The 63,737-nt window shown below is 44.2% G+C and overlaps 1 long non-coding RNA gene across 2 annotated transcripts; it reads right to left on the minus strand.

The window, feature by feature from the left end:
* Positions 1-21,651: 21,651 nt before the first annotated feature.
* LOC112570669 lies at positions 21,652-60,292 on the minus strand. 2 transcript variants are annotated; one of them, XR_003100680.1, is made up of 4 exons: positions 60,117-60,292; positions 47,024-47,105; positions 24,044-24,134; positions 21,652-21,867 (listed from the first exon to the last, which is right to left on the minus strand). It is a non-coding gene; the product is annotated as an uncharacterized LOC112570669 (long non-coding RNA). The 2 variants fall into 2 exon arrangements; XR_003100679.1 differs by lacking the exon at positions 24,044-24,134 and having other exon boundaries at positions 60,117-60,285.
* Positions 60,293-63,737: the final 3,445 nt, after the last annotated feature.

The following is a 63,737-nucleotide window of genomic DNA, read 5'->3' on the forward strand; positions in this document are numbered from 1 at the left end:
CTCACAGCGTTTCGTGGCAATCCGCAAGATTATATTTTATGGGAATCACACAAGGAGGATTTTGCGTGGCTTGCCAGCGACAGTGGCTATGCTGCTGAGCTTCACACACCATGAAAGAAGTGTGGAGCAAAGGACTGCATGCTTCAGAGGTGTCTATGGACCAGTCTCACATGTAGGCCATAGATGTCAGGCTCATGGCACGAGTTTGTCCCAAAGCTTTATGAACTTGGGGAATGGGGGAGCAAGGAATGTGTAGGTCCTACTGAATATAGTTGTATACTCAGATGTCATCATGGACCGTGACAAACTTGTATAAGAGCTGGACAGATACCCTAGTGGGACCAGCTGCAGTTGTGACCCTCCCTTGGAAGCGGATACCCGAGTTGGTACAACGCTAGCGTCCGAATCGAAAGGTATCCGGTTCGATACCCGTGTGGCGCAGCAAACCTTTCCCAGTCGACCCATCTGTTAGGAATGAATACTGGGTGCCTTACATCAGGGATGGGAAGGTAAGGCAACGATGGGCAGACATATATTAATATGTATGTCTTGAATTGTAACATTTGATCCTTAACATTTTGTGAGCTGTGCTCACTTCCCGTGATGTTGAGGCCACATGACCTCACCAATAAAATTTCGTCGTTCAACGACCTAAAAATAAAGGTTAGGGACGACCTTTACCTTAACTTCTTAAAAGCCTTTCAAACATCTTCGTCGTTCACTTTATAATCATCTTTCTCGTGTAAAACGGTTATATCAATGTATTCCTCCTCCTTTCAGTCTATCCTCCACCTTCGCTTTTCTTGCCGAGATCATAACATTGCCGTTTTGTTTTGCTTAGTGTGCACATTTGGATTCATCATGCAAGCAACAAGTTCCTGATTTAAATTTATCATCGGAACATATTCATCCTTGAATATTATTGTTATGTTTTATTGTTATTATTATTATTCTTGTCACCGTCGTAGGTTGGCTTTTACAATCCTTCCTTACTCAACTGTCCCGTTACTCAAGATATGAAATCTCTCCACTTACGAAAAAACTTTGCTGTGATTCCTATCCTTCAGACAAACAGTTTTAAATCTCTCATCCCGTCCCCTCCACCTCTCTCTCTCGCCTGACTGAATTTCATCGTGTAGCCCCGCAGGTCAGCCAAGCGTGGCGAAGGTGCGTTGCTGAACCATTATTCAGGCTTGTCACTAAAGTGCATTGATAACCAATAAAATACATTACTTGAAATATCTTTCCAAACTTTAACACTTCTCATTTGCAATCGGTGTCTATTGCCACCATGTGAGCTCTTCTCAAGCGGTTGTTAAAGACTCGTGAAACGCAAGCGGTGTCGACCCTCATGCCCGGGGTCGCAGCTGGAGACCGGAAAGCAAAGGTCTTCAAACCGCCCGGCCACGGATGAGCCGGCCTAACCTCCCGACATTCACCTGCTTTAGGTAATGGCAAAGATGAGAAACAGCGCAGCAAACTGCACAATGGCAGATATAAAACTGTCGTCTGCGCGCAGTCGCGCATGCAAATCATCCATGTAAGCCCGTATGAACATTTCAGGTCCTCACCGCGGTGAAAATTGAGGCCTGGCGACGGTGAACCTGTCACGTGATCTCCAGCTTCTTCTCCGCCGTTGGGCCTGTGGGCCGCTATGGTGGGCTTGTAAAGCGTTCTCAATCAGAAATCAGTATGCACCATCCGCAGAGAGTTTAGAATTAATGTATTTGTGCTGTAATTCCGCCTGGATACCATTAGTTACAGGCAGGGCCAGTACTCCCATGTCTAAGGAGCGCGCGCCTTGAAGACTCCGCGCGCGTTACGTAACGCCATCATTGCAGACTTGATCGATGAACCTCTCTAGTTGTTATCTCCCTTTTCACTCTAGAAACCTCTTTATCATGACCGCGATGTCAGATCTCGATCCTTCCTCGGATCTGAAGAATTCGCCTCATTGTTTTGCATTCAGTGAACTTACACACTCAGTGGCTGTCCAGATTAGCCTCGCCTGATTGCAAAGGCGTACGCAGGAAAAAAGAAAGAAGAAGAAGAAGAAAAAAAAAAAAATAAAAAACCACCCCAGCTTACGTCGTCGTCGGGAGCACGTGCTTGCTCGATCTTCCCCACCCGTCATCCTATTTGGACGACGACCAGAACATTTCTGCGAGACCTTCAGGCCGACATCACGCGAAAAGCAATAAAGCTGCAAAATCTCCACCGAGGACTGAAGAGAGTGTGACAGGAATTTTTGGCGCGAATTTGCAGCAGATAACAAGAGAATATGACAAGGTTAGCTGCGCCTTTTCTTCATCTTTGTCAAACCGTCGAGAGAGAAATTTTGGAATTTTTCGAGCGCACAAATTATATTTCATCCTGGCAACGAGGAGTGCTCTGCACGCCAAATGAGGGGAAAATGACAAACGACTCGGCGGCCGAGGAGGGAGGGTTAGGAGGTGATTGCGCGAGCAGCACGATAAGACTGTCCCAACTGACCCTCGACTGGCCGAGACTGCACCGTTGGGTGGCTTTTGCCCCAGACCCTGATTCTTGTCCTCTGCGGTCTGAAGGGGGATAAAAGAAGAAAAAAAAAAAGATAAAAAATAAAAACCAAATCCCATTGTTGTAAAATATGGCGGAGGAATCAAACCTACCCGTTGTCTTGCGCCAGCGCCGTACTCACCAGGGGAAATGATTACTGTTCAAACGACTCCGCCGATTGATCAATTAAGCGACCCCGCGGTTTAACCCGCTCGCCTGCCGAGACAAGGCCAGTCGCATGTCGCAGCCATTGATCGGAGGGGGATGCTGTCTTGGCCTGTTCAGTGTCTGGTGTTCACCTCCCTCTCCTCCGCACCGCGGGCTGCAGGGCCCAGTCGCCGTGACGCCTCTGCTGCTTCTGTTGCATGCAGGCGCTGCACGCACCTTTGGCAGCTTTACTGCTGCTGCGCGGCAAGAGAAGAAATTCTTTTAAGTTGAGGAGATCTAGGTGTGATTTGTTTGGTGCAGATGAATGCACCCGCCGTGTTATTAGATCGCTGATGGTCTGGGAAATGTAGTTGATGTCACAGTTTGGAAACTTTTGTGTACTCCATGCTGCTGTGTACATTTGTATTGTTTATTGCACGCTTAACTCAGTTTTTTTATTTATCCACCCGTTATCTATGTATTTCATCAACCCGTTATTTTGCTTTCCCCACCTCTAGCGATATTTTGTGGCTGAAAGGGTTTCTCTCAATGATGCCATAGTTCATCATCTTAAAACTTTGGAAAGGTCTCTAAACACGGCTATATGTCAGGGTGGTCCGGATGTGATGTAAGAATCACTCGTCTTGAACACATCTATGATTGTTGGTTTTTACTCAACAATGAGGGCGTTGTCAATGCAAACTTGTTCAGCTTCCTGACAAAGACAAAGTAGCTGTGCCGAAGGAGAGATTTGAACCGAGACTCTCGAGTCTTGGCGGATGGTGGAAAGGGGAGGACGGTCCACACGGCCATCTTGGGTCACACAGCAATTCGCTAGCTGGGTATCAGCCACCCCAGATAAACGCAGACTCGTAGATTTCTGCTTTCAGACTTGTTCATTTGTCTGAGAGGACCCACTGTTTGGGACAGTGACCTGTCGTTGAACTCCACGATCGGCCTTTGAAGTTGTTTTTATGCTTCCTTCCCATGGGTGGCTCTCGCCAGCGCGAGCTCCGTGACTTGTGTAACTGTATTAAAATAGATGTTTACACGGAGCAGGCTTAAGTCAGTTCAGGAGATCCATATCACATTCATACGAAAGATTCTTTAGGCTGACATGAAACTTGTCTTCTTTCCCGAGGACAGTTTTTTTTTTTAACATGAAAAGTTAATAAATAAATCGTCCCCTGAATGACTTCATGCAATGACCTACCTTCGCACCCCAGACTTGTGCGAACCAGGGCTTCATTGTTGGACATAAGCTTGCAAAAAGTATTTCGCCATGAGCAGTTGTCTTTATAAAGTCAGACAGACAGAGGAGGTTTGTCTACATCTTCAAGCATTTGATCTTGTTAAATCATTGGATGGCTTGAGAAAGTTTCAACTGAAAGAATAATTTGACCCTGGTGGGAAACGAATTCGGAGACACAAAGACATTATTATACAAGGCGGAAAGGTCTGCAAAAATCGGAATGAGCAGCGTGTGTGTGTGTGTTTCTTACTTTTCTTTTGTTAGAATGCTTTACTTTATAATATTCGTCAAGGGACATGAAATTAAGGTAACAGAAATATACTGTGCCTCCTGAATAAAAAGAAAATAAAAATTAATAGGTTTATGCAGGTATTTCAGATGTGCTGTCAGAGCATTACACCGCACCGCTAACAAATAAAATAAAACCCAAAACACTACAGTCCTCAGAGACACGAAGCGGAGAAGAACGAAAAAAAAAAATGAGATAAGGGAGGAAAAAAAGATGCACAGAGTCTCCTGCTAATAAAACTGACGGTTATATGTATTTGACATTTGAAAATTGCTTTTTGATTTGGAAGTATTTTTATTCATTTCAAATGTTGCTATTTGTTGAGTGAACGTGTCCTGAGTTTGTGCACGTGTGTGTGTGCGTGCGCGGTTTGTAATGTTGAATTTTATGATGTTCGCTATTCAAAGCCAAAACCAACTCCTTACCTGTAAAGAATGTTTTTTTTTTCGTCAATAGCCAGTTTCAGCTGTCATCATAGTTCTGTGAAAATCAGTTGACTTTTCTACCAGATTTGTCTCATCTTAAAGCTATAAACTCTGTCTTTCTTTCTGACTTCCCTCCCTCACTCCTTTCTTTTTGTTAGATAAAAGACTGCTTCTCGCCAAGAAGGTACAATGGACATGAACATGAAAGGCGTCAGTCGACCATTCATCAAAACATGCATAACGGGTGTATTCAGGGCTGATTTAAATGTTCTACACAAAAATGTAGTAACACCCACGGATGAATAAATAGGCGACCTTCCCCTGTACGCACTCACGCACACACATGCACAAACACATAAACATAGAAATACCTATGGAATATACCCTGCAGATTATCAGATCGTTGGCAAAACACAAAACGCTCGTTTGCCGAGGATAAAACTGGCAATAACAGATTAAAGATTGTTGTGGGTGGATATGCATTTCAATTTCAAATTCAAATGAAAATTTGTAAATATAATGATCCGAGTGATGAAAACAATCTGCAGACAAAGGGATTCTTTGCGACTATCCTTTCCGATTTCTTTGTTTGCAGCAAGTCTAGTTCTGTAAAAAGGTTGATAGCTTTCACCAAGGGTGCACTCAGAAGGTAATACGAATTGATGATGTCCTTGATGTATTTTGCGGATAAACTGAGTTTCATGTCTAGTAAGAGAACAGGTCATTTTCTCTTACTGTGCCCTGGGGGACTTGCCCCTGTGGCAAGGCCGGTTTCCTGTAACAAAATAGCATCACACAGACTCCCGACAACATACTTTGCAATACGAACATATCACAGTGTCTATTCATGGCAGGTTTGCCAAAGGAAATGAACAATTCATTCAGTTAAATACCGCTCCTTGGATTTCAGATGTCAGGATTATTCAGTCTACCTTCTAGCAACAGCGATTTCCCCACCTCCATGTCAGCAGGATAATTCATTGTTAAGTGAACATGAATTAACAGCACAAACCAGGATTTTCAGCAGCAAGGCTTTAGATACCATTCCCTGATAAAAGCTCTCGATCAGACACCATGCCTATTGTCAACAGTCACAACGAATTCTGCGTGGACGACTTACATTTTAGCTTTCTGCCTCCTCACCGATCCTGCTAAATATGTCCGTATCTAGTTTGTCTCTACTTTTACACCATATTTGTCTGAATTCTTTATGTTTAAACTTACATTACAAAATATGAGGAAAAAAGGGGGAAAAGAAGACCTAAGGTCTACCTCTGGTTGTCCTTACACCCCAACTGTGTCCTTACAAACTACCTGGACAGTTGTCCTCCAACCCCAACAAACTACAGTTTTAGCCTGTACTCTTTAAATTTATCTGTACTCTTTAACTCCGGCGACAATGTACATTTACAACAAAGTCATGGCCTGGACACGTCTTTGACTGAAGGTTCTCATACAGCTGTTCTCGGAGTGCCAGGTCTTTCTTGTTTGTTGTTGTATGTATGCTTCTATTTAATGTCATACTTGAGGTGTCATGCGTAATGTATGATGTATTATGTAAAGTAACATTGAGAGAAAATATCCTGAAAAGGATTAACAAAGATGTTTTGTATTGCATTGTATTGTATTCCTGGTCATAAAATATCCGCACCACGGCGTCTGCCTGTTGACGATCTCCTGACGTTGACGGTCTTGCCTTCCGGCCTCGGGAGCGGCACTCGTTCCCCTGTCGCGCCATTTCTTGTCGCTATTCATCGCCACCCTAACGGCCGTTTAATGAAGCACCGCGCGCGGCACCGCAAGCCCCTTGCTTCCTGTCCAAACCTGCTATTTCAACAGACTTGTTCTCGGCAACGAGCAGAGCCAGTGTGTGTGTGTGCGCGCGTGTGTGCACGTCACAGGTTGTTATCTGCAGCAAACTGACCTGACGACGTCTGCTGACCAGTTGGCGACGTGCCCGAGTGTTTGTCGAGGCCACCCGAGGCCACCCGAGGAGCAGGAGTTGGGCGCTGGGAAGGCAGCGGCATGGCGCAGATGTTTATCACAACGGGCTGCCGCAGGTTGCAGAGTCGTGGAGAGAGGTACACGTACGGTCAACAGCTCCCTGTCACAGACTTCCCTCCGCCCTCGGACCGTTGAGAATCTTTTATGACCCGAGACCAGTGAACGGCTCTCACCTCAATTACCCTTGGCCTGAGAAGGGAGAGATAGAGAGACCAATAAATGAGCTTGGCACTGATGTTTCCAGTTAGACTGTTTTTTGTTTGTTGTGAATGGAATAAACCAGCAACACGGAGATAAATAAATATTTTCTCTCTCTCTCTTTCACAAACAATCATTATCTTGAGATATAAGTGATATTTGTTCTCTGAGATGTAAAACTATCCAGCTTTATTGTGGAGATATGATTTTTATTTATTCCTTTTATTCTATAAATACTTTTGTTTTTGCTGTATACAAAAGCTCTAACGTAGGTGTTGTTGCAGTCGTGGAAGTGGTGGTGGTGCCGGTGGCGTTGTTACGGAGGCGGGCAAGATGGGGCACAGGTCGGCTTATTCCAGCGCCATGTTCTCCTCCTCTCCTCCTCCTCCTCCCTTCCCTCGATGTTGGCAGCGCCAAGACAGCATGGACTACTTGCATCGATTCCAGACGATTCCAGACAACGCTTGCTTCTTGCTCGGCCTTGGCCTTTGCTTGGAGAATGGCGGCCTTTATCAACGCGTCCGGCCGATGATGGAGCAGCCTTCAAAAGGAAAACGATTTGACCTGGGCGTCCAGCGTGGGCGTCTGTCCCTCCCCGTGGTGGCGAGCCAGTGAGTGCTGCCGTGGACTGGAAGCCCCTTCGCGACCTTCTACACACAACGCCTGCCATCCGATTCCGGCATTGTGATCACCCCCCCATCCTTCTTCCGTTCCTTTGTCATTTTTTGTTTCTACCAAAACTACAAGAACCAATCAAATGATCACAGGTGGCGCATGTTACTCTTCCCATAAACCTCAGTTCTCAGTAGCAAAGCTGCTTTGAAGACGGGACATCTATGGCTGTTAAAGAAAAGCACCTTCAAGAAGCAATATTTTTCATACAAGACTGGTGCTAAGCAAGTAGAAGAGGGAAGGACTGACGGTTTTTAAGCAATTCTACATAGTTCTTTGGATAGCTAGCTGACTTCCAGACTTCTGCAACTCCTTATCATTGATCTCCTTTTCAAATGACAACCTTTAAGGACTCAGAAGAATACAGTTGTCTTTGTCTTCCAAAAAGCCGACCATGCAACGTTGTTCCTGTGTTCTTACGTGTAAAAACAACAAATTTCTTTCATGGACTTGCACCTTATACAGATAATTAATTGGTACAGCGCTTTACCCACGACACTAAGGTCCTGTCTAAGTACTAAATCCAGCTAACACCGAGAAGACCCTTGTCTCTCTGACAGAGGACGACTGTATTTCTGGAACACATTTTCAGTAGACCTGATCTGCTCACCCAAGCTCTTGCCGTTGTCGTGTTTGTGTGCGAGGTACTTGAATAGTATGAAGTTTTAGTTCTAACCTTTTTTCAACTATCTTATGTCTCCTTATCTTTCAATCTCTCTCTCTCAGCCTTACAACGTCCACGAAGGACGTTAAAAAAAAAAAAAGCCATTTGTAAGGGTTTCATGGGGAGATAATTACACCTCGATTCAAAGTGCGCCAACGGTGTTTAGGTACTTATTATACACTCGCTGTACGGCGCTTGAGCGCGCCAGAGTTACTGAAGCAAGAAACGGTTATTGATGTGAAGAGAAAACACCCGACCCAGGCTTGGGATGTTGACTTGTCTATCAGCTTTTTTTTCTCTCCATTAAATCACATCTGGGATATATTTCTGGGGTTAACAACCCTAGTCCGACGTGTAGCTAATGCAACACACACTGAGGTGTCTCGCCAGGTCTTTGAAAAGACATCTCAATTCTCTGCAGTCGCCGCTGTGACGGGGGTCAGACCCTGTCACAATATCGCGACACTGCGAAGATCGGGGCTCCATCCACCCGACTCCCCCGAGCTGCCAGCTCCAGGAGGAAAGAAGGAGTTAACTCCCTGGGACAGTCATGTCGCATTGTCATGAACACATGCTCACTCACATAGCCATGCTACACACACAGAACACAGCTATGATTGAAGTCGTCCTCTGTATGAATGTGATTTTCAATAATGCAGAGCTTGTGGCGCTGGTGGCAGAACAGGTCACCATCTCATTGTGTCTCATGAGTGTGCAGGCCATACACAATGCCTTGGTGAGTGCCGTTCACTCCTTCTGACCCTTAGCTTGGGATGCCACTATAGACGATGTGGATGCTGGAGCTTCGGTTCTGCAGCCCTCAGCTTCTCCCTCACCTCGGGGAAACAAATTCTAATGATAGTTTTTTTTTCTCAACCCTGAACTTTTTTCTTTCTCTCTTACACACACAGGTCGATGTGGATGTGCTCTGCCTAGAGAGAAACAAATTTTTTCCAATTTGCATGGAATGTGTGTTTGAGGTATTCTGGATAACTTATTCAGAGTTCAGGACATCTGAAAGATCGTAACCTTGTGCCAACACAAAGTTCATTTGACTCTAGCAACAGCACCACAGGAGTTCATATTTAGCCTCGAACATGGATATACCTATATAATGTACGCGTGCATACATTTCTGTCCAATGTCTTCGCTCTATATATCCTTCCGTCTGTCCACTGATCCCTCGTCCATCTATTGGATGGCAGGAAGCACACAATATCTACTTGCTATGTTGGTCCTTCACTCCTCCCCATGTTTCTCAGAACAGTCTCTATTTCTCCCTTCCTCCAGCGTGCTGTCAAATACACTATCACGCATGACCACTTGACTGAAGCCTGCAATAAAAAAGAGCTCAAAACCTTCCTGACCCGTACCCGCCTATCACAAGTCGACAGAATCCCCGACTTTGGCAAGCTCTGGCAAAAAAAAGGGGGGAGGGGACTAGAAAGCACCCAAAAGACCAAAGTCTGGTAATTGAAGGGCGGGTACAGGTCAAGTCCTCGTTTTGAGTGTCGGCGTCGTTGACAACGACTGTGACTGGTCGTCTTCTACGGTGTGATAGGTCGCCTTGATGACGTCCATTACGGGTGGCTGATCTCAGGACTACACTCGTGCTGGGTAGTCTTGATTCCAGTGAAGGGAGCGACTTCAGAAGCGTGAGCTTGAAAATAGAACTATGAAGTCATAATATGTCGCCACGTGTGTTACCCAAAGCCCAAACAACTAGAACGAAGCACGAGATTGCACAAATTTTCGTAAATTTATTCTTTCATGCTGAGTTTCTTACTTTAACTTTCATTACCTGTGTATTCATTAACCTCTAGGTTAGTGTTCTGTATCATAGCCTGTTATTGTTAGCCAGTGTTTTTAAAGTCAGTTCTTTGCTACTGTTGACCAGCTTTGCTAGGATGCAATTTTTTTTAGAACTTGATCATTGATGCCATTCAGCACCCACTGGTTGATGCTGAGTGCATTATTTCGCCGTTAGATATTTCCCACAGGACTTTCCCCGATTAGATGGTGTCAAGGTCGTTCCCAAATTGCTCCCTTCATTGGGACATTTAGGAAGAAAAAAATCAGCACGTGGCGTAGACTAGGATAGCTTACAGTTTTTTTTTAATTTTTGTCCTACTATATCTTGTTTGTATAGGATTAGTAGTTATATCTTCTTGAATGGTGACCATCTCGTTGTCGTTGTAGCAGTAATCGTAATATAGAAGAATGAAGAAAAGGAGGTAAATAAGAGAAAAAAAAAGCAAAATCATAATGATAATGAAACTGAAACACAGAGAAAGGAAAGAAAAATAAATAAACAAGATTTTAAAAAATCAGTGCTCCATAAAAAAACGAAACAAAAAGATGCAGGAGCCGGGCGGCAAGCAACGAGCGCGGGTTAGAGAGATCCGCAGTCACGTGGTTAATGTGCTCGATTCTGGAGAAAAGCAGGTCACACATCCGAGTCTTGCCTAAACCAATGACTGGAAAATTCCCTCTTGTTCACACAATCGATCCTTCAACTTTGTTGCAAAAAGAACGGGCTGCGGAAAAGGGAGGATGCCTCCAGCAGGCTGCGACTTAGACACGACGAGCCACTTACAACTGAAAGCCTCGACTGTGAGACTTCTCCCTTGATTTTTTTTTTTTTTACAGATACAGCAAAGCTATACAAACGTGCTTTCTGGAACACACACAGGATGACTTAACAGACAGCATGTCTGAGAGGAATACTGTTGAATAGACTTGCAGTAAACCACAGGAAGAACGGAAATACTGGGAAAGAAAGAAGGATATGGGATTTCAGGAAAACCTGCGAATTCTGATAGTTGATGACTGCTGATCAAATCAGTCGTTAAGATGAGACTCATAGCATATTCTCTGCTTTTCTTTCTCTCTCTCTCTCGGTCTGCCTTCTCCCTATTAATGCGTTTCAACCCAAAATACTTGCTTGAGAGACGCCGCTGGACACATCATTCATCGTTTATTAACTCAGGGAACTCCGTAAATAAACATTGACATAACCGGGCCCCGGAATATGATTTGTTTAACTATTTCCATTTTGATTCGCTGATGAAAAAATATTCCCTCTGTTTCTGTCAAAGACAATGATCTGAAAATTATTAAATGCAGCGGCTGGGACTTAATCGAATTGGCGTGACTTAATCAGTCATCCATCAGCTGACATGCCGTGAACCCGACGGGCGGCAGACCACAGGATGGCGGTGCGAGGCTGCAGTCCCGCTGCCTGTGCCGGACAGCGATTAATGGCCAGGCCCTGGGACCTGTGACATGTCATGTCCTTTAGCTGTTATGTCACGTGACTTCCACCCGCAGCCGCAGGATCTCATGTGGCGCGCGCGGAACTCCGGCGGCGCCGTGGCGGCACCTTGGCGACAAAAAAAAAAAAAAAGTAACAGCTAAACGAAAATACTTGAAGACAACTACAACCACAAAGATGATATCCCTCTGCTGCATGCATCTTCGTCAAGTATGTTTGTCTACCCCTCTGCCAACCTGTCTGTCCGTGAAGTACCGTTACTATTTCTAGGTAGCCTGGCTGGTTGGCTTTCTGGCTGCATGTCTGGAAGCTTGTGTGCTTTTTTTTTTTTTTGCGGATCTGCCAGTCTAGTTTGTCTTACATCAGGTGCCAGCATTGATCACGAAACAAGCTGCTGTGCTGCGGTTTGGCTTCATCACCGCCATCCATCCATTCACAGGTTGTACAAAGAAGCTTCCTGTCGAGGAAGCAGCGTAAATGTCAAGAGAGAAACACTCACAAACATTATCTCCCCTCCTCAATGCAAGAGCAAGAACAAGAGAACATCATGCCGACGCCTGAACAAACAGAACTGCCACTCCCCTCCCCCTCACAATCCTCCCACCTCCCCAACCCACTCCCCCCCTTTTTTGTCAGGACTGCGAAAAGTAGCAAGCTGGGGGTAGGCAGAGGTTAGAGGGGCAGGGGGAGCTGGAGACAAACGGCAGGAAAAGGCTGGGAGAGTTGCAAATTTACTTATTAAGCAAATCATGACAAATCAGCACTGATAGACACAAATTGACTTATTAGGCAAATCATGATATAATCGTGTTAGGCTTCAATCTGCGCGTGAACTCACTAGAATGCCAGCACACGCGCTGTCCGAGAGGAGAAAAAAGCAAATAAAAACATCGTCCAGAATGCGAGCGGCGATAAAATTGCTTCTTATGCATAACTGTACCGAGCGATCATATTGCACAGTATTAAAAAAAGAACCATCCCCTTGGCAGCCACCAAAAAGGGGGGGAAAGGGTTGAAGACAGCGCAAATAGAATGACGGAATGTTGAGGAGGAGGGTGGGATGTCAGGGCGAGGTGGAGGGGTAAACTATCGCTAGAGCAAGGGGAAAGCAAGGTGATGCATCCTTTAACACTAAGCTTCGCAGCTTTGCCCCCAAATTGGCGAGAAAAGCCTCGGCAAGAGGAGGACTAATGACATTAACACCAGAGGTGTTTCTGTCGTAAAATGGCGCTCCGCCATAATGTCCAGCGTGTCACCTCCGCTTCGGGCCCACGGATTCAGATCCGTCTTCCCACTCAGCTTCCTACTACTAACCCTCGTTTCGCCAGACGGTTTTAGTCCGGATCGGAGCTGAATATGTCGACCAAACTGCTTCTAAGTCATGACACTGTGCCAGGGGGCGCTTCATTTAAGAATCGCTTGTCGAAAAATATGTTGGTGTAGTAGTTAGTTCCTGAACCACTGAACTGGAGAAAGGGATTGGGGTAAAATGGGTAATGGATGGCAGGAAAGTCGAAATAATAGAGTGATCGTTATATCGTTCGAAAATCTGGGCGTGAAGAATGAAGAGATATAAAGAAAGAAGGAAGGAAAAAATGAAAAGAGAAGAGAAAGGTGAAAAAGAAGAAATATGAAAACAAAAAAGACACTTTTCAACCGACAGAAATGATAATAATGTAGGCAGTGATACCACATTGTAGTCAGGCACCTTTCTCTCTCTCTCCCTCTGTGTGTGTGTGCTTATACACAGTATCTGAAGCAAAATCTAGAAACCACAGGAGAGTGATGTCCCTTACTCGAGGATGACTGCTCTCCCTTACTTTCATATTTATCCGTTGATCTGCGTGAAGTTTTGTGTTTAATGTTCAGTACATCTGTTACGATATTTGCTACTTTCATGTGTGGACATCTGTGTCTGAGCCATTTTTTGTCTTTTTCTGTGTAATTTTATTGCTGCTGTCACGTGTGCGCCATCTTGTCGTGTACTTAGATTTGAGATCTACACACGTGGCAGTGTCGACCTCAGACTGATTACCTCCCTGCAGCTGCTTCAGACAAAGATGTGATGTCGAGCTGTCGCAGCAAGCTTTTCATGCAATGCAAGCAAGTCTGTCATCAAATGTCTCCAGGAAGCTCAGCTTACAATAACAGTGTGTTGCTCTCACAAGAGTTGTGTTGATGGAACAATATTTCTCTCTGTGGAAGTTGGGCCAATGCACTGAAGAGTGCTAGTCGAGCTTCCATACAAATGTCATAATAACTTTCAGATATTTTTGAATGCAGAACTTTATTGACTTATTAAAGATTCTGTGTAATGGCATTTTTCAGTGTGTTCCTAATCTTCCATTGTCTTCCTTTATCATTACTGGTCAGCACAGAGAGTGCGACCTATCGCGGTCACAAATTAAACCATAAATTAATTCATGCAACTTCTCTCTCGCACTGCATTCTGGGCTCCAGACTTACACATGTCCCAGACACTACCTCATCTACATAAAAGTTCTAGAACTGAAGTGAAGTCAAGTGGACTAGACCAAACAGCCCACCCGACACCGTCGGAGGTCAAAGCGCCACATCCACAACGGCGAACAACAATTAATTCGTAATAAAAACCACCATTACTTGCAAAGCCGAGCAAGAAATTTCAAACCACAAAGAGTGAAGGTAGCAGTAATTTGATATGGTTGTGTCTCAGTTTTTACAAAAGGCAAACAGCTTTTATGATAAACTTAACTTTTTTTTTTTTACATTCATGTGCTTTTTATGTGGATGAGTGCTTATTGTGTTCTTACAGTTTGAGAAAAAGTGTGTGTGTGGGAGAGAAAGAAAGAAAGGCGGGTTATGAACGTGTACGTGGACAAGTTCTGGTGGCTGTGGGTGAGAGTTCTCTCCCTCTCCATGACTCTTTAAGGCAGCATTAATTAGAAATGACACTTATTGCGTAAACAGCGGACCAGCTAAGCGACTGGGTCGCCATGCCGCTGTCAGTCTATGTTACCCGATCTTTCATTCCGCGCGCACGCGCAATGTGATTATATGATGGCTGCTGCGCCGCCTTTATGAAATTATGGGTACGTATAACTCTGCTAAAAGCTCCCTGGCCAACAGTTTTCTGTTTGTCTTTATGTTTTCGCTCCCGGTTACGGTAATGTAAAAAGGTGTTGACGGCTTGATTAGGCTGCGTGGGAAATACAGATCACATTTGTCCACAGTCCATAATATCGTTGGACGAAATGTCCCCGGAGACAAAATGTAGTGCAGTTGAAAGGTGAAATCAGGCCAGATTAATGCGCGAGAAATGGCAGCGTAATGAAGGGAAAAGCTTGTTTGAGAATGCTGAAAGACGGCACGCACCATCTCGGACAACTCCGTCTCAAAATGTTAGCTATACTAAGAGCTTTTTTCTTTCTTTTCTTATTCGTTTTTTCTTCAAAATTTTTTTTATGTGAATTTCCGTTTATTCTTTGAGAAAGCTGCGGTAAGGCAGTAATATTATCGTCTATACACTATCATCTTGTTGGACCACAGGCATCCACAAACTCGCTAACACGTGCTCACCTCACGCAACATTCCTAACCCCCAACCTCCACCCCTTTCTCCCTCCCCCCACACTAACTTCCATTTTCAATTTCAAAGGACGTGGACACACAACGGACAGAGGAAAAGTAAGTTCATTCGGGGTATCTATGCGTCATGAGTCAAGATATCAGAAGGACCACTGTCAAAAGTCTGAAGATTAAAGCGATGACAGCGGGCCGGTGAATGTCTGTCATGGAAGGTAACGATCGTCACAAGTTCGTTGTCCGTTGACCATTGAATCTTCGTAAATACGTCTGTGTTGTATGCTGGTCTGTTCTGGTCAAAGATAACGATGCCGTGATGGGCTTTGGCGTGTCCTATGTTCCCTTCAAATCATACTTTCTCTGTCTCGTTTTCATGTCAGGTGCACGAGAATGTAGATGCCTCTAACCTTTCATGCTGCAGAAGGTAGGACGTGTATTGCAAGTTCTTCCCAGTCCTTCCACCATTCTTTCAAACATCCTGACCTTTAAACATACACATTATTTTCGCGCGTATCGCTAGTAAGCTAACGCAGATAGAAAGAATGATAGGTCATGTAAACATTATGTAGACAAGTTTCATCCAGCCACCACAGGATTTTTTGTTTGTTTGTTTTTCGTTGGCTTCCACGTGACGCTGGAGAAGCTCGACCACAGGTGTGCAGGGACCAAAGACGACTGCACGTTGGCGATTATGGAATCTCGGCAAGAGCTGCTGCAGAGCCTCCACGTTGCTCGGGATTTCCAACGATTGAAACAGTGGTCCATACTTCTTCTGGACCGGAAAACATGCATAGAACTCCAACCATCTCTCTCTTAACACATTCCTCTCATATCTCCGTTTCCTCCCACCACCCCAATCCCCAACCCCAACAGCCTTCCAAGAAAATGCTTTAAAAAAAATTCTACGCTTTCCTTCCTTCTACTGTTTCCTTCTCATTATGCTTGTACCACACTACTCTTTCACACACACACAAGAGAGAGAGAAAAAAAAATACACGCAGGCATATAAAAAAATAAGTACAGACAAACCAAAAGAAATTTGTTCAAACCAAACACACTTCTCATTCGGGTTCCGATAACCACAACCGCGTTGTCGTCCGTCCACCTGTTGGGCGATGGTCGCCGGGTACATCCGCGAGCTGAAAGCTGCTGAAAACGTTGATCAATATGATCACAAGGAAGGCCAGAGGGGAGGAGGCTGCTCGGCGAGAGTAATGACGCTCACAGTGACCTCCTCTTGAGCGACCATACCTGTCAGAGCCGCGCTTGGAGGAGAACAAAGAGACAGGATTTGCCCTTCTCTCTCCTGCTTGTGCGGATCGCTGCGTTAGAAGCTTTGCAAGTTAACTTCATTACTGTCCCATTTGGCAGACCTCAGACCTTGTTTTCGACTCGCTTTCTCTGGTAAATGCGGTGTTTGTGCTGCCCAGAGTGGCTGGTTCCGTGTGCGAAGTGGGGTGGGTTGGGTGGCTGCTCTTGCTCGATCGACAGACAGGTAGGCCGACCACGATCTGGACAAACGGATGCTTTCGTGCTTTGCCCTCATCAGACAAGCGTGATTGCTTCTGCTGCTTGCTGGTCCTAGAAATGTCTTCTTTCCACAGATAATGGACAGAAACTATTGGTACAAGATTCTGTAATGATTGTCTTAGATGGTGAGAAGGATGACTTGCACGCATCGGCCTCAGAAGCTGAGGGACTTTGTAGACGAGATTTTGTAAAACGTTGTGTGTGTGTCTGTGTGTGTGTGTGTGTGTGTCTGTGTGTGTGTGTGTGTGTGTGTGTGAGAGAGAGATAACAGTGGTCCCGTGGCAAATTTTACACCATTAAAAACAAAATTCCTTGCAGTCTTCTGGAATCATCAGTAACATGAATCCCAACCTTCACTATTGCTTGTCACTGGTTTTCAGTATCTCTGTGGTTCTCTTAATGTTTTCTTAATCTTTCCTTGTTAGACTTTCTTTTGTTTGTTGAAATTTATAGTCTGTATGTTATCCTGCTGTTACTGTTCATCTGCGCTTTCCACATTATTAATATTTATTGCTTTGCGTGCCATGTTTATTTAAAATATTAAAATGTTATAACTTTTTAACAATTTTGTTTTAATACAATTTTAATGTTTTCACTTTTGTTATACTAATATAATCATACACTTCTTTGCAAGTGCAAATCACTAGTGACTTTATAGACAATGCATAAATACTGACTATAAACAACAACAAATGGTAAGCGGAAAGCTCGATAGAATATCCTTCCGTGATTATTGACAACCAACCAGAATAACTGAAGATACAGATTTTTATTTTCGATAGTTTGTAGTCAGTACTTTCTGTATGTGACAGATGCAAAGGGTTTAAAAGAGAGAAACGAAGAAGTCCGCCGTAAAATAACAAGTGATTTTTTTTTTCAACCGTGTGTGTGGAGTTGCCCTGCCCTCACTTCAGATGTTATGTCCAGAATATAGATGGTGTTAACAGTTGCTTTTCCAGACAATTGGTGATTCGACAGCCGGTCAAACACTATGTCTCATCTTGAGAGTTCGAAAGTTATCGCAGTCTCCTTGTCTTTTACAAGTAACATTCTCTGCTGCCAAGCGACAACCGCAACATTTTCTCTACATGTTCCCGTTGAAAACATTGCAAGGAAACCGTCATCATTATTTGTCTCACAATTTCATATTTTGTACATAATGAGTTTCAATCGCTGCTCGGATCATTTTCTTATCATTTATTTCAGAAACTTCAGACACCACTTCCGGATTCCACTGTCGAAAATTAAACATGATTTAAACTTAGAAAAATAAAACTTACCACGGAGGCACCTTTTAAAGTCTTCCTCGTTTCGTCGGAGTTCGAGTAAAGCGAATGACAGATTTTTAAACAAACCTTGAAGAGTATGTTCCTGAAGGAGTGAGGATTTGTGGGTCCTTTGCCTGCAATGCCACTGCATGCGTTGATGGCATTGTAGCCGCGTGACAAGTGTCAGACCACCTCTGACCCCACAGGTAAGTCCAGGTTCCGTTAACAGTGCTGGGAATCTCCTGGCTCTCAGGTTACAGTCGAGTTTTCTCGCTGGCTTCTTTGTGAGGGGCTGCAATTTGACAATGATTTGTGACGACAGGGGAGGGAAGGTCCTTTAAAGAAGACAGGGAAATCTTCATATTCAGTTCTTCTCTTGCTGGTTTTTTTTTCTTTCCCCTCCTGTCTGCCATTAACATTGCTTTGGATCTTGGTACAAAGAAGTAGTATTCTATCTATTCCCAACGTCTCCCGACCTTGGTATATAAGGAGATGATTACAGGTTCGGGAGTGGTCGAGTTCGTCAGAGGTTGGATGAGTTTACCTTCTGCGCTGGTGTTCCCCCCCGTGTTGTGTTCACCGTGTCACCTGTCTTAAGGGTCTTCTTCAGTATCCCGGTGTTTTGTTTGGTCGTGGCTGCTTGACTATGAAATCAGTGCTTAACCCAAAAGCTTTGTTCTGTGTAAACTTCTCATGTACACTTACCCTCAGCGAGGAAGTTGAAGTGTGTGACGAAGACAGCTAGAGTATATACAACTGAATCAACGTGTCCAATACTGGACTATTTCGTGGACGGATGAAAAGAGTGATGAAAAAAGAACCTTGCAGGTTGAGAAGAAAAATAAGGATTGCTCGACAAGTTCACTCTTTTTTATTGAAGGACTTTGTTCTTTCAAAAAAAAAAATCTTTAGTGTAGAGTAGAAAAATTTAAGCATTTTATTTGAATCCAGACGAAAATTAGCAAGATTTCTTTCCAAAAAGATAAGCACAGAACAGCAATGGTCAGTGATCTCGTATTTTGTCCCCTTCATCTCAAAAAAAAAAAAATTTTTTTGACGATGATCAAAGTACACGAAAAAGTACAAAGTACATCCGGGCCTTGCGTGTTGTTGTCATTTGAGAGGCTCCACTGTATTCAAGCGTCAAGGGCCCGGATGGCAGAGGAGAATAAATGGCCTCCTGACCAAGAGGGGCCGCTATCGCGACACGAGGGCCCGGCGAGGGATGTTACAGTATCGTCTACGGGCTGCGAGCTCCAGACAGGACAGGCCTTTGTGCCTGCCGAACCGGGCGATAAATCAGTGGCTCACCCATTCTTCGCAGCTCCGACACTTACCACCACCGACCTTACTTTACTTTTTTTTAAAAGAAAAAAAGATGGGAGGGTAGGGTGTAGGAGTCTCAAATGATGTCCTCTCTTCTGTGGCTTGTCTTTCTCGGGGTGGCAGACAGGGTCATCTGATATTCAGCTGCTCGATTTGTTTACTGAACTCTTCCTCCCCCACCCTTAACCCTCCTCCCATCCAGCCACCTTGCTGACTCAAAGAAGAGAGTTACCGATGACTGCGTTTTAGAGGTGCAGATATGGGTGGAGATGAAAGAAAGTGGGGTGGGAAGCTAGGGGGGAAAGACTTCTTCCCGAAGTAGCTGCGACTGTGAGATATATATACTTTACTTTCTATAGACTGTTCAGGTGATGGTAGTTAATGTACATTTAAAAATGATGTCAAAAAGTGTACTGTAAAACGATGAGAACCCTTCTCTATTTTTTCCCTTAGGTTGAAGAGGATCGTTGGCAAGATTTTGTTAATGCATTTCCTACCGAGACAGAACGGGCAGCAGTGTCGTGTGAACTTCTATTCCAGGCATTGAGCAGGCGGCACTTAAATTTTCTGCTCTTTCGCGCCTTCAGTATCGGTTGCAGGGCAACTATAAATACTGTTACATTTTTAGGCGTATTATTTTTTCTTCTTTTCCTTCTGCATGGTGTGTGGACTGCGTGCATGTGTGTGTATATCAGAGACCTTGAGAGTCTGGGTACTGAGTGTGTGCGTGGCTTGCAATGGTGCATGTGTGGTAAAGTGTGCGTCTGTGTGGCAGATTTTTTAAATCTGTATTTCGAGTGTGTTGATATTTCTGGTCATCATTCTGAAAATGTAAGTGGTTTCTGAAGTTTTACTGTCGCATCTTTGAGGCTCGCAAGTTATAGACACGAACTTCGAGCAGTTAGGACCTCACCTCCTCACTCTTTCCGTTATATCACGATGATCTGAGAGAAACCCCTAATTCGTAGCTGCTCCATCGAGGAAACCACCACTTAATTATTAAACTTTCAAGAAACATGAAGTGTGAACAGGGAATCTTTCACCTGGCCACCAAGTCGTTGAGGGGGCCTGCACCACCTTGTAACAACTAATTAAAATGTACCTGGTCACCAAAAGAATCAGCTGAGACTTAAATTTTTTCTTGTGGTCACTGCACAATGCACACGACTCTGGTCCTCAGAGGTCAGGGTTACTGGTATCACTTGACCAACCATGAACTTTGTTACCCCATCAACACACGAGATATTTTTTCTCCATCTGTATGTAAGGATTGTTGCTTCTTTTCTGAAGACCTACTCTTCCAATTTAAAAACTCATCCTTCATGCTATTTAAGAAATAAATTTCAGCTATCCAATCCAATACGCTAGTCTGCCTTCTATAATTTTAAATTGTTTGTATAAAGACATATCTGTTTTCAGTACTCGTCAACCTAATTTTACATTATTTGTTTTTCAACCCATTTGTTAGAGGATATACGGGCAGTTTCATTTCTACCTGCTTTGTTTTACTGACGTGAGTAGAAGTTGTATCAACATGTAATCTTCCACTATCAAAAGGTCTGCTTGAAAAAAACAAAAACAAGTTTCAATGTCCACTTGATATCTACCTTTTTTCTGTACGTGCAGCCTGACTAATTACTTTTATTCCTCCGCTACATTCTGTTTACCTGTACCGTGGGCCTCACCGCTGTTCTCGTCCTTTAGAAAGACTCGTGAGAAAGAGTTCGCGAATGTTCAGTGGGTAAAAACGCTGTCCAACAGTTTCTTTTATTACAAGACTAACAATGTTGACATATGTCAGCATTTTAAAGGAAGAACATTTCTCAGCGCCAATCCTGACACCTCCAACACTACCCTTCAGTCCCCTGCCAATTGTCTCCGGTTACATTTCGCTGCATCCGAGGCTCTTACCCACCCGGTGTCAGAAATGCACCCGAGGACGGCTTTGGGTCTCGGAAACTTTGCGCAAAGATTGACCTTTACACCGAGTCTCTAGGCACCTGGTGTTATCTCCTGTAAATACTGTGGCCAAGAGTCGGAGTGGATGTAGTGAAGAAGTGTTTCAAGCTCTCTTTCTCCCATCTTGGGCCGGACGAGCCATGAGGACCTGAGTGTTCGTCACTCATTCAAAGCAGCACGTCACTGCCATCGAGGTTCCTGTCGCTGGGTGGACGTTGTTGTTGTTGCTCTAGGTTAATTACGTTAGTGTGGGAGAGAACAATGTGGATAGCCCAGACGACACGACAGAATGAAATTCAGACAAATCGATTTGTGGTGGCGAGTGGAAATTTTTTTTTTTTTAAAGAACCTTCTTCCTCTTAAAAAAAATAATGTGATGTGAACCTTTTTCTCCAGCATGCTAGCATGCCACTAGCTGAGAAATCAAGCATGCACAGACACAACAGAGTGATGATGAAACGAAAGAGAAAGCACAACACAGGACAGGTGGCAAACGAACAAGCACGGCTCAGGCACAAACAAGAGAGTAAAAGAAGACTTGCTGGATTTTTTCCTTTTTTTATTTCTGTAATGCACGCGCCGTGAGTTAAAGTAGTGCGGTTCGGAAACCTGTTTGTGCAATGGATCCGGTCCGGTTGAACCACTTACCAAACGGTTCGCGTTTGTCCGTCCAAGCGTAACTATGGTAACGGTCGTCAGACGATGAAGTGCTCCAGGCCTTAAACAGTCCGATGAGTGATGTCAGCAGTGTCAGCAGCCTGAAAATATATCAACAGAGGCGGGTGGGGTGGGGGTGAAGGATAAGGACGATCATTAGTTGTTATAAAAGATGAAACTATGTTTTTCTCTATCTTGGGTTGAAAGTAAAAGGAAGGAATCGAAAACAATTTTAAGGAAAACTTTGTGACTTTCCTTTCCAATTGTGAAAGATTTGAAAATAAAATGTAGTAGCCTCACTCATATTTCCATCATACAGTGTCTGTGTATTTGTTTTTATACTGTCTGTGTATATATTGGAGACATTATTTTTGTGACACATGGTCGTTAGCAACATTTTAACCTTTTATGCTGATCTCGAACACAAGGGACTTGCCCACAGAACCGGCTATGTGTGTAGTCTCATAAAGATCATACATAACATTCATTTGCAGTGGTTTTGCACGATTTAGTGTTCTCACCCTCTCTTTCTCCGACCCATCCTGTGCGAATGTCGCAAACGAATTATGATGCGCTAGTTTTTCGCAGGGAAGAAGAAAATAAATACATGTATACCACAGTTTCCACAACTAAAATGCTCGTTACCGCCTCTTTCAACTTACGAAAATTATAGAGAAAAAGTATAAGAGAGGAAAAAAATAGACACACAAACCTCATATCTATATATGTTAAGAAAGGACCTTAAACAAAAAATACATCCAGAGAAAAATGACTCGAGACCAATTCGAGGTCTGAACCCCACAATGTACGATGTTCAGTGTCAGAGTGAAGTGTATGAAGAGAACATAGTCATTCTCTGACATGCTGCAGAGTGAAATAAATAAATAAGAGTTGCAGCCTGCTCCATCCACCCTTCGCACTGAATATCATTGATCGATGTGCCAAGTCGACCCACCAAAGACTTAACCTCCACGCATTAGCGACTCCACTTTTATTTTAAATCGTGCTCCGGAAACAATGGAGGTCGTAGCTAAGCCCATGTGAGTAAGACGATAGCGCCGCTCAGTGCTATCAAAACTTATCAAAGCTATTAGTGATACAAATAGATGGATTATGCACACTAAGTACTTAATACCCTCAGCGCCTATGTGCGTGGAGGTACGGAGCCTCGCTCGAGCATGAAACACTCGCCAGGCCTCGTGAAATGTGTTTCAGCCCTCGCCTCCCCCACCCGGCCACTAGAGTACAATTATGTCCCATTCTGTGGTTGTAGTGATCATTGAAACGTGCTAACAACCACTCCCCCACCTGTAAACACACACACACTCACACACAATGATTGACAGCTGGCCTTCGGCTATCAGCAAGCTGGTAATACTGAAACCGTTTATTTCCCAAAGCGATATTATAATTATTATTTATCATTTTTTGGCTAGAAATATTCCACAGGTAGCCCGCGCTTGCCCGGCGAGATGAAAATGGAGTGTAGTTGTGGTCGTCGTCTGTTGTCAACTAAAGACCTGGCGGGTGTGTGGCAACGGTTGGCAGAGACAGACTGTCCCTTGCTAGACCTTTGGACATGACCATGGCTGCTCACAACTATACCTCGCCTCTCACGTGTTTATATATCACAGGTTTACATTCCTAGGAAAAGGTCAACTAACACATATCACATTCACAAATGAAGCTTTTGTTCAAACTACAACTTATTTTTAGCCATTAAGTGTAATGCTTCAGTTTTTGACCTTTGAACTAAGTGATGTTGAATGTGCAGCAGACAGCATATATATAGTGTAAGGTGGGGTGGCTGCGGTTTACCAAGACAATCCATCTTCACTACTATGCCAGTTGACTGTGTCTGTCTGAGAGAAGGGGTGGTGTATGTTTATATCTTGAGAATAAAGGGTTGGTGACAATCACAGCCAACAACAGCTTTTGTTGTTTTTAAAGCTCTTGATAGTTTCATCCTTACAGTTAAGCTCTTGCCGACAGAATTGCTGGTTACTATAATCAGCTTTGCTTAGAGTGAAGGCATCATTCAATAAGGCGTTTTCCAACAGTCTAAGAGAGAGAAAGAAGAAGAAAGAACAAACAAAAAACAAAAAAAAAAGCTGCCAGTGTGTTTTTGAAGAGCGGTTTTGTCTGCAGGTAAGTTGATAGCTTCGGGATGGGCACGTGCATCGCATCCACCACAACGCACGCATGACATCTCGAAATTTCTCTCTCCTTCCTTCCTCTCCCTCACTCCCTCCCTGTCAAGTGGCGAGCATGCATTACCTGTAATTACCGTCGCCAGCGCCTCGCTCTCGGCGATAAAGTTCGAGTATCGCGTGTCGTGGAGGCCGTGTCTGGCGGCATCACAGCCCTGCTGCAAATGACAGAGAAAGGCACAAGGTATTGTCCCTCGCCACTATTGAGTTTCCCTGTTTTAAACTGGCCCCACAGTCACTGGATCAACAACCCTTACGACTGATGCTCCGGACCCGTGGATAGGGGCCTCGGCGTATCGCCTGATAACAATTTACTGATCGCCGGCCAGCCCACTCTTTTCCCTCCTCCTCCCCTCCCCGACCTTGCTGTGAATTTTATCTCCACCCCTCCTTTTAGTCTCTTGCCCACCCTACCACTTCCTCCACCCGGGCCTCCCGCACACCGCAGGCACGTAAGATACCACAAACCAACAACAGCTATTTCAGGTGATGCTATCCAGCTTTTTAAAATTTTGTTGTTGGTGGGGTTGTGGGGGATGAATAAAAGCACGAGGGATGCTAACAAGCGTCTTGGTACAGAAGACAGTTTGAATTTCAGGGTTAGGCCGAGGGTAGGACACACGACACATCTACTGCTCACCTTTTAAGCCATTCGTGCCACTGAACATCCGGCTTTTTGTTCTCTGCTTATACTTCTCGAAAGTTCGACCAGCTGCAGGACAGGTAACCCAGCAACAGGATCGGTAATCCAAATGAAAAAAAAAAAACTAACCATTTCCTTCACTCCTTTTTAAAAATTCTAGTCCAGACTGTACTACTCCAGCGTCATCCACAACAGTAGCCCGCCCTTGAAAAATAGATGCAGTCCGGAAGACCTCGATCGAACGACGCTCGTCCACATGCTTCTGTCAGATCATTAATGTCAAGAGGTTCATCGCCCCTCTCAAGAAGTCTTCGTTGAAACAAATTGTCGCATTCAGTACCTGGAGTGTCATGAACAAAAAGAGATCGATCTGGTTCCTTCTGTATAACTCGTGAGTAACGACTCACCAACTCCATGAACCACACAGTCATAGCTGGTTACTTCCTCTCGCATCCCTACTGTTTCAAGTTTAGTCTCCAAGAGATAGTTGCGCGCGTGTGCGTGTGAAGATAAGTATCCTGCCGCTCAAAAACCGATGGAAAGTCAAAAGAATACGTTGGAGGGATTTGGGTTTCCTTTATATAGCTTTTTTGGTACCCCCCACCACCACCACCACCACCACCCTTCGACACAATCACACACCCATCGTCCTACCCCCACGTGGGGTCGCTGCACATCCATTTTCTCCTAACAGTCTACCCTCCCCTCGCCCCAATCCTTGCTTTCGCTCAGATCGACACGAGCAACCCCATCCCACCCTCCAAGCCCCCTAACATCCCCCTCCCTACCCTGCTCCGTTAACCTCTATGACCCGCCCTCTGGCGGCCACAGCGCGAGGTGAAGTGTGAAGGAACAAATCGTGGCTGGAGAGGTGCGACCGCCGAGCGCTGGGCCAGTGAGAAGCGGAGAGCCGAGTGCTTAGATCACAGGGGTCCGAACCAAGCAGCGCACTGCTGGTCAACTCAACCACTGGAGTGACCCCAAAGATGATGGTTGAGGACAGGTACAATAGCGAAGTGGAGAGGAGATGGGCACCGCCCTCACACACAAGCTAGCCTCGTGAAAAGTGTGATCTCTAACACCACACTCCCCCTCATTTACACAGAAAAAAAAAAAGTTAAGGGATGACCTTTGCCTTACTATCATATGTCCCACTTAAGCGTTGTCGCCGATAAATACTATCCCCATCCACACCTTACACACACACCATATCCTCCCTCCTATATACAACAAAAAGAGAGAACTAATAGTTCAAAACACGTCCGCGTGTTAGGTGAGAATATTTCGTTCTACCTACTACGTGTATACAATGTATGATCTCAACTGCTTTGACACCCTCCACCTCGTGTACAAATATTCTGGGACGACAGGTGACACGACACTGCGGAAAGAAATATATCTTCGCTTCAAACTCTTCCTCGCTCTCTCCTTCCATCTCCGTTCATACAGAAGACACAGTCCATGCCGAGTGCTGAGAGCAGTGCCATAGCCCAGTGCGGGCAGTTCTGTTGTCTATGTAGCAGACTATCAGGAGTGAAATTCGGGCTTTTTTTCTGCTCCACCCTATTTTTTTTTTTTTTCGTCCCTTGAACGCCTACTTGACAAGAGGTTGAAGGAAACACGCAGGATCGCAGTGTTTTCACTCCGTGTGGAGTGGATTTCTAGGGGAGGTTATAGTTTCTGCGCATGAGTGGAGTTGAAAGTGCAGCCTCTACAGGGGTGGAGACGGGGTGGCAATGATGGCGAGGTGGGGTTTGGGGGAGGGGGTGAGGGACTTGCATTGTGACGTCACACTGGCAAAAATTAAGTGGAGCGTTTCAGATCGGTTTAGGGTGGAGTTGACAGTTTGGAAGGGGTATGGCGAGGAACACATCTCGGCATCAGTTCTGTTATGGATCTTTGCGACCTCCCTTCCCATGCCCCCCTTCTTTACGCGTTGACACCACCGTCAGGTGGGAGGGTGAGCCCGGCGCTAGAAGTTAAGACAAAGCTGCCACAGCTGGTGCCACTCCTCGCTCAATGCAATCATTTATCAACAGAAAATCTAGACTCGGAAATCGAGACGCCGCCGCCGGCCCTGAGAGGTTTTTTTTTTGGTGACTGTTAAGCTCCTTCACCCCCTCTACCTTGTACAATTGTTTGCAGGAAAAGACAATTCAGAACTTGAGCACGAAGAAACCCATTCGTAGGTCTCTTGATTTCACATTCTTGACCGTCTGAATACTTGATGTGTGCCCTGGGTTGTTATTCATTCTGTCAACGCATCTCGCCGAGGTTCCTCCTTCTTGCAAACAAATCCAGATTAGTGAAACCCAATGTGTGTTTTTGTTGATCGGCACGGTTTGGGGGCAGTTGAAAGAATAGGAAAAGATGAAAAAGATAGTTCCTTCTCACTATCAAGGGGGAAAAGAAAGTCACATTTCTTGTTTTGAATCTCTTTGTTCGCACTCATCTTCCTACACCCACCAATTAAAAAAAAAAAAAACCCCAAAAATTCTTGAAAAGATCGTATCTTGAAGTCACACCCAGCAAATCTTCTGTGAAGTGACTCGTGCAATACCGATCCTTTGCACCCAGTGAAGATTTTCGATTTAATCCCCTTTTTTTTCAGCAGCCCACGTGACAGTTACTCGTTTATTTCGAGGTGACTGGCACAGTGCTCCTGCTACCGCTAGCCTTCATCAAAAGGTAAGAACTGAAGAGATGGGTAGAGATGACTGAAACAGCCACTCTCTACAAGGGTGTCCTGGTGGTGCCCGAATCACCCCTCCACCAGGTACCCAGGTAAACCATCCGAGGTAAGCCATCCCAGTCCTCTATACAGACTGCTCCGCCGACTTGACAGATCGTGGTGGCCAAGATGTGAAGGTCGCTGGTGTTGGTGGTAGTGGTGCTGCTGGAAGCAAGGACGACAGGAGGCGATCGAACACGTAACCCGGGTATGGGTCTTAGTCTTGCCCGAGGGATGAGGTGGAGGGGTGCAAAGCGACATTCTCCTCCTCCCAACCACCCCCAAATCCCCTGCTACCCTACTTCCACCAAGACCGGTCCTGCGGTCGCCATTGTCGTCACCGACGAGCACTGACAGGTTAGAGGAGACGACGGCAGGTAACGATACAGGACTCTGACACGTCCCACTCCTTCTCTTCTCCCACCTCCGCCCCCGGCCACCCATCCAGCAAGCAGCACGTCTAATATTTTGTCGCTGCCACGCAGTTCTTTTGTTGAAGTATTCATCAGCCTGTCCAGCTAGACAGCCCGAAGATCATTTTTACAGATATAAATCATACCTGTAATGATAAATTCATCACGCCTCTCCGTTTCCCCCCACCACACCACCTGCTGAGCATCTTCAAGAATTTGTCAAATGTGGCGTCAATGACACAGTAATTACAGCAGCAACGCTAGATTAATTATTTCTTCGACCTGGCCTCGCCTCGATCGTTTCCGTGCTCGAGAGAGAGAGAGGGCGGAGGGAGGGAGGTGAGAGGTGGTCTGCACTTGGTTGGAGGGATCCGGCGAGTGTGACGCGGGAGGGGCCGTTGGACTTGCATATGAAGCAGTTGCTTGTTGAGTGCGATCGAGCCCCATTCGCCGGGCGAGACTTGCGGTCTGTTTGTTTGCTCTCTCGTTTGCTGCTGGCGACATTACTGACGTGCAAAGAGGCTCACGGGAAAGCTGGGAGGCGCAAACGCCCGACACCCCGCCTACTATGGGGACGCTACCATGCCCAACCTTCCACCCCTAAACTAATCTCTCCATTAAAAAAAAATATTGAAGTCTTTTGTGTCCTTCCCTTAGATGTATGAACACTTTGTCCAGTTTTCTTTAATTATATGACGTTTCCATTATGGGAAACCTTTGCCGAATCATTTTCACGACTTACTGTTTAGTCCACCCACCAAATGCGCCATCTTTGCAGTCGACAACTTATCCTGTGTGGGGATTGTGGGCTCTGTTTGAATCATGCGTTAGTAGTGTAATCGTTTGACAATGTTGATGAAAACTGCAATAAAACGCGCGTCTACACGTGAACGAACATACGCATGCATGAACACACACACACAAACACACTCGAGCTTGCGCTTGTAGAAGAGTGAACAGATGAAAAGTTATGTCTGCGATCGAGTCAAGTGCGCTGATGCCGGTAAAGTTTTAAGTTCGACTGTCGAGTGCATAGAAAACAGGAGATGGTTCTCCTACTGTGGTGGAAAGTAGAGCAGCAGACGCCACAGCCTCGTCATTTCGAGGACAGACAAATCGCGAACCTCACAAAGTTCCCTCGTGTCGTGTCACGGTGAATGCGCCTCACGACTGGAACAAGAAAACCCGCCCTCGGATTCTTCCTCAATAAAGTTCAAATACACCACACGATAAAAACAATCTGCAACCACTTGCAGCTTAAAAACTCTAAGAAAAAAGTGTGATTGGTGGGATAGAGGGGTATACACAGGGGTCTCATGTTGTCTTCATAGCCAGCCGCTACCCGCCTCTAAACTTTTGCCCTCTTTTACTTCTCGATCACATGCATGCTTTTTAGCCACTTTTGAGTTTCTTTAGGTTCGTCCTTAGAAAACTTGCACCTAAGTGTTTGGAGCCATTTTCTTTTTCAGGTTCTCCTTCCATAGACCTCACAATTCAGCACAAGGCCAGTGTGGGACCTTGGCTATGCTGTGTGAGTTATATCTGGCTATATTTCACACATGATTGCTCTTTAGTAATACTGGGATTTTTTTTTTAATTTTAGGATTGCCGAGTGCAGCGTCGGCCGACCCAAACGAGACAAAATGTTTCAGCCTGTTGCTACATCAAGCTCATAACTTTTCCATGCATGTGTACAACCCTAGCACAACAATGATGGAAGTTTGTGTGTGTGTGTGTGTGCTTTCACGGTATTACTACCTTTGGCCAACCGCCAGTACATCAGCACACCAAAGTCAGTTTTCTGGATGCAAGCCAAGCATCTTTGGAGTGCCAGCCTCTCATGTTATTGCTGGCCATATGTCTACAAAGCAATAAAAAGGCAGGATAAATTGTCTCTCTCCGGTTCTAGACGCGATTCCTGAGCATTCTGGGAAAGATGCTGGAAACGTGTCTTGTTTTCATCGGCGGCTCGCGCACGTCTTCGATCAGAGCACGTGAGGTTTGGCTCTGCACCAGTTTTTCTTTTTCCACCAGAACACCCTAAGCCGAATAATCCCCCCTCCCTCCACAGACAGCATCTGTTCTTCTGCACCATCTGTGGAAGTGAACATCGCTGGGCAGACGTGGACTCGACTTCGGTGGCGGCGACAGCTGCTGCTCGCCCTCCTCGAGAGGGTGGCCAAGAAGAAAGACTATTGGACAGCACAGGGTGCATATTAACACTCCCTGCGACTGGTAAGTAGGTTTCTGGCACTAAGAGAGGCCACCACCCTCTTCTCCCCCTCCCCACTCTCCATCCTCTTTCGTTGCCAACCCACCCACCTTCCAAACCCTCCTCCAAACTTCTCTTCCCACAACCCACCTTTGCCGAGGCGTGAAGTCCGTTTTATGGTCCATCTTGCCAACGGCGTGTTTGGAAGGGTGGTGTGGGTGAGGGGATGGAAGCAGGGTAGGGGGTTAGTGGTGTGGGAGAAGGAGGGAAAAATATCGTAAATGTCGACAGCAGTGTCGGGGGAAGCCTTGGAGGCGCGCGCTTGCTTCCTGATAGGTGACAAGCAGGAGAAGGCGGAGTCACGCAAGGCTGGCTGGTAGATGTGAGAGATTTTCCAGCAAATGAACGCACTTTGGAGACAACAGCGTCTGCAGACAACGAGGGCTTTTCAAGGAATGGGTGGCAGGCTAAAAAAAAAAAAAGACCAATGCATCATCGACAAAGTTTTTCATGGTTTAAATTTAACTACGTTTGCCATTGTCGGATGTAAATGTCGGTTCCTCCTCCTGATTTCATGCGATGGGCGTGGCCCTTGCGGCGCGAATGGCATGCCAAGGGACAACGGAGCTCGACCGGTTAAAGAGATTTTTTTCTCTTGTCAAAACGGTAAATAATTCTCTTTTTCGAAAGAAGAAGAGTGAGAAAAAAAGCGGAAATAAAGCAACACCTGCGAAGGCAGGCCAGTCAAAAGGGCCGCACGTGTAAATATAAATTTAATTGAGCGCGAGCAAGGGAAAGAGTGGTGTCGGTTGCCGTAGGTAAGGTGACCTTTGTGGACTTGCAGCCTGGCAACCGTTGGTTTGTCCGCCGAGTGCGGGAGTACACCAACCGCCGCCTGCCTGCACGTGGGAGAGGAGGAGGAGGGGTGTGCATCTGCTGCCCTCAAAGCCCTGCACCGCATGCACAGACCAAAGAAGGAGGCAATAAAAGAACATTGTCTGGCGCCTTGCCGCTTGGGGAGGTATACAAGACGTTGCGCGGGTGACCTCCGACCTTCGGAGCCATTTGCACGTGATTTCGCTCGCACACCGCCGACCTCGCTGCATGTGTCGCAGCATGTCCCTGTCGCAGCCTGTGGTAGCCAGCCACTTGTGCAGCACTTCTAGCAATGTCGTTAATTTTGTTTGAGTTTTCGTTTATACTTCTTTTAAGGGGAAGACTGCTTTCACCAGCATGCCGTGCAGAAACAGCCCTGCATTAAAAATTGTTTTTTACGGGCGATATATTGTTTTAACAAGTAAAAGCAGATAAATCGGCTTGTGTGAAATAAATTTACAGGTTAAAACGCTGTCAAATAAACATTTCTTTGAAGGAAAGCGAAAGGTTTTAGAACTGATGAAAATTAATGCAATCAATAAATAAAATAATAAACAAGCAAACAAACAGGCGCGATACTCAGAAGTGTATTACCACTCAAGGTTGTATTTTGTACAATTCATATAATTTACACCTGATGGAATCCCCTCCCTTCCAAAAAAGAAGGGGAAAAAAACCCACACACAAACAGCAACATGAAATCTGGTACTTTAGGTCGTTTAGGAGACACTTCAAGCTTTTTTTTTTTATTTACTTTCATGTCACGTATATAACTTGCTAAGATTTTAGCATCTTGAAATAGGCTTACACAGATAATTTGACAAGTCGCATCATTGTTATCGTTGGATAATTCACAATCATTTTGTCTCTACTGCTTTCCTTATTGTAATCTAGTTTACTAATTTAATTAAATTGTGCTCGGAAAGTTATCAACTCGTGGATGGATTTAAAAAAATGTGCTAACGGCATCTTGTCCAGTTTATCATAAGTATTGTCATTTCGAAAATCGCTTGTGTTGTTTCAGGTTCCTGCAACCATCAGGCAGTGTCTGTCTTTCCCAAACTTTCTAAGGTAACTCAGAAGGTGCCACTCTACAACGATGAATATTAAAAAAAAAAAATAAAAAAATAAAAATAACTGTAAGTAGTCTATAATCTTCTCTTAAGTGCGAGAGATACTCAAACCACGGTAGTCACAATCATTAATTCGTCTTACATTTTATTTGCTTACACGTATTCTTCGTATACACCTAGTCCCCCACCCCAACCACCCCTCCACCCTCGCCGCCCACACCATTCCCTCGATGTCCTGAAGATATCTCTGGATTCGATTTCGTCGGTGGATAGTTCTCAACAGCAGCAGTCTGATAGTGTACAGCCCTCATTGAATGTTAATTCCACTTACTGTACATACGTCTCAAACCCCCACTATCCCCTACAACCTCTCCCTCCCAACTCCACTCTTTTACCTGTCCTGGCTTCACACCCAAAGGTTCCCTTCACTACTCTTCAACGTTGTTTTACCACAGCCAGACCACAGCAACCCCAGGTACCCCATCCCCTCTATCAGGCTGGACAGGCCGGGTGCTGTAACTACAGGGTACGGGTGTGCGGGTAGAGTCACAGGCCAGAGGAATGTGCCACCCAAGGTGGCATAAGGTCAGGTCTATGATCTAAAAACTGGCGACTGGGACTCGTGGGTGGCTGTGTCAGAATCAATGCCTGTGAAATAGTCCTGCTCCGTTTTTACGCACGCGCCACTCAAGCACGCGGTCAAATAGAATGCTCGAGCCTGGAATGACCAATGCGTGAGGTGTGTGTGTTTGTGTTTGTTGGTTGATTTGTTTCACTGGAAAGGGACTTCAGTCAGCGGAGATTTTGCCCTCGTGCTTCTCTCCTCTGATAATGTCAGACGGAAAACAAAGAATGCAAATTACATCCAGGCGTAGATAACTCCAAGCGCTGAAGAAGATCGCGCGAGATGCTGACGTAGGTCTCGCTGGCTGGTGCAGTGTCGTCAGCTCGCTGGCGAGTGGGGTGGGGAGGGTTGCGAAGGTCCTGCAGTCCTCCACCTCGTTATCTACGCGTGAGCCCGTGCGTTCCTGACCCCCGGCTGATCAAAGGGAAGGTCACTGTGGCGACAACCTCGGACTGTTGGCATTGCCCTCCACGGCAAGCACGCAGGGTGGCGGCGGTGGTGGTCGTGGTGATGGAAGTTTCTCACCTGCCAGGTAGGGGTGGTGGCGATGTGGCGGCGTCAGACTCGCAAACACACCCTTCCCTTCACCCAACTCAACTGCCATGTTTGTGAGGGAGGCCTGTCTGTCTGCTTACCACAAGCCGGCGCTGCCACACGGACCTCGGGGCCACCCCGTTATCAGTGTCAACTGTTTTACGCGACCTAGCGCGTACAAAAGCCGGGTAGCCTATCCAGTTTTCGTCACCTCGCCCGACTGATAAAAACGTTTGTGCCGACGGGACAGGGTACAACTCGGTTGCAGACCACATCGACCAGGTTGGGTAGGGGTGGCGGTTTCACGATGTCCTCATCTAAGGGTTGACCAAGTCTGGGACACCCTCCTCTTCACTTCCCACCCGACAAACTGTTCACTCTTCCATTTGTCCTGTACCTCCTACCCATTCCCTTCTTCCATTCCTGTGCAGCCTTACAGAGAGGTGATGGTTGCCTTCTGACCTGTCGGGTCGTCGTTGGTCCAGTGTTAAAAACTGACAAATGGGGAGGGAGTTGAGAAAAGTAAGCTGTTTCCCAACACGACTGTGACCTCCAACCCCGACTCTCGACCTGCCTCCCAACGGGAAATACCGCCATCTGATGGCGCCTGTCACCAATACAATGAGGCTCAACTGTCATGGGTTCATTTCTCGTATCGGGCAGGCAATTTTTTTCTCTTCATGCGGCACCTGTTTACATGGTTTACACGTGGCTGCTTGGGTGTGAGTCTTAGTTTCTAGATCGGGGCAATCAAGTAATTCACCCTTGCCAACCCCACATACAACTCATCAGTTCTGGCTGCACAGCACACATCGAGTCAGGTCACACTCTTCTTGATGTTGGAGAGATTTGTACAGCCGTGCATCAGGTCGTGCCATTAAAAAAATAAATAAACGCTAAATGTCATAGAGAAATCTTCAGTCCGTATGGGGCAAATGTCTTACCAAGGGGATACTGTAGCCAAGACATGATGTAAAAAAGTCAGACAACATTTGATGACCGAACACAAAGACTGCTTACGATTTTATTCAAACGTCTCACTGTACACACGCACAAACACACATGCATAACATACACTCAAAACACGATCATACAGACTCGCACTGCCTACTTCCTCTGATACTTCACAGTTCCACTAGACACCCTCGTCCAGTCATGATCCAAAGTGAGACCCAAGCCCCTCGCTGGTGCCGTGCACTTTGACACCTATAACTGTCGCCTGGCAGGACAATCGAGCAGCGGGCCACAGTATCCTGTCGCCTGACAAAGTCCGGGGTGTGTGGGGAAGGGTGGAGGAAGGGAGGGAGCCGATAAGATCTTAGGCATGGAGGAAGAGCAGCCGCCATTGACAGAGGGCGCCACAGATTGAATGGCAGAGTCCCAGCGTGCGGACCACTCAACAGGCGGAAGTGCCCTGGCGCTGTAGTCTGGCATGCGCAACATTTGGAGCTGCTGGCTCTCGCCTATCTGATGTCGCGCTCCGTTGCTGCTAGCACTCGGTTGAGGCCGTGGCTAAGGTCCAGTCACGTGTGCCGTTTACCTACCTACCTGTCAGGTGGAGTCTATTGATACTTGGCTTGGGACCGGCAACACAATGCCAGTCTGTATCGGTCGCAAAGGTTTCGACTGGTTCAAATCTTGTCACGACAAACTATCACCAATTATTAATATTTTATAAATTTTTATCCATAAAAAGTTAAAACAGGTTTTGATCTCAGTAGGGTTCTGCAAGTTGTGATGGTTACATAAAATAATTAATTACACGCAAACAGTAACGGCTGCACGTTTGTAACTACTGCTGTAGACTTTTTCCAGTGTAGATGGGAGATAATCTTGTCAATGAATTATATCCCTTCTTTACGTTGAACTTAAAAAAAAAAAAAAATGCCACCATGAAAATTTCCCAAGAGGATGGAACGAGAGGCAATAGAAAGAAAAGCAGCCGACTGAACTTGAACTGTGGACAAACTGTGTCGATGTAGGTTTTAGTAAAATTGTCGGGAGACGAGTTGGGCGAAGACCATTTCTTACCCATGGGCCTTTGTTATATAAGACAACATTCAACTTCACGGAACATCTGCAGATGCCTCCTTAAGAAAAAACGAAATATACCCATATTCCAGCAGGTTCATCTTTCATCTGACCTTCTCACCTTCGACAAGGCTTCGAAAAAAAATTAAAAGATTGTTTTCTGTACATCGGTATTTTAAAACTATGGTCTCGACATCCTGTTGTCTCCTCCATCTTTCTACCTTCTCTTCCCCACCCAGTTACTCCCCATCACCACCACTTAACCCTCCGATGAATGTACCATTATGCTCTTCACTGGCCCTCAACCTTCACCTCGGCAGCGAGACTCAATTTCCATCGATCGTCTTTGTCGGCCATATTCTGGGAGGGGGGAGAGTGGGGTGGTCGGTGTCCTTTTTACCGCTCATTTCCCCTGTACGCTTGCCCCGGCACTCCTTCTATTTCGCCACGTAATTGGCCTTGTAGTGGAAATGCCAGTAGAAAAAGCTGGCCTAAATTTGGCCCGTGTCCGTTGATGGACTAGCGGCTGTGAATTATGTTACGAGCGGTAGGCAAGTGAACTGTGGCATCTGGACGGGAGGTTTTCACCACGGACATGGCGAGCTCCACGACAACAAGCATTTAAGTTGCCAAGAAAAGATATCTTTGCCTCTGTTGCCGGTACGCTTGAGGGCTGAAGATCGTGTTGCCCGAGGAGAAGAGTGGTTTAGCACCATGTTTGTCGAGGTTGTATGAAAATACTTTTGATGCACGGGGTGGTAAAGAGGGTTGGGGAAGGAAGTAGAGAGAGAGAGGATGAAAACCGCACTCACACAAGTGAGTTCTCTGACATCTCAATCAACGAACAAAAGGTCATGGAGCGGTCCTTTACCTTTCCGTTGTTATCACTGTGTTTTTGATATCGCAGTCAGACACTGGTGGTGAAGAGGAAGGAAAGGAATTTCCACGATGTTGAAGGAGAATGCTTCTCTTTGGCAACCCCCATTGGGAGAAGTGTGGGAAATGTTGCAATGACGACTGGGATGCGATGTGATCACATTTCTGACAACGGTGAAATAAAGGAGATAGGGGTGTGGGTGGAAGGGTAGATATTTTACACTAAACAACAGCGAGGCTAAACGGAATATCAACCAGTTTCTGCACAGACGCCGCATCCACAGCGTGCCCTATACGAGAAGTGAACCTCGATACCAAAACTTCCCAGGACTGGCGGCACGCGGTATGAGACTGCTCCGCTGGCAACGAAGGGGAGGAAACAGAAAAGTAGTTTTTTATGTCTGCAGAAATGGCGAGTTTGTTTTACGTGTAGTGCACACAACACGTGTGAGAGGTGCAATATTCATCACTGCCAAGCGCCTCTCGTTAGAGGGCAGCGTGTCACGCGCGGTGACCGCACGCGGTACGAGGCCGCGCCGCACGCGCATTTCACTTGCAATGGCGCGCCGCATGCGTGCCGCCCTATAGCCGAACGCGCGGCTTGTGGCCGGCCATTTCCGCAAACAGTTCCTTCCCTTGGCCCCACTTTATTGATTGCTGCTGCTAAGTACAACAGACAGGCGCCCCTCAGGGACCCATTCTGACCAAACTTTCTCCTTTACGCTTGACTGCTGCTTTGGGACGTTAACCACCCTTTCTTCAATTCCCCAAGTTCTCCCTCCTATGAACAACTGAGAAACAAGCGGCCATGTTTTCAAAAGATTACAAAAAAAGGTCTACTTCTCCACTTCCAACAGGCATCCCCATCCCCTGTCTGTCGTTCGTGTATATGAACACGAGCTGTGGGTGAATGCAGACAGAGAGATGGATGAACGGACGAATATACACAGACTGATATTTTGGGGGACAGCTGGGTGGATTCATAGGAATGCGGGAGCTGCGCGTGGAGTATTTGTATGTTGGTGCTTTAAACTGAGTATTATTGGAAAAGAACAGAAGGAAAAAAAAAAAGCAATTGATACACGAAACCCAAGGTGATGAGGAACCCGAAACACAAAACAGGGGATAGTTCCGCAGGAAACGAGTAAACTTCACCTTCTCTTCCCCTTCCACCTGGATCTTACAGTGATTACAGCCTCTTCCCTTCTCTATATTGCATGGAAAGAAGGAAAGATCAAAGAAGCAGCCGTCAGGTGTTTACAGGGCTACCTGTCTTACCGGCATTAGTTGTTGGCTCGGCGTAAAACACCAATCCTACCCCTTCTCTGATTATTGCTAGTTGTAACTTCTCTCCTCCATCTCAACTGCTTTCCCCATTTTTAAAATCAATCCAGCGACGGACGAATGTTGTAAGATAAAGCACCATGAGAGATCAGTGGAGGGGATGGTTTGAGGACACGGCCCGAGGGAGTAGACACGGTCCACTTACCAAATAAAGTTAAGAAGATTCCATCGAATCTTATGGACTGGGACTTATTTCGATGGTTATTAATAGGTCGATGATCTGGCCAGTGGCTGTTGCCAGCGTCACAGGCATAAAAATGGGGGCTGGCTGTGCCATCAGTCTCAATCGCCATCAGCATCCATCCCGAGCGAACAGTTGTCCCTTGTGAGGGAGCTCAAAGGTAGTCATAGTAACTGCATGCTCCTCAGCATCTGAAAATTTGTGAGTCGACATGGAAGTTGCAGAGAAGATTCTGGAGTGCTTGTTGGAAGAGTGGAAGTTCGTTTGTGAGAAGAGGTTACCAGCGCAGAAGTTGAATTCAATCCCAGTAGTGAAGGTTTGAATTTCTCAAGAACATTTATTATCTTTCTAATAGGTCTTTCAAACAAGCGCGCGCGCACTCATGCGCACACCCACCCCATACACTTGAACGTACATAAGGTTTTAGTTTAATATGCTTTTCGAGAACAGCAGCCAACTGTAACTCTCCAACCACCGAAAATAAAACAAATCATGCAAGTGCACGAGGGAAAGAAATCCTCTTCAACATGTTGCACATCGCATTTGTCGTCGTCATCACACGATGCATGTTTCATCGTGCTCGACGTGCGTGGGCGTTCACGAGCGGAGGGCGCGCGGTCAATCCAAACATTGGCACAGGCTACGGCAGGCACCGGGCCCCCAGCACGAGACTCGAAGAGAAATATCGCGAACTGGAAGCGTGACAGCCCTTGTTGTTCCAAGGTGTCGCTCCGACTCGGGCCGGCCAGACGGCCAGCCAGTGCGTGTCCACGTCGACACGATGGGCGTGACGCTGGAAGGGGGTGGAAGTGGGGGGGGATGGTATGGTAATGAAAGGTAGGCACCCCGGAGGGTCACGTGGCGTAATCGCTTGTGATGGACGGAAACTGATTGGCTGAGGAGAAGCGGGCACAGGGCGCTGATACTTTGGGGGAGATGTTGGCGAAAGACGGGGAGAAACGGCGAGTATGTGAGCGGATAGGGGTGGGGGATGAAGGGTAAGTGGGGGGGGGGGGCACGCAATGGAACTTTCCAGTAAGACAGCTGACAGGATGGTAGAGAGCATCGCAACTTGTTGAAAGAGAGAAATATGAATAAATTTCCGCAGTTGGTATTTGGCATCCACTAAGAGTGAAAGTAACAACAGCACATGTAAATAGAACTGCTTCAATCTAAAAAATAAAAATAAAAAAAAAAAGATAAAAAAAAATAGAGAGTAAAGAATAAACAGGGAACAAGAAAAAAATTGTCTGCCTGTTTGCCTGTCTGCCTGCCTGTCTGTCGAGCCAAGGTGAGACTCTTTAATCGTGATTGGTTAAGTGCCTTCCTGCTGTCAGACCATCCATCATGTCACTCGTCAGCCGCCAATCTGCCCATTCATAAAGTGCGCGAGGGAATGACCTTTCAACCCACATTAACATAAATGCAATCCGCAGTGCACCGGCGGTTCTGCAGCGACAGCCAGGCAGCTAACACGGTGCGGGGGTTAATGAAGCGCAGACTCCAACGGTTTGTCGCCCCCTTTTCTTTCAAACTTTCAGTGGAAACAGACCGAGCTCCGCTCCGACACTCAATCGTGCCTCGTCCCTGCAGTCCCTTTCTTTCCTCTAATCTGTCCATCACCATCAGCGTACAACCATTCTTGATGAGGAATCACGATATCGCCACTCTTTTCCACAGTCATTCGAACCCACCCGCGAATAGCTCGATAACGTCCCTAACTATGAAGGTGCTTTCTTTGTTGTTCACTCACCGCCGAGATATCTCAGGCCCGGCTTTTCTCTTTGGCCACCAAACCGCCGCCATGGAGATCCCAATTAAGTTTCACCCTCGGCCACACCTGGAAACAATGGACAACCACCCCTCCCCCCACTTTTAGCGACACCCGGAATCGTCTCAGGCTGGTTTTGTTTTCGGAAAGAACCTGCAGCTCTCATCCAGAACCAATTGAAGCTCGTCACGCGGGGCTAAAAATAGCCCGTCTGCTCAGTCTCCGTGAAGACTGCCCCTCGTCAAAATCAGACTCTCTTCACTGGCAGCGCGCGCTTCGGTGCGGATTTTAATCAAACCTTCTTTAAACCCCCTAAAAACACATTTTGCACCATTATCAGCATCGGCGTAAACTTGGTTTACTCCTGTTGAGCTGTGATCGATTTTTCATTAGCGTAAAAAGCAGCCTTGTTCAGCGGAAGGGGAACAATTAGGGGTGGGAGGAGGCGGACCCACGGACATCGATTGGCGCCAAGTTCTGCCTGTTGCTGATGGTGGGCCGAGTGCGGGTTGCTAACGGGACGAGTTTAGCGGGAGGATGGTAAACAGTGAGCTGGCCTCACCTCACGGGGGGCTCCGCGCCATGTTCACGGCCTGCCGAGTGGCTGTGATGCTCGTGCACACACACTTCGTGATGGCCCTTCTAAAAGCAAGAGGGAGGGATTGTCATTCATTTCTTCATTGCCATCTTTTAAGGGTGGGACTGTGGGGTAGAGGTGGCTATGATGATTTCCAAGATAGCACAAAATTGTATAAATGCTCACCTACCCATACCAAACAAATCTAAAAATATTGTTTTCAGGATCATTAAACTGTATAGCTTAAAGGATGGCTCTGCTGAAGTTCTAGAGCATGGTCTGGTCGCAAAAGTTGGTCTGGTTTAACCCTGTGACCCGCCATGACACTCTAAGACTGTCCTTCAAGGTACTTGGAGGGAGGGTCGCAACAGTTCGAGTGAGTTGAATGATGATGGACAGAAGGAAGAAATCCTTCCTCTTCTCTCACTCACACGCACACAAAGGTGAAGGAGTAAAATTTAAAAAAAAATCACCCTTGATCTACGTAAACGAATATTGCGCCGAAAAAAATACCTTAGTTTGGATCATTGTCGAATGGGAAGCGATCCGTCGATGTTGCCGCTGCTTGTAACTCCCGCGTGCACTGAGGTGTAGCCGAGCTTTCACAATGACCGCCGGGGCCTGTCTATGTGGCTTATTAAGGTTTTCCGCAAGAAGTGCAAGGCAGCCTTTACGATGCGGTCTTTAGAGCAGCAGGTTCATTGATAGCTTGGCTTGGTGATTGATGGCTAGGTGGGACGGCCATTAAGTCGCTAGACGTGTTTGGATATAAAAATTAGCTTCGAAGGCTTCTCCATTAACGTTTCGCGTGCGAGTGTACACGCCTGCACTTCCTCACCTACGCACGCACCGTATAAAACTGCACACTGAATCGAACGAACGCGCTCGCACACACACACAAACACACAATCCGTAATTTCTTTTAATTACTCCAAGATGAAAGAATTCAAACGGCATCTTTAAAACTAAAAAACTTGATAGAGGAGACAGCACGGCTTCGAAGCTCGTTTGGCAGGCCGGACAGGTCTGTTCTCGCTCCTCCTCTGATCCTCATTGTGCGTGCGTGTTGGGAGGGGGTGACACCCGTCCCCAGCGAGGCGTCACCGTATCTGCGCGCGGAGTCGCTCCGTTGTTATTCACGCGCTATTGATTACCGACACGACGGACCCTCGGTGCGTCACTTTACTAACTGCATGCCCGCGAGAGGGCGCGACGTCTGGCTTACGGGGCATCGTTTAGAACGGGGCTCATGGAGCTGTCTCATGTCTGGCTCTCTAGAGATCCTCGCCAGCCGAGCGGAGTGCCAGTGTTAGCTGTTTCTGCTTGTGAAATTTTAAGATCAGAGATGCCTGAAAGTAGACGTTCATAAGATAGTTTTTTCTGCTTGGACTTTTTTTCTTCTTCTGTTTGTTGCTATTTCAGGAGCGCTGCCGTTTTTCCTCCCATTTTTTCCCACATGTCACACCTGTACACCTTCAAGCGTTGTCTGACCTGCGACAGGCGCTGTCCCGCTTTGACCGCCGCGACACGAGCTCAGTCTGCCTCCCCCCTCACCTGCAGTGCCATTCGCCCATGATTTATTTACAGCCTTCCTTCCGCCTCCAAACGACCTTCCTCCATTGCCTAATTGAGCTCAAGGCATCCTCAACGGGCAATCATTTTCAAATTGCAAGAAATCGATTGGCTGTCCGCCCGGGTCACGCAGGCGCAGAAGGCAGGCAGCGGAAAGAAACTGCAGTGCGCAACCTCAAGGACATGCGCAGTGATGCGCACACCAGGGGGCTAGCCAGTTATTAGCCTTTGAACCTTCACAACGGTGTGTGTGTTTGCGTTTTATGTACTTACACCTATCCACTCTCGTATATGCATGCCAGATATTATTTTTAGCAAGAGCAGCATTCATGAAATAAAAACAAGAATGATTATCTGACCTGCTTAACACTAAGACTCAAGGAAGTATTATTACATGTCCATGTCCTCAAACACTGTGAGGAGGACAAATGTAAATGTACCGGCTTCAGTCAGCAGCTGTTGACATCAAAGCTTTCACACTGAAATAAATGACTTCATCGTATGTCATCCGAGACATGGAGTAGGACAAACACCATCATCAACAAGATTCAGACATTTGTCAACAGATGTCTGCACACATCCTCAACATCAGATGGCTCGAGAAGATCTCCAGTACAGACCTGTGGGAGAACCAACAAAAAACCTGCCAGCCCAAGACATCAAGGAGCGGAAGTGGGGCCTGGATTTTGTCACACCCTGTGAAAGCCTGTTGACAATTTAACGAGACAAGCTCTGAACTGGAACCCACAGGGGCAGAGCAGGGTCGGGAGACCCAGACAGACATGGAGGAGCTCGGTCCAATGTGAGACGAAGGAGCCTGGGATGACATAAAGTTATAGAACCAACGGAAGAAGGATGAACAGAACTGGATCCGTTAGGGCAAGCAGCTCTAAAGACAACGAAAAACAGTTTGATGCGATAAGGACTGATATAAAAATAACAAAAAGAGCAAGATGTTCATTGGAATGTTGCCTTTAAAGCAAATTCAGATGAAAGGATATACACAGGAGAAAAAAAAAGTTCTGTGTAAGGTGAACCAAGCAATTTCTTGAGATATCACCTATAATTATACAAAATAATTACAGTAAGTACAGCTATCCACATAAATCAACTCTGGTCTAAAAAGTGGAAACTGTTTTGATGTTGTTACATGATACACTAATTGGGATTATTTAACGATTGTTAAGAATGGATTTAACTGTAGCGACAGAGAGGAGAGAGGTAGTCATGTTTTAAAAATACAAAGAATTACTGAAGTGTTTTTATTTGGATTAGTCTACGGATAAATAATGCATAATCACTGTGATCTTAAATTAGTTTACAGAACGAGTCTTGTGCAATCATCATCAAGGCCCCAGCTTCACTGTGTTGTTGCTTTTCATTTACCTGGTCGTCAACTATGATTTGCCAGCGAGGAGCTGAAGTGAGATATGGCTTTGACAAAGATTTGTGGACTCCGTCAAGTTGAGCTTCACACGAGAGAAAGCCATCACGGACTCTCAACAAAGCATCCATCAACTGAAGATGCAGACACCACAAATATTCAACTAGAAAAACGGAAGTGACACAAGATGATCAAATTATTTTGTCATTTGCCTTTGTTGATGCAAGGAGGACACAGGTATTAAAACATAACGGAGAACCAGTTTTTTATTGACCGTTGGTAATGGTGACTGAGTGATCTTCGTGTTTCCTACTAATAAACAACCACAGCTCTGTAGGGAGGTTACCACGTGTAATCAGACCATTCTTTGAATCCACAAGTATGACTAAGGATGGTCTGGCATTAGTTTGGAATAAACAACATTAATTGATTCTTTTGCAGGCGTTTTGGCGATAACTATGAAATAAAGAATACAGGTTCGCATCACCTGGGGAAAACCAAGCTCACTGAAGTGTTTCACATGACTGGTCACTTGTAAATTTTTATTGTCATGTGGAAAACTATTAATATTTGTTCAGGTCGTGTGTGTGTGTGTGCAGGTGCATGGAGTCATCCATTCTCTTCAAAAGTAGCAACCCATGTGATTTAGAATTTGAGTAACAACTGACAAACAAATGGAATTTTTTTATTGTAAAATTGTCTCTTGTAGCAGGATATAATACACCGGATAAACGGAAATAAGACGAGAATATTAGTTACAAAAGATTCTGTCATTAACGGTGGGCCATCAACCAGAAAAACAGAAAACTTTGGTTTGAAAGAAATGTCGTAAGGCATTAAGGAATCTCCACAGAACATTTTTAAAGGCCAAAACAGAACTTTTAAAATCTGCAAAATAAAAAAACTTTTCTAACTTGCAAGACTGTTGATGTTACGAAAAGTCTTCACAGAAAATAAATGGCTGACATTATCTCGAAATCTTTTAATCAAAGGAATATTTTGCTGCGAATGTTTAATTAAATTAAATGGTCCTGGTCTCTTTAATAAACCGTTTAAATCGATCTTCGTTGGAGCAGAAGATGGATGCGCAAAGAGTGTGCGCATTCTCAAGCGGTATCCGGACCACTTCATGCAAATTATTAGTATAAACAGTAACACAAGCCCGGCCATTTGCACCTACATGGGAAAGTTTGTGTTCTTGTGGTTCAGCAGACATAAACATCTGCGACAACAAACATTTTGCTACGTGGCTGTAGCTGTACATACATATCCTTGTCTATCATCCTTCAGTGCACTCAATGATGCATCTTATCAAAAAATTATGTTTAAAGTGTGTCTTTGGTTCTGGAATTCGAAAACAATTTTTATACGAATCATATGGTCACATACATAATTTATATTTTCTTAACTATTAGCTTTGACTGTCAATTTCTTCAACGCTAAAAATTAGATGGACTCAACAGACTTGCACTCTGATAATTTTAAAAGTGTGGATAATGTATGTCCTGGCAAAGGGGCGGTTGGGTGGAGAAGGGGGGCGTGGAATTAATATTTTATGCCGAGTCAGCAATTAAGACTATATCACAGATGCAACTTGCAGAGAAACAACAATGTGCCCGACACGAAATCTGAACCAAGAACATCCGATCTTCACTGTATTGGCTGCGTTGCCCCACCGCACTGCTTGCAAAGGGGCGAGCAACTCTGTAGCTAGCAGTGCAGAAAAAAAAGTTCCTGCTCGCACAGGTTAACAGGTGAGTGGAATCTGGCTGGCTTTCCGCACTCCAGCCCACTGCAAGCCGCAGTAGGGGAGCTGGTTATCTCCAGTTTGCACGCGTTTATTCGCCGAAACCAAACATGGCCCGGCACACCAGAACAAACCCGGAGCTAGCTCTTTGAGAAAAAAGAAGGCGAAAGAAAGAAAGAAAGACATTTTTTTTAAGTGTGCAGGAATCAACTCGCCAACAGAATCACCGCACGACCAACGGCAGCTTGTGTTTTTGCACGCGCTACCTGTGGTCCGTGCGGCTGTCACAAAGCAAGTCACGGTTCAAGTCAAAAGCTGCATTCACCACCTCCCCAATATTGTCCTCCTCCTCCAAGCCCTGTCTCCAAGGGCGGCGATTCACAGGCAAAGGAATGATTGTCGCTGTTGTTGTAGTCGCCGTCGCTGCTGTTGTTGTTGTCAGCGACCTCAACATGTATGAGACCCACCTCCCCCACCCAAAACGAAGAAAAAAAGTACAATATAATCAGTTGATCGGGTGAAAAGGCCTAGCAGTGCTATTCACCGAATGTAGAGTGAAAAGTTTGTAGAAGTATTTTTTCCCTCCCAGCTGGATCGACAACATAAAAAATGTTTTCTGAGACAGGCTTTGACCAGAGTCGTGTGTACTTTATAATGAGGTCTGTGGACCCTTTGTAGGACCTGCTTGCTCGCGCACAAATTCCATGGGGAGGAAACTGGCTGTCTTTGAAACCTATGTAATTCTTGAAAATTGCGTGTTATTACAGAGGTAATGGCATCAATTCCACCTTCAAAAGCAGCAGCATCGTCTGCAGTTTACGGAGACACAGCAACATTATGTGCACACGATAAAGGCATCGCGATGTGTGTGAAGGTAGTTAAGGTAGCCACCTATTGCCCTGCAGGGTAGTAACCCTGCCAGACTCATACACTCTGGCTGCTAGTAAGCTCAATGGAGTACCACAAGGTAGCAATGAAAAGGGCATGCTATCACAAGCAGGCTAGAGAATGAATGACAGAGCAGTATTCTAGGGTGCTGGCATGGTCACAAGTACACTAGAACGGGATATATTTTCTAATAAATTCTCCCTCCCTCCAAAACGATTAAACATTACTAACTTGTTTTGTTTATAACTCGGAGAACACTTTCCTTTGAAGTACATTACACGTCAGGGAGAAAAACGAGTTTGCTGCTGTAGCAAAAAATAAGTTAATAGAAAAAACCCCAGAAAAAACAAAACAAAACAAACAAAACAAAAGGAAAAAAAAACAAAGAAAAGAAAAAAAAAACACAAAAAAAACACACACAGATAAAATAGAAAAAAAGCAAAAAATGAAAAGAAAAAAGAAAGAAGAAGAAGAAAAAAAAAAAAGAGGAAATCGAACAATCGAAGTAAGGACTGTGCCGGTGTTGTTTGTTAATAACAGGACACGTGAATAGACTCCCCAAAAAATAATAAGCAGCACCAGATATAAAATACACATAAACAACCGTACTCCGGTTCTTTATCATCCTCGCGACCAGATAGACATCTTACAGCACAATCAGGCCGGCCAGAGTTACACCCGAGTGGAAAGAAACGATGAGGGAAGGAAGCAACTACTCAGTATTGATTGAACGAACTGCTGTTGCAATAAATAATTGAAGAAGCCAATTACTTTTACAGACAGGCGCATCATGCAGCCGACGTGGTGACAAGAGCCAACCTCTCTCCTGTCTGGCCGTGTTGGTGGGCTCCTCATAATACTTACATATTTCATAACGATTCGTCTATTTTCAGAAAACATTGTCAATGTATGAAAACAAGAGTGGGAGGAGAGACAGGAAGAGAAGGGGAGGGAGAGAGGACGAATGTCTACGACAGGCCAGTAAACAGATGGACGTACAGTTGCAAAGAGAAAGAGATTTCAAGAAACAAGTTTCTTTTTTTTTTTTGTTTTCATTGGATTGTAAGGAAGTAGATTGAATGTGTTATTTGTTAGGGTGAGAGTTAGTTCCTGAAACTCATTCGTCATCCTTTTAGATTCTCACCTGTATCAGCAGCTAATGACATTTAAATGCTTATTAGAACAGGGCTTGAGGATCAAACATTTTTTTTAAAAAAGTTATTGTGTGTGTTGTGAGAGAGAGTGTGGTCAATGCAGTCAAGTGTTGCACTGCCAGTTCACTATGCCAGGTAGTAGTTTAATGGAGCATCGAAAGACAGCAATGAAAAATGCACACTATCAAACGTATCACAATGTTTGTCCAGTATCCATCATGGCCGAAAATCCGCCAAAAGCGAGTGGCTTACTAGGATTGGCTGATCCCTGTCCAGGTCACGTGATCACGTTATACTAGCGTTTTGCGTGTTAATAGCATCTGGAGTGTTGTGTAAGCTACGGTGTTTATTAAAAATTAAATAAGTACACGGACAAGAAGATGCTGTCACAATATTTTCACAAAGTCTATCTCACCTTGCTGTGGCACTTTACTTCCTCAACTCGCTTCTTTATGCATTTTTTTCTCTCGTCTAGAAGTAGCTCGATTGAAGCAACTCTGCAATCAATCAATCAATCAATCAAAAAACAAAACAAACAAACCTCAGGAGTAGGAAGATCAGGCGGAAGAGGAAGAGGCTAGGGTGGAGAAGACAATAGAAAACAGTTCAAAGACTTATCTGGATTTTTATTTTTATTTTTCATATCCAACTGATTATTCTCTTGTTTGCCTTCCTCTCTCCTTCCCTCTGCGGGGATCTCATTTCTTTGTCTACTTCTACTCTTGGGACATGTGTCAACATTTTGTATGTGTATCCATATATAAATATATTTAAAAGTATAAATATATAAAACGTATATAGCCCATATATATATATAGAGATATCTCGGCTAAATAGAGATAATAGTCATTATTGTAAAGCCTCTACCCCCTGGCTGCACAAACAAATGGAAGTATTTGCTTGAGTGGTTATTTCGAGAACAAACATTCTTCTTACTGTCTCTCACACACAAGTAAAATCAAGAACCTTTCAGTATCCACTCCATGAAAGGAAATGAAATCAATAAACAATAAGTTCTCTTGCTGCTGTGCAAATAAATCAAATAGGATGCACTCGCTTCCTTCCCACAGTCTTAATAACAAATATGTTCTGGACTGACAGCAGTGACATGCCACTGTTAGTGCGACATGAATGTAGATGACACTTGTCATCTTGCGACCAGTTCAGTTTATTTTTGGTGGAATTCTACTCAAAGGAGAGAGCCTGTCTTTGCCTTATCTCGTGATCCTATGGTAGTCGCTGCAAACTGGCCTCGACATGTCACGTGAGCTTTGCACCAATGGCAGCAGAGGTAAGGCAAGGCAATGTCACGCTGGGTTTCTTGAAGCGTGTGACTGGAAGCTAGGATACTATCTAACATCTCTAACACCGCCTCCTGCCGATCTCAACTAGTAGACTTGAGCCAATCACTTTGGGCGATGGCTGTAAGGGATTACATAGTTTTCTGCAACCTGGGCTTTGGTGCTTTCGTCAAGGTCGCTTGGAGCTGTTAACACGAATCCTTGAAAGTAAGGATTTATTTAAAAAAAAACAACTTTATTTCTCGTTGAATACCGGATCGTTTATTTTCTATTGACTAACACAAAACAAAAAAAGGACCCAAAAAACCAAAACAATTAATAAACCCGAAAGAACCAAACAAAGAGAAAAAGAACGAGAACAAAAAAACAAAGGTAAAACGAAAAAAAACAAGAACAAACTACTAAAAAAAAAAAACCCACGAAATATAACAAAAAACCCAAAGAAAAACAAAACAAAAACAAACAAACAAAAAACAAAGAATAAAAATTAAGCAAATCCCAAGGGAAGGCGGGGGAAAAAAAAATCAAATATCGAAAGAAAGAAAGAACAAATTAAAGACAAAGATAAGAAACAAATAAACAATAAAAACGGAATATGATATGTAAATGACTGTTACACTATCCCGCCGGCCGCTTCATTTCCTGCAATCAGGTTTAAACAAAAAACCTCCGCATGTGCATATGCCCACATGGCATGACTTCCGTGCATGTGTGAGGACATGCGCAGGAATACCCTGCGTGGGCGGACTGGCGTGTGTGGGTGGCAGTGTGCACGTGTGTGACAGAGCAGAAACTGTTAGATAGCTTTAGTCACCTACGCCACGTGTACACGCCACCCACGAGACGCCAGGACTCCAACATCCATTGTCACGAAGAACAAAGGATGAAGAAATCTTGCTGATGTAGATGACCAACTTCTGCTAATATTCTTTTGATGTCTTAAACTGTTTTTGTCAATTCTTAAAAAAAGCCTGTATGTCCTACCGGAAGAAATGGGGGCATTGTTTTTGTTGATAGCTCACCTCCAAATACTCTGCTTTTATTTTAACTTTTTGTGGCTATATTTTCTTTTCTTTCTTTTCTTCTATCTTCCTTTTTTTATTTTTGTCTTGAATCTTCCCATTTTATTGTGGCAGAATGATGGCTGGACTATCACCGTCTCTAGCCCTGGTTTCTGTTACACTGCTGTAGAATTTTTATGTTTTGTGTGTTATTTCATTAAAAACATTTTTTAAAGGTTTTCAGCCAACACCGATTTCTGCATCAATTCGCGGCAAACACTTTTACAACAATTTTCTGTCTTCGTTCGTTGAAAATACCACTCTGCAAGGTGCTTAACTCAACAAAAACCACAACAAATAATTCAGCTGTCGCCAAAAAGTGATTCTAGGTCATGAGTTGCAGGCCCTTGCAGCACGTGCAACAAACGAACCTTGACAAGCAAACTGTAGCGCAGCTTAACATGACTTTAAAAATGCAATTATCCTTTCTCAGAGAAAAATTAGTATTGAAAATGCAACGTGTCTGGTTCATATTCACAGATATGCCTTCAGCTGGTTGTTCCGCTTCAGTTAAAAGAAAAATCTATTACTTTTTCATGATATACACGAAAGTTTGTCGAGATTATGACAACAATATGAACGTTTTTGTGTTATGTGTGTGTTAGAGAGAGTTTATTTTTCAGTTAACAGCTCCGGAACAAACTTTGCCCAGTCTACGGTCTAAGGGCACACAACTCCTGTTTTTACAACAAGCTGCTCTACCGCTCATCTCGACATTGATTCCGAGTCGAACAGACAATGAATTGCCCTCCCCAGTGTGAGAATCACGCTATGGATGAAAGGAAAGATGCTGACGGATCGATCTGGTAAACAATGGCACGCGCCCGACGGCTCCTCTCAGTTCTACTTTCTTTAATTAACAAACTGTATGCTTCCGATGGACAGGGGAGATAAGCAGCTCGGCTGGTCACAGCGGACCACGGCGCACCACTCACCAAACACGTGGTCTTGCAGTCTGGCAGCACTGATGCAGTAGCACGTCCGATGGCTGACATGATCACGACATTACCACACCACCAGTGCTTTGATCTTTTATTCACTTGGCCTGATACGGCATACATGTAATAGAGAACCGTGATCCTCCCTCCCCTTCCACACCTCACTACTCACAGAAACACGCTTACCAACCCACATACATAGACATAAAACACACACAAACGCTACTTGCACTTTAGAAAAGACAGAAAGAAGGAATACCAGGGTCAAAGAAAAAGAAGAAAGGAGAAAAAGAGCTTGAGAGAGAAAGAACGCAAGGAGAATGAGAATGTCTGCTGATCAAACCAACCAATCACACACGTCTAGCTAGGTTTTTCCTGTCTCTCAATTGGTTGGCGCGAAAACGCGAAGGCGGAGCAAAAATGGACTATTTTTTCGTTATGTCTTTGCTTTCTTGCTAGAACTGCCATTATTATTTTTTTTAATATGCGGAAATTTTTGTCAGTAATGTAATGTGGGTCGTGAATAATAGAACTTTAGTGAAAGCTGAAGGCAAGCGAGGGTCGCCTTGCACTGTTCGCTGATTGGCTCTTCATTATCATGGACGGAAATCCTCTGAATCCACAGTTTGTTTAAGCTCTTCCTTGAAATGAAGCATTTTTTTAATTGTTAAGAATAATGACAATGCATCTTAAAGCCGACCTTGTGAAAGTACAGAAGTCTCATTCAGTGACATGCCAGAATATAACAAAAGGTGAGTGAGATGGGAGAATGAGGGAGAAAAAGCAACTCTCCCTCCACCACAAAAATACCAACAAAAAACCCAAGGAGTTTGACAGACTGACAAAAGATTTTGATAAAAGTAAAGAAAAACCAACCAAACAAAACCATTAAAAGAAGAATTACTCTCTCCTCCCACTTCTATAATATATTATAGCTTTCAAATATCATACAGAAAGGAAAAAATCTCAAAAGGTCACATTCGCCATTACAACCCACGTGGCATCAACAGTATCATATCATTCAGTCCAGATTGTGAGAAGGAAGCCGGAGCAACCTACTGCTATTTGTTTTATTCGCACAGAAACAAGAAAACTTACTGCTCACTGTCTTTTATCAAGTAGATGTTGTTTAGAAATTGAGCTCATAGTTTCTCTGCTGATCATTTTTAAATTTAAAATTTGAGCGAGAGACACCCAGTGGCTCTGTGCTGTGCTCTGTGTGTGAGTGAGAGAGAGAAAGAAAAAAATACATCGCACACTTCCTGAGCTGTTTTTGTTACTATTTATAATGCACAAGTTGCCAGTTAATTTTTATTCTCACTGCAACTGACCGCATGACTTCCTGGTTTGTGTGCCTGCGGTATTGACTAACACTCACCCTTTGTGGGTTAGCAGCTAACACCTGTATTTGTTTCATTTTTGATCAGACAAGAAAAGGCCAGGTCTGGCACCTTGTCTTAGACTCCTGGTTCAGAGACAGGAAATAGTCCACAGGGTGTAGTGTTCAGCCTGGTGTAATGTTACCAGCGAGCTAAAAACCTCTTCTGTGAGGATTTATTTGTAGAATTAAAAAAATTAAATACTCTCTGAAGATTTGCTAGTTATTTGATGTCTTTTCTGTTGTTTTGTTTTGCATTCCGAAAACTAAAGTCCAGAGATATTTCAGATGATCCGTCTATGTATATAAGAATTAACGATTTCAACTTTAAAGAGCTTCACGGGTGTTTTATTGGACTAAAACCACCAAAGACAAAAAATGTTTCGCTAATTATTTAGTGACAGCCTCTCTAAGACCACAATTATTTGACAAGTCTCATGCCCTAACAGAAAAGAGTTATTTCACTCAGCCCTCGTTATTCAGATTTCATTGTCGTGTAAGTTCTTGTTCTGCCTAAAACATTTTTACATGATTGCAGATAGTTTAAGAAGTCTGACAGCTTGGACACAAAACGGCATGCACATATGTTTACTTATGTTTACACATGCGTTTAGGGCAACTTCTTAAAGAGACCTCTTTATTTACATTTGCAGAAATATGGTCTTTGGTGAAAAACCCTCTTCAAAACATTTCTAACAAGCGTTCTACTGAGACATTTTCCAAAGTGTGATTGGGTGTGGTATATGCTGTACTGTGGGCCTGTATACCTGTGGCCTACTAAAAACATCTGCGATTGGCTCCCTCAGTGACCGCCTTCAAGCGGCTGGGAACTATTTCGTACCGCGCATATCTAAATTTCTATACAAAACGGGAAGACATATCAGTTTATTCACAAGTAAATGAAAGAAATATTCTTGTTTACTTTAAACACTCTTGAAATTGTCGAGGTCTGATTGAGCAATTTACTCGTCGGAAAACTGGCTGTCGACTGGTCTGGAGGTCGACCAATCGCACACGAGATATCGGCACGACCTACTAACTCCCATAGTGCTCTTTCCCGCTTTGTTTTGTTTACCATTCATGCGCGTAAAACGAATTTAGTTTTAAGCTAGTCGCTCGGAGCACTTCATACAACATTTAAACCCTTCAATTACTAACAGAAACAAAGTTAATGACCGCAAGTAAAAGTAGCTCCAACAACATGGCATATGAAATAAACATTCTCAGAGGGTTTTTTTTTTTCAAAAAAAAAAAAAAAAAAAAAAGGAAATGAAAACCAACACACAACTTTTTCTTTGTAATTCGCTGGATCAGACAAACAAGGTATAGAATATTGGAATGATGGCTGATAGCAAAAAGCTAGATAAAACCCCGGATAAAAGCTAAAGACTCGGTTGGGGTGGACGCGAAATCAGGGAAATAACAATGGTGGTGTAGGTATGAACATCATAAGAACTGGATAATTAAAGTTTTATGTATACATGTATATATATATGCACCTTTAGTGAGATAGATTTGAACGAAACATTTAAACAGACTTGTAAACATCACCTCTGGTCGTGGTGGTGAAGGAGGTGATGTTGGTGCTAGCAGTAGGGGTGGTGGAGATAATTCTGGACATTAGCAAGAATCGGTTACTACAGGTGAGATAGACCAGTAACATCCATACAAGGTAAAGAAATCTGCACAAACTCGTTGACATAAAACATCTTTTAGAAGAGAATTTAAGGTGTTGATGGTAAAATACACCCTGAACAACAAAAACAGGTAGGAGCAGGACACAAAGGGTCGGGGAGGTGTGTCCCAAAGGTTGGACTCTTATTGGCAATCATGACATAATACAGTTCAAAGCCTCACATTCCAAGGTTACTATTGGAGTGTCTCACCATCATGTAAGAATCATTGAAACTTACTGTTGTTTCAATTTACCTTCCATTCGTTTTAGACAGTGGTTGAATTCAGGGGTGCAACAGCCTACCTTTTACCTTATATCCCGGGTATTCTCATTCTCCATTTGATCAAGCTCTTTAATCCCATAGTTTTCTGGGATTTAGAAATGATGAAAAACTTGAATTGAACGAAGTTAATGCTCAGAGTTTTACCACACAATTCTGCTTTTCATGGGAGGCTACTCCAACATATCATTTTCAGCAAGAGTTTGTTCTCTTACTCTTTGTATGGACAAGATGCCTGCTTCCTAATCCCTTTCACATTGTAGTTTTTGACTGCTATTTTTGTTCTTCTTGTTGGTTTTGTAAAGTATGTGTTGTGGCATGACCGTTTTCTTTGTTTCAAATCAAGTGTACACTACTAGGTGACTCAGCAAGAATTCAACAGCCTGTTAATTACTTGCTCACACCCAGGCCAGTTCACAAGGTTCTCTGACAACTCAGTTGTAATTTAGAAGTCATTTGAAGTAATTACTCTGAATGAACTTAATTCAGTTACAATTAAACACAAAAGATCCTATGGCTTGAGGGTCATTATTAAAAGTTCCTTACTCTGTAAATAGAACAAAAATTTAAAAAGGAAAAATACCCAGGAGCAGAGAGACTGCAACCAGCCACAGCGATGTTAGCAACAATGCCATACTAAGGTTTTAAAAAAACCAGCAACAATGCCCAGAAGATTTAAAAAAGACCTTCCTTACTTCATTAATCAAACCTTTCACTTTGTTAGATGGCATCTCCTTATTTCATTTCAAACAGCCTTATTACTGTAATCAAGAAGAACCACGCGTGTGGAACCACAGGCCAAAAATAGACCTGACAAAAGAGAAACAAGAGAGGCCAACACGAAGAAATGCAAAGCTGCCGAGGAGCGAATCACAGCTTGACGAGGTAATTTAAACGTGACCCAGTCGTATTGACACAGCTTTTTACACAGCCCACGGCTGTTTGCCTACCACCGAATGCTTGCTGAATGTTACTGCAGGATTACTACAAACTTCCGCCTTTGAAACGGATCTTAATTTGATAGTGATATGACAGAGAGCCCCTGATTTAATATTTTCTTTACTCTTTCGGCTCGGTGACATTTTCTTTTAAAATATTTTTTAAATCTGTCAAAAAGTATGCCGAGGTCTCAATACAAGATTTTAAACAGAAAATGAAGGCGTTAAGGAGTGGAGGATTCAGTGAGTCAGTGGAGGTAGGGATACAGGAAGAAGGCGGAGTCTTAACGGTGACTAGCACTTGTTGCGGTTTGCTGACGTTGGCCGTTGCGTGCGTTGCTGCTTGTTGCTGTCAACGTTAGCGAACCGTAGCACCAACACGAGGAGAGTAATGTAATCAGACCTGATGAAGATGACTAAAAACAGAGGCAGGCAAGTAAGCGACAATTATGTGGCCTTTCAATATACTGCTTGCAATTTCATTCTTTTATTTATTATTTTAGTCCAATATATATTAGTTTTCATAAAAACCAGGGTTCTGAATCTGTTATCACTCGAATAAAGGTCTTTCTCTACCCGCCCGCTGTATCACAACACGGTTGTAATGGAGACATAAATGTGTAATAGAGGTGTTGAGTAAAACGGAAACAGAATTAAAACGAACATGAAATGCAGCCAACACAGTCCGACAAACATGGAATACGATTACTACTGGAATTCACAATGAGTATTGAGTACAGTCAATAGATGGTATTCATGACAAATACACAATACACAAAACAAAAGAATGTACTTCTGCATGAGAGGAGGAGGGGAGAAGGAGGTGTGTGTGTGTGTGGGGGTGGGGGGTGGAATTAGTGTTTTTCGCCGAGCCAGTAACTAAGGCTATATCATGACAAGTCAGTCAGCCCTGTAAACAATTCCACATGCAGCCGGGAGGAGAAGGAGAAGGAAAGTGCAATGAAATTGTTTCAGTGAGGCACCTTATGTTTGTTTATGCTGGAGAGTGGAAATTCAAACTGAATCCTGTTTGCAAACATTTGAAACTTTTACATTTTGTACCTTAGCACTGAGGTGTCTGCTCAACCTGGTGTATCTCTATCTCACACCAGTGTGCTACATTCACTAATCAATAGAATAGGGTTGAGATACTGGGGCGTGCTTCATACAAAGGAATATAAAGTGGATTATTTTACTTATGACCAGCGGGGCATGCAATCGTATGTAAGCAACACCTTCATGCACCTAAATACACAGTAACAACACCAGTATACCAGTCAAAAGACACATGGGTAGGACAGCAGTACACTAAACTATGAGAGGCTAATATAAATACATAGCAAGACAAGACCACACTAAACTATAATGACATCAGTATAGTACACATCATGATCAGAATTAGTGTAGCTGCACTAACAAAATTATAATTTCAAACTGAGTTCCACTAACCAGCAGTTCTGTGAGGTTTTTTTTTCCCTTCAAACAAAACTTGCTTCACCGTCCTTCCTCCATTCCCTGCATGATATTTATATATTTCTCTGTATCTCAGTGTCTCCATCCTCTTCTATTCTTACTTCCTTTTAAATATGCTTGTCACACGCGGTCATTTATAACAATAAAAATTTCAACTATGCACTGTCACTGATATTTACAACCGTTTCCTGTCCATGGTTGAGGCAACTCATATTTAGCGCTGGATTTGATATTGCCGGAGGTTCTACTTCTATTGCTGCTCCAACAGACTACAAATAAATATACATTCTGCAATAAAATCACAGCAGTGGCATTTTTTTTTTTCACTCTGACAAATCCATTTGACTTTATTTGGTCAGTATCATAGGATCTCACCAAATAAGAAGGAAAGAAAAAAATCAACCATCCAGCCAAAGAAACAAAAACAAAGTATAAACACACACAGTCTCTCTTTCTCTCTCTCTCTCTGTCACACACAGGCCTCATCTACAGGTATACTTTAAGTGTACTTTATACAGTTACAAAGAGTGGCTAAGTTTACAATCTCTGAAGGATCACAGTCCGGTAAGTTTGTAACGGTTGTTACCGGCAGAAGGAAGCACAGAGAAAACATCAGACCCAGGCAGATAATTGAAGCAGCATAGACCCTGGGGGAGCCATCTGGCTAGCGGAACTGTTTAAAAGACTCTTATTTCATGTCAGGCGAAAATCAAGTTCTGAATAAAAAAATGTGTTTTGTCTTATTTTATTATGTATGTGGTTACTCTTGCAACTGTTGGAGCTGGTAATAACCTCATGCTATCGTGTCTGTCATGGTGATTTAAAAGGTTAAATATGGAGTACACTGTTGAGATAGGTCTTTTCTTACTAATTCTTTCTTTCTCCTCTCTCTCTCACACACACAGTCTTCACATCCCTACTAGTAGTAAACATGTGTTTAGACCTAGTCATGAAAGGTCCTGCATCCCAAGTTTAAAAAGTATATATCTATATACCACAGGCGGTTTTTCATGTGATAGACAAAGATCTGTTAAAACACGAGGCGGTCTTCTTATTCACATAAGTATAATAAGTGATAAAAAGTACAGTCTGGCTCCAATATCAAACCTAGGAAGTTTCTTGAAAAAAAAAATCACTACCTTGCAAAGAAAAGGACCCAACGAAATGAACAAAACGAAAAAGAAACAATACGGTATCTTGTATAACTAGTCTGTTTTATAGCAAAACCCATTCCATCTGCCTGACATTTTAAAGTCCCACCCACCTTCCACTCTTCTGTATGTGGACAAAGTAGGTTATAGCCGGTGGGGATGAGGTTCAAAGTGCGCCTACTGGAGGGGGGAGAGGGTGTGAGTATGATGGTGCTGCCAGCCAGCGGATGGAGGAATGACTGCAACCATTGTTCAACCGAAGCTCATATCATGGTCTTCTTGTCAGATGATGGAGATGGCTGCAAGAACCTTCTATTTCAATAAAATTAAAAAAAAAATTGTGGCATACGTGACCTGTAGCCTTTTGATGAATTTACTGCTGACGTGCCACTCAATAGTGTTCGTTTATGTTCTTGTGAGAGTCGCGGTGGTGTGTGGGATCAGTGTCAGGGCCCAGAGCCAGCTTCGTGGTAAGATGTAAAACTCAAGCGTGGCACCGGGTCCACTGAAGGGCAGATCGGCATATGACTGCCAGCGAGAGAATAAAGCTTCTGTTTCATGGAAGAGACAGACAAAAAGAAATGTGTGTGTGGGTGGGCGTAGTGTTGGGAGAGTTGGTTAGTATTTTACTTCGTGTCAACAGTATATATATGTATTTTTTGAGAGATAGAATGCGTTTAATACGACAGGAAAGAACCGAGCAGATGGGTCCTTGTTAAAAAAAAAATCAATTTTGTTAATCTGGACAAATTAAAAATATTAAAAGAAACGACACAATGATGAGTCTGGACATCGAGTGTAAGTGAATGTGTTGCCGACAGCAGGCCTGCATTGCAGGGCATTTGACAAAGGTCAGTCCTCCCTGTCACCACTACAGTCCTCCTTCATAACCTTTCACACCTCCTCCTCAGTTGGCTGCAAACTTTTCTCCCACCTCCTGGACTCTCGGACCAAGGAACCAAGGTATCCGACACTCATTGTGACTAAGGCAATAGGTATTAGTCTGCGGGACAACACTGTCTTGTTTAGAAGACAGAGACAAGTAATAAACAAAATGTGATGAACAGGCTCTTAAAATGACTGATGTTTGTGTCATCTTTCTCCACCTACTTCGCTCACAGCAATTCATTAATATTTACGATTCTAGCATGTCCTGACTGGTATACACCTTCCCCCTTGTATAGTGTGTGTGTTTGGTACTTGTTCGAGGATGTTGTTCATGGACTTGTACCACTTTGTGATTGAGACGGATGGTGGAACAGCCAACAGAAATACCACAGCTACTGATAAAAATCAGTTTTTGAAGTTATACCGACTAGATGAAGATATCTTTCGTGTCTAGCCTTGACGTGCTACCCGTTTTTCTTTTGTCTACCCTTGCTGGCCTCTTTCACTGTTGCTAAAAGAAAGAAAAAAAAAATTAGAGATACACAAGGTGTCCAGACTGTCAGGTCCTGTCCCTTTACAGCTCACTAAATGTTCTGGATTGCTGATCAAAGCATTGGTCTCGCTAGCCCTCGTCATAAATGCTAGTCTTGTTTTTACTTCTAGGGCGGCGATGGGTTCTTGTCTTCATGTATATGGATCCTCTGATCCAAGCCGACATTAGCTCCCACGTTCAAGTCAGGACTCCTCTACAACTTACATCCTGTTGGTGTTAGTACAAAGATCCTAACATGTATGCTCCTTCACCACAACCTGTTGAGTAACTATTGCTACCAGCATTAATGAGAAATTTTGTGTACTGTACAATTTTTAAAACATTGGTTGTGAGAATTTGTGATGCAAAAACCTTCAACTGGTGCCATCGGCCTGAAGGTAATCTTTTTTTGTCAGTTTTGACCTAAACACCAAAATTCAGACATGCTAATTTGCTTCTGGACCATTCATTCAGTTTAGGATTTCATTTTTTAATTTTTGATAGTTTTTAATGAGCCATTAAAAAGAAAAAGAGTGGCACAAAAATATTTGTTTCTTGTGTGATTTCATGAAAATGTTGGAAATATGTGTGCAGGAGGAAAGGAAAATGGATTGGGGGAACTATCAACATAGAGTTAGTCTCTCCAAGACAGACAGCTTACATGCATTTAAGATCAACTCTGCAATTAACAGTGCATATACCTTATTTTCAAGTCTGATTGGCTCATCTACTTGGACATTGCATGTAGGTTTGTGTATGATCAGACAGATAGAGAGATATGTAGATTGTGAGTTTTGTTTATCACCTGTCATATGTATTATGTATGCCTGATTTTCAAAGTTTCTCTCAAACTATTAACATCACTAGTCAGATTGGCAAACGAAAGGAAAACAAGGAAGACATCAATGATTATTAACCACAAAGAGGCACCTGTCTACTCACTCAACACACACACACCCTGACAGTCCAAAGTGGTGAAAGCGATTTAATCTTCACTCAGGCCCCATTAATCTTATGGCAGGCAGGTGTCAAACGGTTTACATCTACTTGTTACCAAATTAACAGAAACAATAGTTTACTGTGAAGGATGTGGAGCCGAGGACACAGTCACAACACTCGTGATATTGAGTGTTGGTGCAGTGGGGTAAGGGGTTGGGGGTTAATAACTGACGTGGCTGTGAAGCAGGTGGAAGAAGGGGAGAAGAGAGAAGACATGACGGCCTGGAGCATGCAAGTGGGTGTTGGGGGTTGGCGGGGGGAATGGAGGGAGAGCAGACACACAAATTGCAATCGGTCGCCCGGCACGGGCGAAAGCTTGATGAGAGGTCAAGGAGGGGTGTTCACAGCACAACCACACGATCGTGGAATGCAATCAGCCCGTCTCAAAATGAAATACTGCCTGGACGCGTGGTTTATCTGCTCCCATGCGAAGAAAATAATAATATTTGCCATCAACACGGATTTTCGAGACAAAAGAGCGAGTAATATTCTGGCCCACAAAACGTGTGTGCCTGTCTCGGACAATGGCTGGGTGCATCCCAGCTTCGTCATCATCAAAACGACATCGGTAACACCCGACACACAGTTGAATAGGAGGTTACCAAAAAAAAAAAAAAATCCCGTATGCACAGCGCGGACAATCGCTTGAAACAACTGTTGAAAATTATTATTCAACCATAATCCGTGCAATGCATTACAGTTTATCACAAACTTAACCAACAGTTTCAGTAGAAAAGTTTTCAAACTGACACCAGGTTGGCCTTCTGTCCAAAATGGCGTATGTGTCGCCTGTCAGTGAAGGAGATAAGCTAAGCGAGCAGACGAGACAAGCAGTGACAGCAAACTAATCACTTTCACATTTTGATTGAAGGAAAAAGGACAATAAATACTCACAAAATCTTTCTGTAGAATGTGGTTGCTGGCAAGAAATGTTCGCTCAAGCGAGATTCAAAAACAGAATGTGTGCATTCGTTCAAAGTGAAGCGCGTCCTGCCATTAATTTTACAGCCCAGCCTCGTCGACCAACCGGCGACCACCAAAAGGTGACAGCGAATAGCAAGATGGCGGATCGTCGCACGAGCTTGTCCATTTTGCGTCTGCGCTTATTATTTTTTTTTTTATTTGAATTTTTCTTCCACACAATTATAACTTAAAAAAAAACTTTTAACCATGATTATTTGCCTTATTTTTTCCTACGACATAATTTCGAAAACAAGAAACTGATGCTGAAATTAACAGCTTTTGCTAGTGACAGTTCGGTGATTTTACAGAGGGAGGAGCGCAGAATGGCTTGCGGGTCTGACGTTCGGAAAAGAAAAAATTTGCTTAACAAAAGGTCGAGAGGAGGCAAACAGATAAATTGAGTCTTCTACCACGATTCCACATAAATACAGTCTACTACAATGTTCTTTCAATTATTATCAACGAGTGTATTTTTTATTATGACCTTACAAAAACAGTTTCTTAAGGTTAATAAAAGGAAATTAAAATAACAACGATTAAAATAAGAAAAAAAATTTAAAACTTTACACAACTTAAACGTGATTTAAGTAAATGCTTTCTCGACTAAACACGTTCTAAATAAAAATGTTTGTTCACACCATAAACGAAAACAACTACCGTGTTTATTTATTGAGAGGTTCAAACGCTCTATCAGGTTCATGTGTACAAACAGCTTGTTTACTCACAGACTGCGAAGACATCAGCACGAAACGAAGAGGACCGAACATGCCCGGAGGACATCAGGAAGATGTTGTCCAAAGCTTTTTTTTTTTTTTTTAACTTTCTTCTTATTTTAACGACATCTGTACGCGTTGTGCGTGGAAAGTATCCAAGACTCAAATCAAAAAGCTGCGTGTCGAGCTTTGTAGTCGAGGGCGCTGTCCCTCCGCGAACAGCGAACGTCTCCAGCGGTTGGCCACAGTGAGCGGCTGCGTCCTGCTCCTGTTTGCTGGTAGCGCTTTTCCCAACATGGCCGACGAGAGGGGGATTAACCGACTCGAGGCTGCAGCTCTCCCAAACACAAGCGCCTTTCACCGCGGCTACGGGCGTGTAGGAAGGCAACTACAGGGCCAGCCACAAAGATCGCTATGTGCTCACGATTAGCTCTATTTAACTGGACAGACTTGAAACAACTCTTTCCCCCTTTGCACACTTTCTAGACCTTTAACGAGAGAGAGAGAGAGAGAGAAATTAAACAAAAGATGAGGGAACGACTGCAGTTCGCAAATATTCACGGTTGAGAAGCAAAGGAACTGGGAGAACAGGAATAGGTAGGAAGTAGGGAGGGCGGGGGAAAGGAGGAGAAATATTAGGGGAAGTTGAGGGTGGGAGGAGAGGAGGGCTTGGGTGGAGGTTAGGAGGTAAACGTGAAGAGTGTGACTACAGGACGAAGACAGTTTAGTCACCTTTCCCTTACTCTCCCTCCTTCTCTCCCTTGACAATTCCTCGTTTTTATCTCATCCTTTCTTCCAACCTCACTTCTCACATCTGACATGTCCCCCTTTCCCCATAAACACCCACCACCACCACCACCCTACCCAACACGTTTCTTCATACCCCCTTTCCCTCCCACCACCCCACTCCTCCTTGGCATCCCACGGCGCAGCCTATGTCTCGGGTGTTGTGTGTGGACGTTCGCAGCACTAATTACTGCTGGGTCTGGTCATCGCCAGATCCCCGTAAGCCCGGGATCAAGCCGTGTCCCGCGGATGAGGATCCAGGGACAAATCCCATCGCCATACATCTCGCTAAGTGAAGACGGCTCTGGGGCCGCTCGCATCACGCGCGTGTTCGGGAAGACGTGCAGTGAGAAAAATGCAGTAAGAAAATGTATTAGAAACAGCGGAAGGCTAGGAGGGAAGCCGTCCAGCGAGACAGAAAACATGGCCAGCCAGTCAGGCAGACAGAGACAGCCAAACGGTCAGAAATAAGCATAGACATAGACATACAAACAGAAATGAAAAATCAAAAAGAACTAAAAGACAGATGAACAAACAAAATACAGATGACCAAAGAAATAAATGGACAGACAAACACAGAAGAATGGCAAGAGAGTACAAAACGAAAGAAAGAAAAAACAAGATACTGAATGAATAAACCGGACATTAGAGGAAAGATGAGAGGAAGTTCATGGCACGATGTAGCCACACGAGCAACACCAATATTCAGACGAGGGGTTAGCCTTTGAGCATGCGCACTAGGGCGTGGCTAGGGGCAGGAACATGGCCGTAAGCTCGAGGCGCAGACGCTGGAAGTGCAATTGGCGCGTCGCAGGTCCGGGCTCCCAGCCTCTCCGCCACGCACGACTGGTTCTTGACCTGCTACTAAACATCGGTGCTTGCTCGTCTACTTACGGGGGACATACCTGTCAGGTGGGCTGTTGGCTACCTTTCCCGCGTGTCGTCGCGGGCTTGTCCAGACGGCCTTTGCTGGTCTGACTTCACCTTGAGGTCAGAGGTCAGACGTCGGATGTGAAAAGTCGTGATCATAGTGTGGTTAGAGAACTCGAGGAGAAAAAGGTGTGTGTGTGTGTGAGTGAGGGAGAGTGTATGTGTAGGGAAAAAAGTTTATGGTTGTTACTGACAAAGTGATCCTAATGTATTTGCTACCACTTCTCTTTAATTATGAATAAATACTGATCCCATAATAATTTCTTGGATGTGTTATATAATTTTAACTGATTTCAATCAATAATTTCGTGTTATTTCAATAGTGTATATATATAATATGATGAATATTTAAACAGTTGAAGACGTACTTGAATTTATCCTGTTATAAATATTAAATAAAAACCCCAAATGGAATATTATTCACAAATCATGGTTCTCCCCCTCCCTTCTGAATTGTGAGAGAGCTAGACAAAGTCAGCATCAAGCTTGTGTGTACAATAGCAATACAGTAGAATAGGATAAAGTACAAGAAACACTAAGTACACCACAGCACGATACAGTACAACAGTGAGATACAACACAATTCTAAACAACACAACAGAAAACAGAAAAATACAATATTCAACAAGCGAACTTCAGCACTCTGAAAAATTTGTTAGGCTAATTCAGGTCAAACAGACACTCCTTTTGTTAAACAGTCGACTGTCATTCCGGACTTTGAGCTCATTTTTCTTATTTACTGTTTATCTTAACCCACTATCACCCAGGAGTTTTATAGCACAGTGAAGACTGATGCTAACCTGGGACATAGCAGCTGCTAAGATATACATCATCATGATGTTTACAGCAGCGACAGTCGATCACTCTCTAGTGAGGACCCAGGCCTGATGGCAACATACATTGACTCTGTTGTGGCCGGTAACCACGGACCAACAGTTCGTCAGTGAGTGTAACTGGTGAATTGCAAAAGGTCATAAGGTAAAGACTTTCTCTGTCCATAATCCAGTTAACATCGCATTTACAAGTCTGAGTGAACTTGAGATGCCTAAACTATGCATAGTAACAGCAAGAATCAGAAGAGAATAATAATAATAATTATAATGATGATGATACAACGAGCAGC

Source organism: Pomacea canaliculata, linkage group LG1 (assembly GCF_003073045.1).
Source record: "Pomacea canaliculata isolate SZHN2017 linkage group LG1, ASM307304v1, whole genome shotgun sequence".
In the NCBI taxonomy this organism is placed as follows: Eukaryota; Metazoa; Mollusca; class Gastropoda; order Architaenioglossa; family Ampullariidae; genus Pomacea; species Pomacea canaliculata.